This window comes from Cornus florida, unplaced genomic scaffold (assembly GCF_030987335.1).
Source record: "Cornus florida cultivar Cherokee Brave unplaced genomic scaffold, ASM3098733v1 CherokeeBrave_3.0.0_Hap2_Chr07, whole genome shotgun sequence".
In the NCBI taxonomy this organism is placed as follows: domain Eukaryota; kingdom Viridiplantae; phylum Streptophyta; class Magnoliopsida; order Cornales; family Cornaceae; genus Cornus; species Cornus florida.
Window position 1 is genome coordinate 12,463,571 of NW_026775577.1, and position 60,725 is coordinate 12,524,295.

General features: G+C 37.8%; 2 protein-coding genes across 2 annotated transcripts; one reads left to right on the forward strand and one right to left on the reverse strand.

Moving 5' to 3' along the window:
- Positions 1 to 7,765: 7,765 nt before the first annotated feature.
- Positions 7,766 to 13,050, forward strand: LOC132316265 (G-type lectin S-receptor-like serine/threonine-protein kinase At4g27290). Its single transcript, XM_059814773.1, has 7 exons — positions 7,766 to 9,395; positions 9,601 to 9,720; positions 11,028 to 11,152; positions 11,506 to 11,716; positions 12,076 to 12,313; positions 12,390 to 12,540; positions 12,616 to 13,050. The coding sequence occupies exons 1-7, from the start codon at positions 8,063 to 8,065 to the stop codon at positions 12,919 to 12,921; spliced, it is 2,484 nt and encodes an 827-aa protein (XP_059670756.1). The 5' UTR covers positions 7,766 to 8,062; the 3' UTR covers positions 12,922 to 13,050.
- Positions 13,051 to 15,801: 2,751 nt separating this feature from the next.
- Positions 15,802 to 30,788, reverse strand: LOC132266395 (nicastrin). Its single transcript, XM_059767246.1, has 16 exons — positions 30,463 to 30,788; positions 28,979 to 29,098; positions 28,748 to 28,862; positions 27,220 to 27,302; positions 27,050 to 27,126; positions 24,739 to 24,816; positions 23,971 to 24,042; positions 23,788 to 23,861; positions 22,729 to 22,852; positions 22,501 to 22,572; positions 21,642 to 21,761; positions 20,656 to 20,727; positions 19,687 to 19,824; positions 17,816 to 17,900; positions 17,267 to 17,708; positions 15,802 to 16,428 (listed from the first exon to the last, which is right to left on the reverse strand). Exons 1-16 carry the CDS (start codon positions 30,524 to 30,526, stop codon positions 16,164 to 16,166), a joined length of 2,001 nt encoding a protein of 666 aa, XP_059623229.1. The 5' UTR covers positions 30,527 to 30,788; the 3' UTR covers positions 15,802 to 16,163.
- Positions 30,789 to 60,725: the final 29,937 nt, after the last annotated feature.

The window sequence follows — 60,725 nt, forward strand, 5'->3', positions numbered from 1 at the left end:
TGAATATGCCGGGACATACCTGAAATGATTATTTATGTCATGCAAGTCAACAAATAAATCTAGGAAGAAAGGGGGAAAAAAAAATAATCATGGAAAAATAAGCTAAAAGTTATTTGTACTAGATCCATTCCCAGAACCACGTCACTCATCAGATTGGCTGAGAGGGCAGTCAAGCATATTGCATGCACATCAACAAACAAGCCGATGCGATTCAATGGACGTCAAAAAAGAGAACACTAATGAGACATATTGGCATCCAAGCAGGATGTATCTCCACATATTTGCAAACCTACCCATTATCGTCCAAAGAAGTGGACTACTGCATGGCAACAAGCAGGTTAACGAACTTCCCAATCAGACTATTTGAATAGGGTTGGCATATAGACAACAGTATTTAGCCAGAAGATGGCAAGTGTTCTAAAACTCCATTATGGAGTATTTAGCTTGGGCCATGGAAATAATAATACCTTGTTTGTTTTCTTGGCACAAACATCGATAGGGATGACCGGACAGTAAGTGGATCAGACTACCTCGTGGTATATTAGAAAATAGCAACCAGGTGCAATGCGTGGAGACTGCCAAGGGGTATAGCATAGTAGTACTTCCTCACCTTCCAAAGTAAAGGGTTCTAAAAATACTGGTTTCTCTCTCTCTCTCATCTCTCTATATATTATGTATCAATAATGTCCACAAACAGTGTGGTATAAGTCTTTTGGATGGTCTACAACACGATATATAATTTGATATATGGGATTGGCGGCGAATTTATCCGCCGGTGATGATAAATAAGAATAGGTAATTGTCATTAATGTCTGTGTTGACCCCATTTTTTCAAGTATTCGCATGCAATTTCAATAAGCAAAGCAGAAAACCATATGGAAGCAACGAAGAAAACCATTATGGAAGTTTTAGAGCTAAATCAAAAGAGTTGTCATGGTTATGAGATTTGAAATAGGGTTGAGAAGTGTAAAACAATGAGGAAGAAGAAAATTTATAATATTTCAATAATCAAAACTGAATCTTTTGATTACATAGTATCTTTCAAGCTGGTAGGTGGAAAATAAAAGAAATAATATCATTAGTTAGGTGTTTGGTTGATTGATGAAGGAAAAGAAAGAAATTATGAATCTTCTTTGCGTTCGTAGAGGAACCGCATAAGAAGTCTGTCATCTTCTTTTCAATAAGCATAATAACACTTCTTTTCAATAAGCATAATAACAGATGAAGGACTTTCAGAGACTGAGCACCAAAAATAGGTGAAAGAAGTTAGGACAGTCCTCACCAATTCCACCCTTCCAGCAAGAGATAGCTTAATGCCATTCCAAGAATTCAATTAAAGAATAGTAATCTTGTTTGAGAAAAATAATAGAAAAAGAAACTATTCTAATGAATTTACAATAATACTCTTTTTCATAGATTTTTTTTTTTTTTTTTATATAAAAAAATTGGGTAAATTTGGTATTAATAATGGTTTATTAAAAATTGCTAGTTAATCCTTCTATTTTCTCTCAAAGTTCTTCCATTCCTTATCTTTTTTCCTTTGAAAATTTTATACCAAACAAAAAAAAATCACATCACTTTACTTTATAGTGTTACATTTTGTTTCTATAAAATATTCACAGAAAAGAAATGATAATGTACTCCAATGATATTGACATTGAGAGGTGAATGGCACCAGTCTTAGTTATATTTACCTTCTAGATGCATCTTTCCATTACTGACTATTTCAAAGAATTAGTTGCAGAAGGCCAATATATCCCCACCCCAACGTATTGAAGAAGTTGATATATAGATTGTTGAAAAGAAAAGATTTGGTAGTAATACTACCAAATATTATTAGCTGTAAATATAATATTTGGAGAATATTTTCTGTAAATAGAATATTGGTCAAATACTGTAAAATAGGAAATTATTAACTAGGCAAGCTAGGTATGTACGTGTATTCTCTCCTATAAAGAGAATCTGTGTAAACTCGTGAATTGTGTGCTAATACAGAGAAAAAGTTTTTCTATTTTTCTTTCCTTTATAGTTTATATGGTATCAAAGCCACCCTAAGGAAAAAAAAAAAAAAAAAAAACCCCTAATTTTCTTTTCTGCACAATTTCTTCACTGATCAGCCATGTCTGACGGTTCCTCCATGTCATCCTCGCCTATCACAACCCAGTCAACAAATCCGACAACCCAAGCCCCCAGTACCGATTCTCACTCGGTTCAGATCACCAATATTCGCCTTAATGGTGACAATTATTTACGGTGGTCCCAGTCCGTTCGGATGTACATCAGAGGGCAGGGAATGATCGGGTACCTGACGGGAGACAATAAGGCACCAGCATCGGAGGACCCAACGTACGTGACCTGGGATGCAGAAAATTCAATAGTGATGACTTGGCTTGTGAACTCCATGGACGAGGATATTAGCTCCAACTATATGTGCTACTCCATGGCTAAAAAGCTCAGGGACAACGTGAATCAGATGTACTCTGATTTAGGAAATCAGTCTCAGATCTACGAATTGACTCTAAAACTTGGTGAGATTCGGCAGGGAGAAGACTTGATCACCAAGTATTTCAATTCATTAAAGCGTATTTTGCAGGACATGGATCTATTCAATGATTATGAATGGAAATCCACTGAAGATGCCAATCACTACAAACGGACCGTGGAGGCTCATCGTATTTACAAATTTCTTGCTGGGCTCAACGTGGAATTTGATGAAGTACGAGGATGGATCATTGGCAGGACTCCACTTCCTCCAATTGGTGAAGTGTTTGCTGAGGTTCGAAGAGAAGAAAGCCGTAAACATGTAATGTTGGTGAAGAAGACTACCAGCGGACCTGTTGAAAGTTCTGCCCTTATTGTTGTCGAGACTGCTGCTAATAAAGCAGTCAATTTTCAGCAAAAACCTGAAGAAAAGCCACGGGTTTGGTGCGACTTCTGCAACAAACCACGCCATACTCGAGAGAACTACTGGAAAATCCACGGAAAACCAACGAATTGGAAGAGTAGCAAGCCTGGTGACAGAAATAGGCGTGTGGTTCCTACTGCCAATGAAGCGGAGACAAGTCCCTTAAGCAAGGAGTAGATGGATCGCCTTCTAAAGCTGCTAAAATTTAATTCCTCATCTGGTATTCCTAATGTTTCTCTTGCACAAACAGGTAGTGCACTTAATGCCCTTTCTTGTTGTTTAAATTATACTCCATGGATCATCGATTCTGGAGCCTCTGATCATATGACCAGCCTTTCCAATCTTTTTAGCACTTACTCACCATGTTCTGGTCTTGAAAAAATTAGAATTACAGATGGTAGTTTCTCACCTATTACAGGAAAAGGTTTGATAAAATTATCTGAGAATACAAATCTTAAAAATGTTCTCCATGTCCCTAAACTAGCCTGTAACCTTTTGTCTGTGAGTAAACTAACCAAAGAATCTAATTGTCATGTAATTTTCTGTGATTCTTATTGTGAATTTCAGGACCGGAGCTCGGGGAAGAAGATTGGAAGTGCTAAGATAATAGATGGACTTTACTACTTTGATGGGGACTTCTCCAGTAATAAAAAGGCTCAGGGCCTTAGTAGTGTTAGTTCTTACTCTGTTTATGAACAAATAATGTTTTGACATTTAAGACTAGGACATCCTAGCTTCCCATATCTTAAACATTTGTTTCCTACTTTATTTAAAGGTTTGGATTGTTCATCTTTCTATTGTGAAAGTTGTTGCTTATCTAAGAGTTATCGTACTACTTATTTGCCAAAACCTTATATTTCTTCAAAACCATTTTATTTAATACATAGTGATGTTTGGGGACCTTCAAGAGTCACTACTATCTCTAGGAAAAAATGGTTTGTTACTTTTATAGATGATCATACCCGTTTATATTGGGTTTATTTGATGAATGAAAAGTCTTAGGTTGGAAAATTTTTTAAGGATTTTTACACAATGGTTGAAACTCAGTTTCAAGCAAAAATTAGCATTTTTCACACCGATAATGGAACCGAGTATTTTAATGAAATTTTGGGGAGTTTTTTGAAAGAAAAGGGTATTCATCATCGGTCTACGTGTGTGGATACCTCTCAACAAAATGAAATTGCTGAAAGAAAAAATAAACATTTACTTGAAGTGGCTCGTGCTATAATATTTTCAATGAATGTTCCAAAATATCTTTGGGGGGAAGCTGTTTTAACAGCTTCGTATTTGATTAATAGAATGCCTTCACGTGTTTTAAAATATAGCAAGTCATTAGAATGTTTCAAAAGAACTTTTCCATTATCAAGGATATACTCGGATTTACCTCTAAAGGTTTTTGGCTGCATAGCTTTTGTTCATATACCCAATAATACTCAGTCCAAACTTGATCCTTGAGCTGAAAAATGTGTTTTCATAGGGTATGCTTCTAATCAAAAGGGATATAAGTGCTATAATCCCCAAACAAGAAAATTTTATGTAAGTATGGATGTCTTTTTCTTTGAAAATAAATCCTACTTTCCCGAAAATTCTTTTCAGGGGGAGAATGAGGTGATGGAAGAAAATTTTTGGGATTTATCTCATACTCCTTTACCAAATGTGATTTTGACTCTTTACCTCATCCTACTGTTATTCCCGAAATTCAAAGTCAGGAACAATGTGATAAAACCAATGAAAATAATGAAAAGAATCCTAGTCATATAGTGCCAAACATTATTGTATCTGAAACAGGGAAAGAATCACTATAACCGGGCAGAAAAGTTCCCAATACTGAGCCTCTGGTTTATACTTGGAGAATACTTCATCAAAAGAGTCAAAGTCAACCTATTCCTCTTGGAATTGATCAATCTCGATCTCCAGGAACTAGACTTCCGGATATCATAGGTAATTCTAATCCAACTCATTTTCAGTTCCTATTGTTTCTCCTACTCAAGAACCATCAGACCTTAATATTCCTATAGCTATTAGGAAAGGTATTCAAATCAAATATCCAAATCCAAAATATCTCATTGCCAAAACCTTTCTTATGAAAAACTCTCTCATACTCATAGGGCTTTTGCCTCAAAAATCTCACACTTATTTGTCCCGAGAAACATTCAGGAAGCTATTGATGATCCGAATTGGAAGTTAGCAGTGATGGAAGAGATGAATGCTCTTAGAAGAAGTGGTACTTGGGAGATAGTTGATTTACCTAAGGAGAAAAAAACAGTAGGCTACAAGTGGGTCTTTACGGTGAAATGTAAAGCTGATGGTAGCATAGAGAGGTACAAGGCAAGACTAGTAGCAAAAGGGTTCACCCAGACCTATGGAATTGATTATCAAGAAACTTTTGCTCCTGTAGCCAAGATAAACTCAATCAGAATTTTGTTATCCTTGGCTGTGAATTTTAGCTGGACATTACACCAGTTAGATGTAAAAAAATGCCTTTTTAAATGGAGATCTTGAGGAGGAGGTCTTTATGAATCTACCACCTGGGTTTAAGGGAAAATTGGGACCTAATAAAGTCTGTAGACTGAAGAAATCTTTATATGGTCTCAAACAGTCCCCTAGAGCTTGGTTTGAGAGATTTGGGAGAGCTGTGAAGAATTGTGGCTACTGTCAGAGCCAAGCTGACCATATCATGTTCTACAAACACAGTAAAGAAAGTAAGGTTGCAGTGTTAATTTTCTATGTGGATGATATAGTCTTAACAGGTAATGACAATGAAGAATTGGAGAGACTGAAAAAGAGACTTGCAGCTGACTTTGAGATCAAGGATTTGGGTGCATTAAAATACTTTCTTAGAATAGAGTTTGCTAGATCCAAAGAAGGTATATTTGTGAATCAACGTAAATATGTTCTTGATTTACTTAGTGAGACAGGTCTACTAGGATGTAAACCAGCTGAGACACCCATTGAGCCCAACCTTAAGCTGCAACATTCTAAAGATGAAGAAGTTCTGAATAGAAAGCAGTATCAAAGACTTGTTGGAAGATTGATCTACTTGTCACATACACGTCCAGATATAGCTTTTGCAGTCAGCATGGTTAGCCAGTTCATACATTCACCTGGACGAGAACACTTTAATGCAGTCTACAGAATTCTTAGATACCTAAAGGGGACCCCTGGAAGAGGTCTATTGTTAAAAAAACCGTGGGCATTTGCAAGTTTAAGCCTATACTGATGCAGATTGGGCTGGGTGTGCTATTGATAGACGGTCAATTCTGGCTACTGCACCTTTGTTGGAGGTAACCTTGTCACCTGGCGGAGTAAAAAACAGAATGTAGTAGCGAAAAGCAGCGCAGAGGCCGAGTTTAGATCAGTTGCTCATGGAATTTGTGAGGTGTTATGGATTAAGAGACTATTGGATGAATTAAAGGTCTCTAATCCATTGCCTATGAAATTGTACTGTGACAATAAAGCTGCTATTTCGATCGCTCACAATCCAGTGCTTCATGACAGAACAAAGCACGTGGAGGTAAACAAACACTTCATCAAGGAAAAGCTCGAAAATGGATTAATATGTATGCCATACATTCCTACTACCGAGCAAGTTGCAGATGTGCTTACAAAGGGACTTCCTACAAGACAATTCGACCGACTAATTGGCAAGCTGGCTATGGAAGATATCTTCAAACCAGCTTGAGGGGGAGTGTTGAAAAGGAAAGATTTGGTAGTAATACTACCAAATATTATTAGCTGTAAATATAATATTTGGAGAATATTTTCTGTAAATAGAATATTGGTCAAATACTGTAAAATAAGAAATTATTAATAAGGCCAGCTAGGTATGTACGCGTATTCTCTCCTCTAAAGAGAACCTGTGTAAACTCGTGAATTGTGTGCTAATACAGAGAAAAAGATTTTTCTATTGTTATTTCCTTTATAGTTTATATAGATGATTTATGTGGGCATCCTTGACCTTGGATTTGTTACGCCAAAGTTTCAACTGCATGCGAAGCACTTCTTGTCCACTACTGTGGAGAGGATTAGCCATAGTGTATGTATATAGATGCTCAATTTGTGGCTGATGCCATCTGAGTAGTATCAATTGAAAGGTCAATTATGAGTCACAACTAGCTTTTAGTCAAGGAAAATGATATTCAGGTTGAAGACTTCGCATATGGCCTATGGGATGCAAAGTGATGGGATCCACTCTATGGATGCCTGCTAAAGACTCCACTGAAGTCTATTTGGCTCTAATAGCAAGGTCCTCTAATAGCTCTAAAGACCAGAAGAATGGAAAGGGAGGAGGTCTAGGTCTGGATGGTTGGCCTTGACCCTTATTATAGCTAGCGAATTGAGTAATATGACTATTGAGGTGAGCAAATTTACATGACTAAATTAATTGTTCATTTATGCTCTGCAGATTTCCATGCTGATACACCAACTGGTGTGAAAATTATATTTAATTGGGTTAAATGTACTAAACTCCCTTAACTCTAGAAACCCACCTGAATTATTCTTTTGACACTTAACCCCCATTTGTTGCCAAAAAAAAAAATCTAAAACCGTTAGTCCACAATCTGAAATTTAACTTAATTGAAGGCATGTGACAAATGTGACCTAACCCAATTTTAAAATGTCAAAAATACCCTTATGACCTTATTATATATACATATACATGTTATATCTATATACTCCGTAATTGAAAATCCCCAATTTATGTTCAGCAACAAATCCTAACAAAAAATTATTCTGCTAGTTGGTGTTCTATCTCCATCTCTATCTGTAAGTGTTTAGGGTTTAGGTATATATATATATATAAAATCATACAGACAAGTGAATGAGAAAGGCCATCATTATTCAACATGTCACACATAGCATTGCAAATCCTTCATAACAGAGGAAGCCATCACTGTCACAAATCTGTTTCAAGTGGGTCAAAGAAGGAAAAATTGTGAATGGTTTCAGAAGCCTTTGATGACCATGGAAAAAGATGCCCATCATTATTCATTTATATACAAAGCTCAATTCAAGTAGCAATATGAAAACAGAGTCCACTCCAAAATCCATTTTTATGATTAAATTTGTTGTAAAATCAAAACCAATTCATTTGGGTTTCAGAGATTTGGATGATTAACTTCGCTTCATAGAGTCTGAAAGGTAGACGGCACCATTATGGGAAGCATAAGTAAATCATCAAAGAATTTTGGCTTTACCATAATTCTTTACTTGTATTCTACTTTTTCCATGTTAACAATAACCTCCTATGCAGTAGAATTGAACACCATAAATGCAACTCATTCTCTTACAGATGGGCAAACCATGGTCTCTTCAGACGGAACATTCGAACTGGGATTTTTCAACCCCTCGGGCGGTATTTCAAGGAATCGATACTTGGGAGTATGGTACAAGAAAATATCTGTTCGGACTGTGGTATGGGTTGCCAACAGAGACACTCCACTTACTGATACCTTAGGAGGAGGAGTCTTAAAGCTCACAGACGGAGGAATTCTCGTGCTTGTCAATGGTACAAACAGCATCATCTGGTCTTCTTCAAATTCATCCTCAAATAACAACGCAGTGAATTCAGCTCCAGTTGCACAGCTTTTGGATTCGGGTAATCTTGTTGTCAAAGATGCAAATGATGAGAATTTCCTGTGGCAGAGTTTTGATTATCCTGGAGACACTTTGTTGCCGGGCATGAAGCTGGGAAAGAACCTAGTAACTGGAATTGATAGGCGTCTATGGTCATGGAAGACCAGTGATGACCCTTCTAAAGGAAACTATTCTTCTGGATTTGATCTTCGTGGATTCCCACAATTAGTCCTCCTGAAAGGTACGGTTGAGGTTTACCGCTCTGGACCATGGAATGGTCTCCGCTTTAGTGGCTCGGTGGGTTTAAAACCAAACAGCATCTTCACATACCATTTTGTTTTTGATCAGCAGGAAGTGTATTATGAATATGAGCTTATTAATATCTCAGTTCTCTCACGGCGGGTTTTGAACCAGAATGGAATTGTACAGCGCTTGACATGGAATTATAAAACACAGGATTGGACAGTTTATACTAATACACCAGCAGATAACTGTGATTTTTATGGGCTGTGTCAGGCCTATGGTATCTGCAGCATTGCTAACTCCCCGGTGTGTGGGTGTCTTGATAAATTTGTTCCAAGGTACCCAAAAGATTGGGACACAGCAGATTGGTCAGGTGGGTGTGTTCGAAGAACAGCCTTGGATTGCCACAATGAATCATCAAATGGATTTATCAAGTATTCCGGTGTTAAATTGCCTGACACGCGGAATTCCTGGTTTAATAGGACCATGACCCTCAAGGAATGCGAGACGGTATGCTCAAAAAACTGTTCTTGTATGGCTTTTGCAAATATAGACGTAACAGCAGGAGGAAGTGGCTGCTTGCTCTGGTTTGATGCCTTGATTGATATTAGGGACCTCGGAGAAATTGGACAAGATCTTTACATACGAATGGCCTTCTCTGAGTTAGTAGGTATGATATATATTCCCAAGCATGTAGATCAGTAGCTTTTACATTCTGTTTGGAAATATAAAAGAAAGTTGCCATGTTTTCACCAGAAAGGAGGCATATTAGAAGCTCTCAATGAAAAGTGTCTTCTTTTACTGCTGCTTTATTTCTTAGTTTTCCTGCCTTCAAATATAGTTGCTTTACATTGTGGTAAATTTTGACTCTGCAGAAACACATAGCAGCTCCAGATTGAAGAGTATAATCATTCCTATATTACTTGCAGCAGTGGTACTCCTAGGCCTGTTCTTTCTCTTGTATTTCTTAAGGCGGAGGAAGCTGAAGAGACTAGGTAAGATATCTAGAACACTCAAATTACTTCCCTTTCCTATTTAGCAAAGAAAACTACAAATTTTTACAGAGGCGAATCATGTCTTGTCGGCATCAAATGTCAAGATTTTCAAATTTATTTCCTTTGCCACTTTATCTTGGTCTCATTCTGTACCTCTTCAGTTTAATTGAACCACTTTTGCTTTACAATAAGGGTGGGTTGCTATAATCTGATGGCTTATGTACAGTGAGTGTACCAAAATCAAGCTTTTTGAATGCTATTAAGTATTGATAATATCATCCAACCAAAGTGTTTTTTTTTTATTTTTTTTTTTTCAATTAATCTACTAAAATGGACCTATCAGATTTTGGGTCTTAGTCATCATACTTTCTCTTAGCTTACATCACTTTTTCAGGATGAGGATAGAGAGAGCCATTGTGTGTCACGAAGGGTGTGTAGTTATCTGCCCTGAGAACATGTGTACTGATCTACCCTGAATTAAAGCTTGAGCTTTTAGAGAGAGTATAACTTGAATATTTAAATATTTCACCACAATAGTTGCCGTTTAGCCTTCTGGTTTGAACACATGACTTTGCCTGCTTTGATACCATGTAAGAGAAATTTGGAGAAGAAAAATAATCTTCACTCATTGCAAAAATCCCTTGTACAAGACGTGCATATATACAATTGCTCTCCACATAGAAAAGGAAATTAAATCTCCTAAAATCTGTTAAGAGTAATATAGAAAGATACAATATGTACAATAATTAGAAAAGGGAAATTTTTTCTAACCAATATGATTTTCGCACCGGGAGTGACAGCAATACCGCTATAGATGATATTTTTATTGAAGCAGGCAAATGATTAAAGAAACAAATAAATGCTGCTAAAAATGCATTTAGGGTATCATTACTTAAGTTTGTGATTATTTCACATTCTTTTTTGTTGATATAGCAAAGGAAAACAGCTGGACATCTCAATTCTTGTTCTACCTACTGATGTTGCTTACCAGTTTCTTTTTTTATTCTTAAAAAAATGATTATCATGATGCCACAGGAGTATAATGCCATACCATTCTAGAAAAAGAGTTGGGGTGATTCGTTAGTAAGAATATTTTTATATTGCCTTTGGGAGCACTGAATTGGTGCATTGAATTTGGAATTGAAGCAAATTTGGTGATTCGGTATTGCTGTCGCGGATTTAGTGCTCTCAAACATGGCATTAGTGATTTTAATTTGGGATCTTATTGAATAATATTGCCATACATGTTAATTCAACGAATTTGTACAACTTGTTTTATTCATATGAAGTTTATTTCTACTTTACAGAACTAGTGAAACTCAATCAAGATTTACAGTTGCCATTATTTGACTTTGAGACAATAGCTAATGCCACAAGTAACTTTTTGATCGACAATAAGCTTGGAGAGGGCGGCTTTGGACCTGTCTACAAGGTAATGGTCACATTTATAAATCTATGCAGCATCTAGGAACATCTATGAAAAATAGTTTTTGCTACCAACTCTGTTATGGTACCATCTCTATGCACCAAAACCAGTATTTGCATAAAAACTTTTCGGTCACTAGTTTTCCCTGAAAATTTCTATACTTTAAAATCTTCATTCTAAATGCTTAGCAATGTTAGTCAGTGCTATTGTTCTACACCTTTGACTCTGCTGTTATAATATGAAGTATGAAGTAATTGTCTTAATAATGCCTGTTGGAGACAATCTCCACATAGGATAGCACACTGAACGTCGAGGGAACGAAAAAGGGAAAATGAAACTCTCAGAATGATAATTTTCAGGGTGTGTTAGAAGAGGGACAAGAAATAGCTGTGAAGAGGCTTTCAAGGAATTCAAGACAAGGACTCGATGAGTTCAAGAATGAAGTTCTATGTATTTCCAAACTTCAGCACCGAAACCTCGTGAAGCTTCTAGGTTGTTGCATTCAAGATGACGAAAGGATGTTGATCTACGAATACTTGCCCAACAAAAGCTTGGATTACTTCATTTTCGGTTTGTGTCACTTGAAACCTTTATTTATTTAGCCTATTGTACTTTTTGATAGTCTTAATAAACTGAACTTAGTACTGTCTAGTTATTTTCATTATGCATGCTCCAAATTCCCCACTTCCTGTGGAGTGATGTTTAGGAGGATGCTTTTATCAAAAGCCTTGGGAGAAGGGTCGAGCCCCATATTCATCCCAGTTGAAGATGGGAGACAGGATATTCTAACTTCTTCATAATAAGTGCAGCTGCTTGACCTTGCTCCCAAGGATTATTCATGGTTGTGAATTTATAAAAGTAGTTCTCATTTAGCCACATGAATCCAACTAAACAGCAACATGAATTAATTGGATGGAAAAATTGGGCAGATAAAGAAAAAAGCATATTACTGGATTGGCCTAAGCGCTACAACAATATCAAGGGGATTGCTCGGGGAGTTCTCTACCTTCATCAAGATTCCAGACTGAGAATTATCCATAGAGATCTCAAGGCTAGTAATATTTTACTTGATAACAACATGAACCCCAAAATTTCAGACTTCGGCATGGCTAGAAGTTTTGGCGGTGATGAAATGGAAGCAAATACAAATAGAGTGGTTGGAACACAGTAAGAACTTTAAATATGTTGGATGTGCAACTTCTATTGCTCAGAAATTGATTTCTTTTTTGTTGACTTCCTGCAGCGGTTACATGTTCCCTGAGTATGTAATGAATGGATTCTTCTCGGTAAAATCTGATGTGTATAGCTTTGGTGTATTGGTGCTTGAGATAGTTAGTGGGAGCAAAAACAGAGGATTTTCTCATCCAGATCACAGCCTCAACCTCCTAGGACATGTAAGTGTCAATAGCTACCTTGTAGTATTTCATGCATTGATTCAAGAATTACTGACAAAAATAAGTCGCAATTAGGCATGGACACTTTATAAAGAAGGCAAACCTTTGGATCTGATTGATGCATCGGTAGTGCACTCGTGTAATCTTACTCAAGCATTTAGATCAATCCATATCGGTCTATTATGCGTGCAACAAAGTCCAGAGGACAGGCCAAACATGCCATCTGTGGTTATGATGTTAGATAGTGATATTGCTTTGCCTCAACCGAAAGAGCCCGGGTTTTACACTGGAAGAAAGTTTGCTGAAGTAGATTCATCATCAAACAAGCCAAAATTGTGTTCATCCAATCAATTAACTGTAACAATTTTGGCCCCTCGCTAGAAGATGTTTCATGTAAATATTTTGATCCTCCACGGCTCCACACCTGGCAAAAACTTTTGTATAAGCCACTTTAACAACAGAAAAAAAGAAGAAAGGAAAATGAAAGTTATTTCTGATGTAGAAATAATTGGCTGAGGCATATTTGAAAAAAAAAAAAAAAAAAACATCTTTAGTCCAAGAAGAAGGCCTCCGGTAATTTGCAGTATTGGTGGAAGGGTGAGTCATGTAATAATATTTGTTAATTTTGGCGGCCAGCTCCATTATGTGTTATCTTTATTTTATTTCATTTGTAATTGCCATGTTTACTAGAAACTTAACTAGCTGGTCTTTCGATCTCTTTAAATTTGTAAGCCTAGTCATATGTGTATACTGTTATCCTTAAGTCTCATAAGTTATTTCAGTAAAAATTACTCCTTAGAAGGATTGCTTTTCTAAAATCACTGTGAAGATAACAATTAGTATAAAGAAAGCTACTTGAACTAGCTGCATGCATAAATTGATATATAGTGAACTTGATGACGCTTCTACAATAAGCCCAAAGAATTTTTTTTTTCCTAGTTGGGACGCGCACACACTGTCTCTGCTGAGATTCGTATCCCTAACCTCACTTTAAGAAGTAGGAGTCTTATACCTCTAGGTCACATGCATGTTGGTATGAGTCCAAAGAATTCAATTACTGAAGTCAATTTGTCAACCAGTTCCCAATGCCTAAAGTTAGTTCTATTACTGTATTTGTACGTAGGCTGGACTTGAAACATTATGGACTTGAATTCTTTATCTTAAAACAAATAATAGTTAATTTAATGTGGAAGTTCTCAAATAAATTTAATTAGAAATGCGTGAATAGCAGTCAAAGTAAAAAACTCTTCAGAAAATTTTGAGTTCAAGAAATAAAATCATCTGTGTATAATACATTATATTTTTTGTTTTCCCCCTTTTTCTCCACTTGAATTACCAATTCTTGATATCCATCAATTCCATTTTTACAACTAAAGGACCTAGATTATTGAGAGGGACAATGTTAAAATTTCAAAATTAATATAATTGAAAATAAAGAAAATTAAAACTACTTAATGTTAAAAATAAAAAATATAAAAATAAAATAAAAATCAGGGGAGCATATATATATATATATTTTTAATTTTTTTTTTTTTTTTTCTTGGCAAAAGGGGCAAGTTGATTTTTTTTTTTTTCAACTCAGTTTTCAAAAAAAAACTCCAGGACTCCACCTCTTCTCAACCTTTGCCAAACACAAAAGAATAAAAATAAAAATATATATATTTTATGTGGAATCTAAATCACATAAGGTAAGAGTAGGAACAGGAGTAGGAGAGCAACAGAATTAATCAAAAACAGAGTCACATAAATTGGGAGTAGGAGCATGACAGTAGTAGAATTAATCAAATTTGAGGAGGATTATGTGACTTAGCGTAGAATAAGCCGAGCCTAAGTACAGTGGTTGCAGTAGTGTTGCATTTTGTGATGACTTCTCACTCTCGGAGATCAACGTTGCCCTAGCCTCACTCAGAAGTTAGAACCATCCAATCCAAATGATTCCGAAGCCAAAATCCCACCAACGACTTGCGACGACAAAGACGAAGAAGAACAAGTTCAATTAATTATATTCCACTGTGATGTTCTCGCTGCAAGACTTCCTCACCCTAAGACCCCAACCACCCCCCCCCCCCCCCCCCCCCCCCCCCCCCCGCGGTTCTTCTTCTGGTTCTTTCCTTCTCTCATTCTTCATTTCCTCATGTTTCTCTTTTTCAATTGATTGATGCCATTTTATTTTATTTTAGGCTGCTGAAGAAGGATAATTGAAAATTAAATTAAATTTTGAAATTCTATATATATTGTTTTTGTGGACACTGTACTTTCCAAGTAATAGATTCAGTTTTATTTACTAATAAATTATGTAACAAATTAAGTGATTACCTTTTCCTTTTTTTGGCCTGGTGTAATTTCAGGTTTGAATTACCCTTTTTAATTTTATCTTTTAGTTCACAATTTTCTCAACTTTCAATCACATCATTATAAATTTTTTTTTTTTTTGAATTGTGCTATGTACATTATAGATTTTACTGATTTGATATTGACATTGTGTTTTAAAATATAGAATTGCATAAATAATTTTCTTTCAACTCTAGTTCCAATTATAAGTCACCGACTATATGTTATCAAACATAATTTGAGAATTAATGACCTTTGTAAATCGTTGTGTGTCGTGGATGTACATTCATCCCCTCGATTTTGAGATGACACTGTTTTTCTACAAGTTTAGTATGTGATGATTATTTGAAGAGGAACTATGTAAACGACAATTGGAACTGATAAAGAAAGTAATTTCTTACATTTTGTTTCCATAAAATATTCACAGAAAATAAATGATAATATACTCTAATAAAATTGGCATTGAGAGGTGAATGTCACCAATCCTAGTCATATGTGCCTTCTAGATGCATCTTTACTGTGATATTGTGATATATGCCTAACTTTGTGCGGGCCCAAGTCTACCAAAATTTTGACCCATTTTTTTTTCATGGGTCATGCAACCTAATTATTCTCCTGTAATTCAGTACATAAGGGCATTTAGGGTCTGAAGTGGAGAATGAAAAAGACCTTGAAATTCGTACAGAAACAGAGTGAGAGACTGAAAATTTGTAATCTCCGATTTTACACATAATAAAAACTTTCGCCGGATCCCAATCGTGAACATAGGTTACTATCACACCACGACGGACATAGTGATTGATGTCAAGAGTATAATACTAACTCTAATGGACAATGGTGAGGACACAAGTACAGTTCAATTCCTAGAGAAACCACTTTGCTATTCTTTTCTAGGTAGATATCGACTTTGTGTTTGAAACCAAGAGAAAATTAAGTGAGATGAATTTCCATTCATGATCAAAAATTTCAGAAACCTGTATGGTACAACAATATCAACTTCAATAACATCAATTCCAATAAATTACTAAGGAATGAACAAGGATGCAACTCGAATAATGCAGCATCCCTGCAAGTGTACAAAAATTCGAGTGTTTTTCGATCAATGGAAACAGTCCAGTCGATTTTTGGCTTTCTTTTCACCCATGTATGATTGTATCCCATTGTTCTCATATGGGTACATTTCCAAATTTCACCCAGAAGTCTAGCAACATCAGGAAGGAATTGCAGGAGCCTAGCATATCGGCTGTGCTCAAAGCTCTCACCAAAAAATATTACCCCGACGGAAATTTATGTCAATCCTGCTTCAGGGCCTTTGTGATGTAGGCTCTGGTAAGTACTATAGCAAGGTAAGCCAGCACCGTGAAACTGAGACCAACCACCAAGATCATGCGGTCATAAGCTGTATCCTGGACAGTGTAGACCCGAAGCCCAATCCGGCCCCAATTGCTCTCTGTCCAAACATGGTCCACCAGCTCCATGGGATCAGAAGCGTTAGCGGGCAACAACTTCCAAGTTTCAGATTCAAACTCCAACCGGGTTGAATATGCCGGGACATACCTGAAATGATTATTTATGTCATGCAAGTCAACAAAAAAATCTAGGAAGAAAGGGGAAAAAAAAATTAATAATGGAAAAATAAGCTAAAACTTATATGTACTAGATCCATTCCTAGAACTATGTCACTCATCAGATTGGCTGGGAGGGCAGTCAAGCATATTGCATGCACATCAACAAACAAGCCGATGCGATTCAATGGACGTCAAAAAAGAGAACAATAATGAGACATATTGGCATCCAAGCAGGATGTATCTCCTCATATTTGCAAACCTACCCATTATCGTCCAAAGAAGTGGACTACTGCATGGCAACAAGCAGGTTAACGAACTTCCCAATCAGACAATTTGAATAGGGTTGGCATATAGACAACAGTATTTAGCCAGAAGATGGCAAGTGTTCTAAAACTCCATTACGGAGTATTTAGCTTGGGCCATGGAAATAATAATACATTGTTTGTTTTCTTTGCACAAACATCGATAGGGTTGACGGGACAGTAAGTGGATCAGACCACCTCGTGGTATATTAGAAAATAGTAACCGGGTGCAATGCATGGAGACTACCAAGGGGTATAGCATAGTAGTACTTCTTCACCTTCCAAAGTAAAAGGTCGAGGGTCAAAGCTACTGTAAGTGCAAAGTGGGGGGGTGGTAGTCTTATCCGTGACTAGGAAGGGAAGATGGTCAGGACCCAGTAGGACAGAGGCAAGGATGGAAATGTTATACATACATCAAAAAATGCCCCATTGCAATCCGCAATGCAATCGGAGAAATCCATGGTATTCAGGGTATGAATTGCAATACTGTTTGATTCAATTAAAATCACATTACTAGGAAGGTACCTGGTTGTGGAGACAACACAAAATCCCTTGCCATCAGTCTCTGTTCTAATGCACAATTCACCTTGGTTGCTACAATTATGTGGGCAAGCAGAAGTAGAACTCTTTGATGGAATAGATGTTTTGTCAGCCAGAAAATTCCACAAAAACCTTGAAACGTCACCAACATATCCAGAATAAGGTGTGAAAGAAGGTTCCCCGAGGAGGACACCAACATAATGACTTGGGCAGATACTGGTGGGTGAAATATAGTCTGTCACCAGCCCGCACGATAAACCTGGTTTACAGTTCAATAGACAACCCAAAAGTTCTTCAACCAAAGAGGCATTTATATTAATACCACTTAGAGATGAAGAACTTAGATTCTTATTGTCACTGGCAAGAATGTAAAGCGTTCGGGCAACAAGGGAGGCGGCTGCCACTATGGCTGAAGAGTTAATATTAGCTGCATAAACAACAATTGAATGAGAAAATAATAAAAAGCCTTGAAATACTGTACATTCTTAGATGGATTTCTAAAAATAAGAGAGTCGAGAATTTAGATCAACTCACACAGATCATCAAGGTGACTATTGTAGAATTTGTTGGTGAAGGCAGTATCAAAATCTTCTAAGACAACCCCAGAAGTCTTAGAATTCTGTTAAGGAATAAGTTTAAAACATACAAGTTAGCTACACAATGTTGCCAGGTCTGGTTTTGCAGTCCAGATTTTGGTTAAATTATTTCTTAAGATGATATTGCACACTTTTTGTTTTGCATTTTCCTGTCACCAACTTTTAAGAACACTGCATTAAAAAAAAAAAAACCCGAAGAGACATTATTCTTCCATTTGAGAAAGCTCCAAAAAAATAAATAAGCAAAAAATAAAAAGAGAGAGAGAAAGAAAGAAGAAAAAGAACTGCTAAACTCTTTCAGCAGGGGCATCATTGTAATTAATCACACTGATGACATAATTAGTCTATCTGCTTTTGTTGGTTCAGGGTTGACATTATAATTATTTATTTATCACCCCATCGTTATATAAGTCTTGTTACCTACGCGTAAGCTGCATGGATCCAATTCCAATCTTTTGCACAGACATCCACTCCAAAGAAAAACTTAACGGCACTAATGTCAACAGAACAATGACCACTGGACTTTTCAGCCGTGTTTGCCAAATGTATGGAATCAATTTCATAAAAGTAAGACCCTATTTTACATGGGCTCTTCTAGGTGTGTGTAAGAATCCATGTAGGGCACACAACACTTGGGCATTGGTATGAAATATGTGTTCGATGTCTGCTTGGACATTATGAAATATGTGTTCGATATCTGCTTGGACATGCACCTTAAAAGCATATTTGATACCAATTTCTCTTATTACATTATCCGTTCAAAATGAGTGAAGTGCCCATCTTGAACACACTATGTTACGTTGAAACACCATTCTGCATTATGAAGTAAATATATATATATATATATATATATATATATTGAAAAACATGACTACATAGCCATGTCCATTTCTTTGGTTTGAGGATTTGATAAACTCTCTTGCATATAGCACCCAACATGTAACCGAGTCCATGCAACACACAAAAGACCATATTCCATTCAATGAGAAAGGAATAGTTGAGGTGTGAAAGCAAAATTAGTCATCATAAAAAAATTACTCCGTATTCATTAGTCATGTCAATCAAGAAGGTGTCAACTATTATGCTATCAAGTTTAAGATCTTCAATCCAACAAATTGTTTGTATATCCAAAAGCAAACCACTTGTGTCTATCAATAACTGGTATGATTATTTTCTCTTCTATAAAGGTCATCACTGGTCCCAATTATGTAAGGTGTTGGGTGGGAAACAGAAGAGACAGACCTTATTTTTGCTACAATTTTTCCAAAGTCACTACTCCTGGACCCAACTTGCATCCTCAAGCTTGTCAACTTTATGCTTTTGCCATTGCACCACACACTGAACCAACCCCCCAACTTTCCCCAAAAATAAGAAGAAAACAAAAAAAGGCACCCTAATTGAAGGTGAAAAATCAGTAATAAGGAGCTTTGGAGCAGGAAGCATAGGAGACAAGAACAACTTATGAACCCTGTTTCAATATAATAAACCCAGAGTGAAACATTTAAATCAAGTAATCAAGAAAAGATCAATCACACTGAGTAGTATTTGATCTTTTCTTCAACTAAAAACAAAGCATCAAAGATAAAGAATGGTATGAAATTCTCGGAATGGAAAACTTTCAAGAGGCAATAAAAGCTAGATTGGATAATTGAACTGTCAAAAATTATCAAGGGGCTGAAATAAAGAAATAGAAAAGAACAAGGGAAGAGGGGTATATCATGTTATGGATGGTGCTAAAGGGGGAAAGAAAAATCAAACTATGGACAGAAAAATACACACACACAGGAACTCCATTAGCGTTGTTCATACCTTCATCAGAAATGTCATTAGCGACGATGGAGGTATACCAGGATTTGATACATTTGCCATTGAGATATTAATGCCTTTAGATTGAAGTGAATCTTGAGCACGATATAAAGCATTCAATGTTTCATTATTGGATGAAACCTACAAGAATAATCCAGAAAAGAATTACGCCACAAAGTCGTGCTGAAAACGAATACTAATTCAATTTGTAGCACCATGTAGAAATTAAACAAACCAAAATGAAATATAAATACATATCGAATATGACTCGTGCAGTCGTACTAAATCTAGATTTATGGTTAAAGTGATACTACTTAAAGGACAATCAAAATGCTTAGGCAGCCAAACTGTCATATAAACGCAAAAACTAGTTTTGATAAGTTCATCAATACCTGAATTGAAGACCCAAAAGAAAAAAGAAAAATAAAAAAAAATAAAAATAAAAATTACTGAATACCAGCTTTGTTTTCCTTGGATATATAACCCAAAAAAAAAAAAAAATCGCAATACTCATTGTGGAGCACCAAAAGCTTTCTCTAATTAGAACTTAAACCCAAGTGTTTAGGAACTTCTTTATTCCCCTTTCAAACATTAAGATCCCTAATAACAATTTTCAGAAATTATGACTAACCACCCTACCACCATTAATTCCCTTACAACTGCCGCCACCGCCAGCACCACACATCACAAGCATCTCTGGGCTCCTCACCAGTGAGTCACTAAAATAACAGCATATCACCACCATAACAGCAAACTGACAATCACCACCACTATCACCATTAATTTTTACCTTCACCAACATCAGCACCACTGTATCACACACATTGCACATCTCTGATTCATTAGCAATCATATTATTGACGAGAATATGAAATGAGAATAACATGATTCCAAGTGCAAGCTGTTGAAGAGGAATTGCATAAATCATGTAAAGGAATGTATAATTCAGCTCCAAGAACAAATGATTCTCACCCCAGTTGTATGAGCAAAAAAGGTTTTGACCCCCTGACTAAAGTCCTTCCCTACAGATCCAACTTCCACAACCTACAAAAAATTATCCAAGTAAAATAAGTAAGCAAATTTTAACACCTTTATATAGAATTGAAAGAGCAGGCTCCAAATGTGCTCAGACACAAAATCATCAAACACAGCAACAATCTGCACACTCCAACAACTTTATAAAAACAACAATCACCAAGCTCTAAATAAGTTATAAGATATTCAACAGTCTAATGTAACTGGAAACCAAAGTGCACATAACAAGAAAATCACATGTGATTATTAGCATATGTCCAACTATTGAAAAGTTACTAGTGATACCTATGTTATATGGACTCGGATGTGTGTGCCGGGAGCGGGTATGTATTTGCGGGTCGTATGTATCAAATCCTCAACAGAGGACAGAAGACACTGCTAATTATTCAAATAATCTAATATTTTTATTTTTGAGTAAAATAATGCCTTTCTGCAACATAGTGTATAATATAAGCAGTTCAATCATTTTGAAACAGTAATAAAATATTTTTATAATATAATAAAATTGAATTATGGGATATATTTTTTAGGTGCATGTTCAGCCAAAAGTCTCAGAAACATCTCATACTCATGTCCGAGTATTGTGTGTCCAACACAGGCACTTCACCTACTTTTGAAGAGTCCATGTAACATGGGTGATAACAGTTGAGGAGCTTGAAAATTGAGAAGCATAAACATAGCAGCAAGTCACCACGTAGCATTTTAGCCCCTGTAGTACTGCCACATAGCCCGATATAAGGCACTTCTAAACATGTGGTAATACTTACCCTCTATCCATTATAGGACTAATCCTTTTACAAAAAGTCATGCAAGAAAATATTAGCATCCAACGAATTCAAATCAAATTACGATGCTACAAGACAAATAACAAACCCCACAGCAATTATATAATGAGCTTGTCTCTGCCAAGAGGAGAAGAATACCGTCTGAATCAATGTTTCGTTAAGGCCATTAAATGCATCTGAATTCCTATCAAGTTCAAGTAGAAATCTCCTGCTACCAAGGTAACCCCAAGCCTCTCCAGTGAACACCGCAAAAGCAAGCTGCAGTAAAGAATATGGTGGGTAGAATTATCATCTGAACAACAATTTCAGAAGATATAAAAGCCACAAGCAGATCATGGATATGTTAGAAGAACAAAAAGTAAGCAAAATTATTGGATAGCCGGTGAAACAAAACGTTCTGAAGATGTATATATAAATATATACTAAAAAAATAGCAGGAGATCTATTAACCATACCAATCATATGAAATACTTACAAATAACAAATAACAAACAACACATGCTCACTTCAACAAGAAAAAACAGGAGATTAACAATGGCATTTGAGCAAGTATGAATAAAACTTCTCTAATTATGGGCATGGCAGAGAACATACAAAAAGTACAAACAGGACTATATTCATGCGAAATAAAAGAGAAAGAAAAGGACTATAACCACAGAGTAAAACAGAAACCCCTAAGCTGAAATAGATTGAACAGAAATATTTCATGTTAACCCCTTGACCTAAACATCCCAGTTCAGGATTGTTCAGGATTAATTAAGAGGAAAAAAAAAAAAAAAAAAAATCAAAGAACTGACAAAAGAGTAAGGGAGGCCAAAATGTTAAAAGATGTGGAACACATATACGGAGAGTCAATTTAAAAAAAACTTGCCCTTTAAATGAAGTAACTCTAGAGTATAAGCAACTTGTCAACAATTATGTAAAACCTAAGCAGCACTAATCTCATGCATACCTCAACAACTATGTAAAACCCGAGGAGCAATACTCTCATACACACCTGTTTACTTAAGTCACCCAAACCATCAACGTGAGAAAGAGCATCAACTGCCGCCAGCAATGATATCATTCCCTAAACAGTGGTTTAAACATAATTTTCTGCATTAATTCAACGTCGAAAAGACATTACAGAAAAAAACAATGTCTTCTACAATGAGATAATTCACATTAAAACAAAACAAAAACAAAATACAAAAACAAATAAATAAATAAAATGAAAATAACTTACAGATATAGGGGAATCTGCACCAAGGCATTTGTCACGGAAAAAGGAAGCACAATCCATAGATGCCACTGTTAATATGATAGGCTTGGACGCTGAACTATTAATTGGCGGAAGTGCCGACCAAACACTGTCCTTGTATTTAAGATAAATGAAGTTATAGTTATACATTGATGTGAAACGCCCTCTAATCCTCTATGTATCAAATTTATATAGCCAATTCATAAGCAATGTACAACACTAAGTGGAAGGCAGCGGAGGTGGCAGTGACAATGGTGGGGGTGGTGGAAGGCAGTGGAGGCGGCGGTGGTGGTTTTTTTTGGACTTGGAATGTGAGTTTTTTTGTAACGTGATTTTTCTTTTTAAAATATTACTTGGGAATGGAATGGCCATTCCATAGGTTGAGATGTGGAATGAGTTTTCATCTTTGGAATGAATTTTCAGTCCAAGGGAATGGTCATTCCCACTTTAATTTTCCTACCAAACAAAAGAATGGTTGGAATGGGGCATTCCATTCCATTCCTGCATACCAAAAACAGCACAATAAGCTTAGCTGATGACCAGTCCATAGGGCATTACATCTTTCTTAAAAGGGGAAAAAAATGTGCATTTATTTTTCCAGGAATGATTCTCTCCGTCCCTGTATAAACCACAACATTAAATCTAAGGAAGCTACTTGCAGAAACATGATGGGTGAAAAAAAAAAAAAAAAAAACTATGAAAATTTTGATTATGAACACAAGAAGTCATCCTCACATTATTGAAAAAGGCTACATCCCCAGGTTAGGGCTAATAGACAAAAGTTTGAAGATGTCACCTACTGATTGTAAAATAGCATGGGCAGTCTTCAACAAAATTATTGCACATATTCATCACTACAATTAGAAACAGCATCTGGAATGGCACAGCAGAAATCATGTAGCTTGCCCTCAATAATTGGGATGAATCACCACATTTATGGTGTTATTACTAATTTACTACCCAACATCTACTAACTCCAAATAAAAATAATTAGGAAACTAAATTAAAAACCCCACGTGAATAGAAAATTCCAAGAAATCTTACCTGTATCCACCTAGTGGAAGACAAGTTTCTTCTTTCAAACAGGATTCTGAATCATGTGTTCCAGCTTTTGTTGTCTAATAAAAATATGTGCACTATTCATCACTAAACAATAAATCATGTAAACCATGTAAAGAATTACTTAAAATTATCATCAAATGTAACTTGAACAACATAATCTTTTACCTGCATCACCAGATCGAATTCAGCAACATCTGCAGTATAAGCTTCCTTGTTCTTCTCATTTTTTATGGCAAGCTGTACGTATGAGTAATAGCATTAAAAATACAACTTGAACCAAGGAACCAATATTGCAGTCAAAAGGGCAATCTCTCCACAGAAATCCATACAATTTATCTAATAAAGATATAAATTGAAAAATAAAGCCACTCTGTGCAGAATAATAAGGTAGGAATGTTTCTAATCTTCCACTCTCACCGCCCCACGTAAGTGGGGCATACATTGGGTAATTTCCTTTTTCAGGTCGCTACAGATACAAAGTGTCCCTTCATTTGAAGGATTGCTTACAGAAACTCTTGTAATTTGGTAAAAGCATCAACAAACTTCACATGCACTATTTAAACAAAAATACAGCTAGGAATAATTAGATCAAGTAACCCTATAGAATAATAAACTCTTGCTGATCTATCTGGTCCTTCACTCTATTCCAACACTATGACACCAGTGCCAGTTTACCAGAATAAAACTAAAACCAAATAAGATGCCCCAGTCAAACTGTAGGGTCGTTCTGAGAAGTTCACTCAACATGAATTCATGCAAAAAAGTGTACAACATTTTTGTCAACTGGTATCATGATAACATTACTTCTCTAAAGTGGATAACAATTTACACTTCACAAAAAAAAAAAAAAAAAATAATCACCATGGAAGACAAAAAAAAAGTATATCATTATTGAACTAGCCGTAATGTGAGAAACATTCCAACGCTGACTACCTCTTGCAGGGTCGATGTGCCACTCGGAGAAAGTAAGAATACTGGATAATTGTACGCGTTCCACATAAGTCCAGATCCCTGCAATTGGCATGTGGGTATGCTTTAGCTTTTCCAACAGAACATGAGAATCCGAAATCAACATCCGTATGGTATTATCAAGAAGTTATTTTACCGTCTAAAGATAGAATGAGGATTTGCAGTGAACAAACTTACAAACTAAGGTCCAAGAATAATCATATTGTCATCAACCGATCTATGGAAGTAACAACTCTTTGGTGAATGAATCCAAATACCAGCCGGCTAATCTGACTACTAATATAATTAAATGCCAGTCAAAATGAAGCTTTACATCCATGCTTAACAACATCATACTGTAATGACTTTAAGACATGGTAAGGGTTGGCTCATAATGAGCAGCATAAGTCAAGGCAAAAGGAGAGGCGATTCACATCTGACAAATAACTCTGTGTGGAGCAATTTATTTGACATATCGAGCTCTGGCTTGTAGACTGACTGTGACTGACTGATTGATTTTGGGGAACATGATGCCTACTTTGTAAGTCTAATTCTTTGATCAATTCTCGATGCTAATGCATGTGTGCTTTTTGGACTAAAAAACGGAGGAATGTACCAGTTTCTTCTTCGTCGAGAGATAGCCTGGTGATTGTAATGCATGCTGTTATCTTTATTTGGTGTTGATTGGGTTATGCCAGGATTGCTAAGAGAGTTACTTGCTCGTTGGCTTGGGGATTCAGTAAAACAGAAGAATTCGGGCAGCTTGGCAGGCAATGTCTCTCTGTTTAATGTGGAGTGCGTGGGGAGAAAGAAGTTGTAGAACTTCTGAAGATGTTATGATCCATCATCCATCACATGGATTGGAACATGTCATGTAAATTTTTTTATTATCAGATTTTTTCTAGAAAGTTTCCAAAATCTATACATGCATTAGATTTTGTAGATAATTTGGCTTGTTTGGTATATCTCGAGCACTCTCCAACTCTGGTGCTTTAATCTATATAATGTTTCCTATAATTTATATTTATATATATATATAGCTATTTCATAATTAAAATAAAAAAAAAAAATTTAAAATGTATAATTTTTCTAAAAGTCTTCCTTATGTATAAGTGTAATCAAAACAAAGCACAAGCTTTCAGATTCAAAAACTTCTGACCAATAGACTTTCCTAACTAGCTGAACCTCAACCAATTCTAAACAAGAATAAAACCGACTCAGTACATGACCAGACACCTACTACTTTTTTACAATAACAACCAGACACCAACTAACACGACAAATAAGCCTAAGTTACTAAAACATATCTGATCTAAAAGATTATTAAAGGTAATATTGATAATGAAAAAATCCTTCAAAATAAAAGGAGCTGACGATGTGGTTCACCAAACCCCACTTAATCAGGAAATTTATCATGCAGCAACAAATAGCAATAGTGGGATCCATCTTTTTATCCCTACTTTCCTCTATTTCTCTGCCTTCGAGGTCAAAGGAAGAGGTTTTGTTCATAACAAATGAGAAAAGAACTAGAGCACAAAGAAATATATATAAAAAATAAATAAATAAACATCACCCAAAGAAAAGGGAGGCACAAATCTCCTGAGAAAATTATTTCCTTCTTAAGCAGTTAAGACTTAAGAGCTTTATCCTCACTCTCTACCCGCCTAAGGCCAAGTCAGTCCCAAATCTCATAGCTCAAAAGCCTTTTCACACCAAGGCCTACATCTCGTGTCTCATCTAACCAATAAATAATGAAGAATCTCCTGCAATAATGATGCATAATTGCTGGAGCCCCATAGAATAACCTTCGCATCATCTCCCTCCCTCTCTCCCAGAGAAACTAGAAAATGTACAACATATGAGTAGAACATAAATGATGGACGAGGACGAGGACTCGGTTAAATCCAAGACAAGAAAAGGGGCCGCAAAGAAAAGCATCCAAAACATACATAAAGTACTTAACCCAACAAACTAAAAGCTCAGCATCCTCCTTTCTTGAACAACATCTATATCCCCATTCAAGATTTAAAAAAAGTCCTGCTCATTTTTTCTTTTTTTTTTTGGGATCCTTCCCAGTTACGTTGTTAGGTCCTCCTTTCTTCTTTTGTTAGAAGGAATGTAGTTCAGTTTGCTTCACATCCCATGCACATACCCCATTCTTGTAAGATTTAAGACAATATTCATTGTCAAATATAAAATAAAATAAATAAATATATAAAGGAGAGCAACATAAATTCTATCTAATAAAATATGTACCCAATTACACAAAATTTAAGAGACTGAAATTATAACATACAACTGGGTTCCATTTGTAACTAATGTTTTGATAAGGAGAGAATTCAGCTTGTGGAAACTTTTCAGCTGGAGAAAATCCTACAAAGCAGAGAAATGTTATTGTTAATCATTTGACAGCAAACAGACACTAGCTAGACACAGCTTTGATAATCATGGAACTTTATTTCTCACCTTTTAACTGCTTTTGGATTTCAGTTCCAGATTCAATTAAAACACCACCTACATTCTTAGCAAAATTTGAATCATTTGTTGCTCTGGAAAAGAAAAATAATTATTGAACATCATTAACAATATATGGTATGAGAACAATAAATATTTTACTTTCTAAAAGCATCATCCATGTTACATATCAAACGACACATAGAATTAGTTCCACTGGATGGAAAAATGTAATCATGAAAGATGTGTACTTTTTTATTTAAATAATAATAATAAATAGAACTGTCCTTTTTTATGGACAACAATAAGAGGATAAAAACTGTTAAATAGAAGGAAGTCAGAAGGAAATCACATTTTCCAAAACGACCTTGAAACATTCAGCAACTTTCACTTAAGGCATTTTCAGCCATGCCCTACCTCATAAAAAATCAATTTTCTGGTCTTACAAACAGAAGTACAAACGCAATCTGCCCATTAAAGAAGTCAAATATAGAAAATCATTCAACGAAATGGCACAATCCCCCTCCCCCCCTTCTTTCCTCATTTTTTTATTTATTTTTTTTATTTTGCTATGTTAGAGAGCATGCATTGTAGTAAGCAGATCCCAGCTTGGCCAGCCCCATGCAAGAGACTACTCACTCAACAATAAAGTTCCAAAAACATCTCTACCACTCATTTCTCCTATTTGTTCCATAGGTTTTACTTGATATGATGCGCTAAATTTTGGGATAATTTGTGTCTGAGGTATGCGTTCCCCTTTTTAACTCTCTGAAAGTTTAGAGGCCCTATTAGGCCTTGGGTATTTTCTAAGGGATGTGTTCCCCTTTTGAACACTTCTTTAAAAAATCTTTACTTATCAAAATTTTTTTTTTTTTTGATAATTTGTGTCAAATTCTCTTTCTTTTTTCACACCAAAAGATGGGGGTGGAAAGGGAAAGAAAAACCTTGGGATATAAGAAACTTAAGCTTATACCTGGTTGATAATAGAACCCTCAGCTTTTGGGAAATAGTAAGGCTATTAAGAGTCTCAAGCTCTCTCTATCAATCACTCGATTGAGACAGTTTATGAAATTTCTAAAAAGTTCAATGAATCTTTTAATAAATCTTTTAGTCCAACGGTCAACAAGGAGAACGCATGACTCTTGTCAAGAGAGAAAATGCTTCTTACAGAGAGTTGTTGCATATACAGTAGTTTTAGGTTACATTTGCCAAACTCTAAACGAGAGTTTGACCAGGAATAGATTGTGACTATGTTTTCCTGGTTCAGATAGCCAGGCTGGACAAAAACCTCCCCTTGACTTGAATGCATATATAACCTCTAGAGTTCAGAGGTAAAATCACAAACCTCTACACGGCAATCAGCAACATTTACATACCCATGATAATAACCACCATATCGTGTAAAAACATTAGATGTACAACGTATGTTGGAGAGTCCAGTGCGTATACAATACAATGCAAAGTAAACTACAAAGTATGAAATATGGAAAATGATCAATTTATTTGCTAACAAATTAATAAAATAAAGCAATAAACACACCTAAGAAAGAAGTCCTCGAATTCATCCAATGATACCAATATTGCAGATAAACGAACCAACTCATCAGCATTCTTGAATCTTACTATTGGAGCAACAACCTTCTCACGGCCAGGATCTAAGGGTACCAATTAAAAAATCTAAATAAGGGCAATTATATTGAATTGAATATTCAGTAGTCATAAATTTTAATTCCATGAAATATACAAAGAGGAAAAATACTTGACTACCTACTTGAACAACCAATTTCGCCAGAAAGGTTGAGTAGTCGTACACAAGGATATCCGTCAACAACCATGTACATTGACTTCTCAAGATCAGGAACTGACTCAAACGAGTTCAACTCTTCTGAAGCTGACCAAATCAAAACACATGGTAAAATAAGGTAGAGAAATACTAGTGTTTCAAAGAAAGGGTTCAGTGAAAGTTATACATGATTGCGAACAAACATTGAAGAAATGTTATATTTGAAAAACTAAGTTGGTATAGTTACACGATACAGAACCATGTGTCCACAACCCCAAGCTTGAATGTTAAACTTTGTACCAATATATACAGATGAAGCCACTTACAGAACAGGAATGAGTGTATAGTCAGGAACACCAGGGTACACAACGGATTAGTTATAGAGCTAATATAAGTTATTAAGCATTAAAGGAATTCTAATTGGAGTTTTGAGTTGGTAAAATTGATCAAGCATTACTTCCCATGATTCCGTTCTAGAATATGCTTAATGCTCCTATACACCTAGTGACCAGTGATTGACCAGACTATAACAGGCTTGCCCAACGGAATTATGGAAGAGACTGATAGTAGGCCCAAATTTTGCATACTCAATACTAGTTGGATACTCCAACGATATAGTTGAGAATTGAGAATGGAGGAAAACCCATTGTCCATAAGATAACTTGTTTTGAGCAGTGACTTGCACGTAATTCGTGCACCGGAAGTTAGACATCCAAATCAGACACTACCAATAGCAATATGTGTTATTTATATATCTTAGGATCCCCTGAGGCTACTGAGCCTTGAATCATACAAACATCCATGTAGCCCTCTCGATAGTCCTAGAGGCTTCATTACATTGTAAATAAATCATCACTCTGAGAATGGTTTTCTGTACTCAGATTATGAAAACAATAGAATACCATTTTACTACGAACCAAGCCAAGCAACAAAGTGCTCAAGCAAATTTTACTGATTAAAAAAACCTCACACCGTGTGTGATTCACGACACTTTAAGATTGTAGTTTCATGCTTTGCTAGAAAAATGATGTGAAATTTTCGAACTCGGTTTACCATGTCACAGTAGTAGGCATCAAGGATTATGGTTGTTCTGATGAAATAGTAGCGATTACCCAATAATCACTTGCTGAATGCAAAATTTTATTTTTCACACTTATGTTGCAACTAATAAACAATTAAAATAAGAGTAACAATAATAACAACAACAGTAATTTAAAAGCAAATGACATGATACAATGACTCCTAATAAACTGCACATGTGTAATTCAGCATAGCTTTTTCACATGACAATTCAATCCAGATTCAGTTTGGTTGCCGAGAAAAAAGAGGATATAATGGAAGCCCTACAAGAAGTTGGCGTCTCAATTTAGTTTAATTTCTCTTTTTCAGAAAACGCTAAATTCAAATTAATCATGAGACTCCGTTTCCATTTTCTCGGCGACCAAACAGGGTAGGGTACACAGTTCACTCACCTGAGAAAGAGAGATGAAGCCAAGCCATGAAGCATAGGAGAAAGTAGGAAAGCTTCATGGTCATCGGAGAAGACGAATGGATTGGTGTGATGAGAGAGAAAGTATGAACCCTACGTCATCGACGACCTCGCAGCTTTGGGAAAGAAAACTCCGTCTGTTCTTGTCTCTGATTTTTCTGCGATTAGTTGAATTTTACCGGTGACCGGCTAGTGGGAAGAGTTTTAAGGAGGTTTCGAACTCTTTCACATCCAGAAAAAAAACCCTCACATCCTCATCACTGCACTCAAATAATGGCAATCCGGAATCCAGATGTATCCCGGTTACCGGTTGCTGAAATGGGTCAGTACTTTTCTTTGCATATTACTGGCTACTGCGTACTAACTCGGGGTTCTATGTAGTATTTTTTCAATCATAATTATTTTGGGTTAAAATCATAACAAAAAAATAAAAATAAAAATAAAAATAAAATAAAATCCCTTATTTTAAAATTTTCATCATAAAACTCCAACATCTTATTTTAAAATTTTCATCATAAAACTCCAACATCTTTCACTTCTACACTTTTGAAAAGTGATCACATGAACCCCAATCCATTAATCAGTTTATGAAATGATAATTTTAACCTTATATTAAATTAAAAATTAAAAATTAAAAATTATTTTTAAAAATTACAAAAATTATGGTTTAGAGAGAGGGGGGGAGAGCATTAGAGGGAGAGGGGTGAAAAAGAAGATAAAATGGTATTTTTGTAATTAAAAATAATTATTTTTAATTTTTAATTTAATATTAAATGGTAAAGTTAAATAGGCCGGACACAATACTGGGGCCTTGTAATCACTTTTTAAAAGTTTAAGAGTTTTTTTAAATAGATTGTGATTTTATGATCAAAATTTGAAAATTGTGAAGGTTTTATGATTTTAACCCAATTATTTATTTATAATCCGAGAAAAGGAATGAAAACACGTATCCTTGAAGTGTTTCTGAAGATGCAAGAAATTCAATCACCTTTCTCTCTCTAGAATTCTTACACTTCAACAGAATGAAAACTCAAAAAACCTCACATTCTCTCTACTCGTATTGTCTATTTATAGACCATTATAAATGTTCTAACCAACTTATTACATAGGACTCTTATTCTTGGGCTTTCTTCCTTTTGGGCCTGACTTCATTATGTAAGTCTCAGACGTTAGGCCTAACTCACAGTGTTGCATTATGGGCTGAGTTCAACTGTTCGGTCCGATCCCTCTTTCGTGGGTGTTGGGCTCATTATGAAACCCTTTTTGCTTGGGCTCGGACCTACCATTCAACCTGATGATCTACTCGCGGGTCGGGTCTGGTCCAATCCATCTTTGACATCCTCAATTGCCCCCATAATTACCCCCTAATAAATAAGGGGGTAATTATTATCGGCGGCCAATCATGATGTTGACGGCTCAAGAAGATCTCGTGGGAAAATGGATGGTTAGATCTAAAACTGATGCTTCGAGATTCTAAAGAAACTCCTCGTTTTCCTGATGCTTCGGTCTTCGGGCCCACCTGTCCTTATAAGTATCAGAGGCGTTCCCTCAATCCTTTTTTACTGTCTCCATCTTGCATCACTGTTAGCCAAATCTTCGCTTGCTTTTTTTTTTTAAATCAAATCAAATCTCCTCCGGCGAGCCTCTACGAAAGCTCCTTTTTCCAGCGATCTTGTAGTACTCTTTGACGTTTTCTCCCTTTGAGGTTAGTTTTGTTTGCCTTTTTCTTTTGGAAGCTCTCTTTTTCTCCCTTAAAATCCCCATTCATCTTTGCCATGCCTGTAGATCTAGATGTTCTTCGCATGAACTTTATCTCCCTGTCGATATAGAAATTAGAAACTGCCCTAAAGATGTGGATATCAGGACTAGTGCTGGCCTTCTTCTCGGCGAAGTCTTGTTTACCCATCTTCAATTGAATATCATTAGGTTCCCTTTGCATCCTTTCTTTAACTATGTTTTCAACAAACTAGGGATCTCCCCTCTGCAGGTAAATCCAAATTTTTTTAAGATCCTATTCATTCTGCTACTACTGACTCGTGACAGAGGTCTGGATCTTGATATCATAGATCTTCTTCTCTGTTACAAGGTTAGTAAGATCCAACTTTAGGAACCATTCACCACCTCTACCCGATTGAAAAGATGTCCATATGTGAAGACACAATCAAGTCTGAAAAGGGTTGGAGAAATAACATAATAGGGTTAGGGGGGCCTGGTCTTCTCCAGTTGCAGAGGATTATCCAATCCCGAGCGCCTTTGGCGTGTGTTCTGTCTCTTCATATAAGAAATTCAAAACACATCAAAACGATTGTCCCTGCGAAATTTGTGTTCCTCGCTTTTGTACTTTCTTGTGCCGTTCCTTAAGCATTCCTTATGATGACTTGAGCTACAGTGTTTGTAGGGATAAGGATAATTACTTGAAGAAGTACGTTCTGAACGACGTTCCTTCTTACTCAGACCTCCTTACTGCAATACCACTCGGATCCGAGACACGGGTTGATCAGGCCCAGGCCGAAACCCAAGGGATATCAAACAATTAATATGTAACCGAACACAAGAATACAAGATGAAATAAATAATAATAATAAGCTGGAAGAATACTAATTGAAATCCTCAAACTATAATTAATGAAATCTATTAAATCCAAACTCCAAAACTCCATAAGTTACAACTCGGGAATCCATCCTGTGGACCCTTTATTAAAAATCCCAAAAGAAACTAAAACATCCGAAAAAGAAACTAAAGGTAAACATAGTAAAGATTCCTACATAATCGGACGAATGAGTGTATGTATCTGCTCTGCACGTCCAAGCTCTAACCCTGGAACTGACGAACACCTGAAAAATAAAAGAGTGGGTCAGGCCCACATGCAAGTCCTATTCTACTACGATCCAAACAGTAATCCGATATGCAGATACATCCTAGGAAGACTCAACAATATCTAGAGTAGTCCATATGTATATATATAGTACATACTATAGGACGCTCACTAGTCCAGTAGATCTGTCTCAGCCTGACTAGAGATACCATGCAAATCGCATAATAATGTGGTCATGTGTACCTAGACCTACCAGGGAACAACACCTATGTCTAGTTATCCATCCTAGGCGATATACGCGCCCTAACCATGATCTTGAGACTCAAGCTCATACCATGGTACCATATAATAAATATATAAAGTCCGTACTCCTCCTAATACAAAATACCATCCATCTGTGTAATGGTCTAGTATATGTATAATCATCTGTCCTGAAACCATATTAAGTCATCCAACTATTTTGTTGACCTGACACAAGTAGGTAATAGACTTAACCTATATGGTTAATCCGTACCTTAATCCAAATTAGGCAGGATTTAGTGTTTGAACTAGTCCATACCTAGTATGTCACCGTCCCATACCGGTACATACCATCCTCCAATTAATACAGTTGACAACACAGTAATAGATAGTCATCAACCATACCCCAGAAAAACATACATACAGTCTAATATGTTTATGATTAAAATATACATCCAATATAAGATTCAGAAACTCTATTCCAGTCCTTCAAATTCATAAAGTAGGACTACGCATACAACTCCTCCAAGCAGTACCATAACTTGATGCAATATACAGTATAATTAAAACATCAATTAATTTCCATTTAAGCATACTTATTTTTTTCCAGAATAAATAATATATGCCTATAAAACAGCTGAGACATGATTTCCAATTTAAGATCATGCAAAGAAACCAATTTGCTAAAACAGTAAGCAACTTAAGTTAATTATTCAACCTTCCACCTACCAGTGTATTATGTAACCGTAGGTTGTCTCATGCTTCAATACTAATACTAACATACTTCCTAATCCTTTTTACATCTCTGGAACAGTTGTATAAACCATCCACAGCCTCTGGAATAATTTAGAAAACTCCCTACAGGCCAAACCCAAACCCAGAACACGAAAACTGAAGAGAGAAGAGGTTGGAGCCGCCTCCAGAACATCGGAGCCTGCTCCCCCCTTAGTGGAGCCGCCTCCACTTCATGTGGAGCCGGCTCTACCCCTTATAGAGCCGGATCTACACCCTTGTGGAGCCGGCTCCTCAAGCCCTAGAGCCGGCTCCCTCTTTTGGTGAGCCGGCTCTCTTCCTTTGAGAGCCGTCGCCCGTTTTTGTTTGTCGTCTCCAACTCTGGTGACTAACAGAGCCTCTGTAATATGTTTTAATTCTTCTTCTAGGTTCAATCTTACTCCTAGATAAATTTAAACCACTGAGATCCAATATAAACATGCATAGCAACCCAAGTTTTAAAACCACGCTTACAGAACCACCGTTAGAAACCTTTTAAACAAATCATCACAAACTTAATGCAGATTACTTTAGTACAATTAAAGACTGTTCTAAGCACTTGTTCTAGAGTTCAAACTCAGTCCCAAATTAATTACAAGGCATCCAACTGTATTACTAATCTCAATTAAAACAACGCTTAATCATAAACCTCATAAGAAACAAGTACCAGAAAACTCAACGATTATGCAAAGTAATTAATTCACGAGGTTAAATAAATATTCTGATATGCATAAAACATGTTATTATGTTTGTTTACCACCGTTTTAACCTTTATTTAAATCCTTGGAGTCTAACTAGCATGCACAGAACACGAATTAAAGGGGAGGAATAGAATAGTGACTTGCCTTGAGTTTCAGTTTTGAAACTCTAAACCACTGTCTTCGAAACTTCTGTCCACGTCTGAGACTCCTGTTCTACACCTCAGGTGCTCTTGGTTCAACCCAGAAGCACTCCGTCCAGTGTATCCTTGAACCTCTCCGATAACGTCCTAGTTTCCACTATTTGTATCTCTCTATCTCACGGTATAAGTATCAGTGAATAGGGTTTTGTTTTGTAACCCTAAACCAACGTATAATACTGTATTTATAGGCTTCAACACAACCCTAATTCTAATACAAAACCAACCCTAAATCGTCTACATCCGTGTAAATAATACCCTAATATAACTATATGTGTGCCTCCATATAGTCACGTTAAAAACAATTAAATTTAATTAACTTAATTCAATTAAAACAACTAAATTACATCAGTTAAATAATTATCTATAATTAAATCAATTCAATTAAAACAAGTAAATAATTAAAGACCATTAAATCACCACAATGAAAACAATTACAATTAACACATGATCACGTCAACAATTAATACAAATAGAAACAAAAGGCCAGTTAAATAAATAAAAAAAAACAAATAAACAATTAAATAAAAATAAATGCAATTTAAACAATTTAATAAATACCAGGACTATCCTTTTGAAATCAGGGGTATTCCATTCTTCCCCCCTAACAAAAGGAATTCCGTCCTCGGAATTCGCTCTTACCTTCTTCCAATATTTCAGGAAATTGCGAGCGAATGACATCTCCCCATTCCCAAGTGGACTCAGCTGCATTGTGATGACTCCACTGAACACGTACCAAAGGAATAACCTTATTACGAAAGATTTGATCCCGCCGATCGACAATACGACATGGTGGCTGCAAATAAGTTGCATCTGGCTGCAACTCAATCTCCCCTTCATCGATATGCTGATACCGATCCTCATCTCGCAGAAATTTCCACAACATGGAGACATGGAATACGTTGTGTACGCGATCCAAGTGATCCGGAAGTGCCAACCGATAAGCCACAGCTCCCACTCGATCCGTAATCATGAATAGACCAACAAATCGTGGAGACAACTTCCCTTTCTTCCCAAAGCACATAACACCCTTCATAGGTGAGACTTTGAGAAGAACCTGATCCCCAACCTTAAACTCCAAAGCACGAGTGTGACGATCAGCATAACTCTTTTGCCTACTCTGGGTAATGCGCATGCGATCTCGAATAAGAGCTATCTTCTCAGAAGTATCCTTGATAAACTCAGGACCCAAGAATCTGCTCTCACCAACCTCCATCCAGCAAACAGGCGATCGACGCGGTCGGCCGCATAACGCTTCAAATGGTGTCATCCCAATAGTCTTCTGTAAACTATTGTTATAAGCAAACTCTACAAGCGGTAAGTAATCCTCCCAGTGGCCCTTGAAATCAAGTACACACGACCGAAGCATATCTTCCATAATCTGATTCACCCGCTAAGTCTGTCCATCAGTCTGAGGATGATAAGCAGTGCTAAGATGCAACTCTGTACCCAAAGTCTGCTGAAAACTCTTCCAGAATCCAGATACAAAGCTCGAATCCCTGTCCGATATAATAAACAATGGAATACCATGTAGCTTCACAATCTCTGAAATGTAAAGCCTCGCCAACTGCTCTAAAGTGAAGTCAGTGCGAATAGGCAATAAATGACCTGATTTCGTCAGTCTGTCTACAATAACCCAAATGGAGTTGTGATCTTTGAAGGAATTTGGCAACCCTTCCACAAAGTCTATAAAAATGCTCTCCCATTTCCACTCCAGTATCGGCAATGACTGTAGAGCTCCTGGCAGCCTCTGATGATCAATCTTAACCATCTGACAAGTACTACTTCGTGAGACAAAAATAGCAATGTCCCTCTTCATACCTGTCCACCAAAACTGCTGCTTCATATCCTTATACATCTTATCGCCTCTTGGATGAACAGAGAACTCAGAGTGGTGAGTCTCAGTCATCACATCCTTCCTCAAATCATCAGCAGAAGGTACCACTAACTTCCCTTGTACCGCAAACATCTATCTGCCCCAACATAGTAGAATGGAACCTCTCCGGAAGCTATCTCTGCGACCTTGTCGACACACTGCTGATCGGTGAGTTGTGCTTGTAAAACCTTACAAATGATGGAAGGTATAACCACCATGCAAGCCATAAAAGCGTCTGACAACTCATCTACATTCTTCAAAGTATTCCACTCAGTAGTGAATAGAGCAGAAAGACTACCGACATGTCGGCGACTGAGTGCATCCCCCACCACATTCGCTTTCCCTGGATGATATTGTATGGAAAAGTGATAGTCTTTCACAAACTCCAACCATCCACGCTGTCTCATATTCAGCTCCCACTGAGTGAACAAGTACTGCAGACTCTTGTGATCACGAAATAACCTGAAGGACTCACCCAACAGATAATGCCTCCAAATGCGTAAGGCAAAGACCACAGCTACCAATTCCAAATCACGTGTTGGATAATTAAGCTCATGAGGCTTAAGCTTCCGAGATCCATAAGAAATCGGTCGCTCCTCCTGTATCAAAACACATCCATGACCCTGCAACGAAGCATCTGTGTAGATAAGATACTCTATCCCGCTCTGTGGAGTAGACAAAACCGGTGCAGAAGTCAACTTAATCTTCAGCTTATCAAAAGCTTTCTGATAGTGCTCATCCCATACGAACTGTACACCCTTCCTAGTCAGATGAGTAAGTGGTCCTATTATCTTGGAGAACCCCTGGATGAATCTCCTATAATATCTTGCCAGACCGAGGAAACTCCGAATCTCAGTAGGTGATGTAGGCTGTCCCCACTCAACCACCGCTGAAACCTTGGCCGGATCCACTGCTATCCCCTTTTCTGACATCACGTGACCCAGAAATTTCACCTTCCGCTGCCAAAATTCACATTTCTCGAACTTGGCATATAACTGGTGCTCACGAAGCGTCTGCAAGACTATGCGAAGATATCTAGCATGGTCGTCCTCAGACCTAGAATAGATCAAGATATCATTAATAAAGACAATGATAAACTGATCCAAATAAGCCCAAAAGGCACTGTTCATTAAATCCAATACATCCGGGAAATTTTGTACAATCGGTATGTTATCCAATGATACAGTAGTCCCCTCCTCCGTTTCCTCCTCCACATGAAACAAATAGGTGCTAGTGACTCCACTAGTACGCGGCATAGCGACAACATACATGTCCTAACCAGGTATGGTAAACACAATAGACCTATCAAAATAATTAACTTGGGCATGGTAGTGAGACAACCAATCCATCCCATGTATCACATCATAAGTGTGCATGTCCAGGACCAATAGATTGGCTAGAAATCTGAGTCTGCCAATATCTAATGTCACAGGCCCATCACTCTCATGTATAATAGCTGTATCGCCCAATGGTGTAGAAATACCCTGAGGTCTAGTGCATACCCTCGTCCTCATCCCAGATAAAACAACAAAAGTTCTAGCTACAAATGAGTGTGTAGCACCCGTATCAAATAAAACACGTCCATGAAAACCATGTATAGGAAACTTACCCTCAACAGCCTGAGGTGTCTGCATATCATGTGGCTTAGGGTTGTACACCCTGCCATAATGTAACTGCTGCGGTGCCTGTCCCTGAGGCTGTGGCGGTGCCGGTAATGCCGGATAAGTCTGTCCCTGAATCCGAGGAACCTATGGAGCTGGTAAAGGCACTGACGCCCTCTGCCCCTGCTGCACATGCTGTCCATGTCCCTGTCTCTATCCTTGTCTTGTTATAGGACACTGCTTGGAAGTGTGACCATACTCTCCACAAGTATAACAACTACCCTGGAAAGTACCAAATGGCCTCCTCTGTCGGTTAGCCTGTGGCTGACCCTATCCTGCCTGCGGTCCCCCATTCTGTTGACTCTGAATAGGTGCCACATCCTTGGGAGCATCTGATCCACCCTTGTGCTTCTTCCAAGGCTGTTGTCCCTGGAACTTGCCCTTGTCGTTCTGTTGGCGTCCGTTCCCATTCTCTTTCTCAGCTGACTGGTTAGTAGAGTCTCTGTCACCCCGCTTCTCACCCTTGGCCTGTCTGATGTCCACGGTCAACTGATACTGCTGTAGAGCGGCATCTACCACCTGAGCATAGGTAGTACAGGCTGGACTACCTGTAATAGCTCTCTTGATAGACCACATCAGTCCCTTGACGAAACTGTTGCGCTTCTTCTCTTCTGTATCCACCTCTTCTGGTGCAAAAAGAGACAAGCGTGTGAACTGCTGCTCATACTCTGCCACTGTCATGTTTTCCTGTTACAGATTGAGAAATTCAGTCTTCATGGCCTCCCTGACTGCATAAGGAAAATACTTTTCATCAAAGCATGCACTGAACTGATCGTAAGTCAATGCCATCCTCTCCTCTGCAGTGGTAACTGACTCCCACCACTGCAGTGCATCCCCCACTAGCTTGAATGTAGCAAGCATATGCTTTTGAACCTCCGTGCACTGAACCAAGCGAAGATGTCACTCGATGTCCTGTTTCCACTAGTGAGCTGTTCTTGCATCGGTGGAGCATGTGAACTCAGGTGGGCTCCCCTTTGTAAAAGAACTCCTGGCCTTCTCCCAAATATCAACCTGAACAACCGGTGCTGGTTGCGGTGCCGGCTGTACCTGAGGCCGATTCCGAAGTGCAGCTGTTACCCCTGCTTCTATGGCCTGAGCAATAAGGTCATTGAGGTGAAGAGGAATCTCTGGATCCCTGACCTGATCCTGAGCATGTTGAACCTCCTCCTACTCCTCATAGTACTGCCCCTTATAGTATTGACCCTCATCCTCCTGACGCTGCCTACGAGCCGCTTCCCTTCGTCGCTGATTATTCCGCCTAGTTATTGCGTTAGCCATTCTGTCAATACAGAAAGACAGACATCAGCACGATTAAACCGAACCGTAAAAAATACAATAAATCCTAAACTTAAGCTCTAAACAATAGAGAACGCTACGCGGAAGTCTTATACGATAGAATCTTAGAGACACTTGAACCTATAGTGCTCTGATACCAACTGTAATACCACTTGGATCCGAGACACGGGTTGATCAGGCCCAGGCCCAAACCCGAGGGATATCAAACATTTAATATGTAAATGAACACAAGAATACAAGATGAAATAAATAATAACAATAAGCTGGAAGAATACTAATTGAAATCCTCAAACTATAATTAATGAAATCTGTTAAATCCAAACTCCAAAACTCCATAAGTTACAACTCGGGAATCCATCCTGTGGACCCCTTATTAAAAATCCCAAAAGAAACTAAAACATCCAAAAAAGAAACTAAAGGTAAACATAGTAAAGATTCCTACACAATCGGAGGAATGAGTGTCTGTATCTGCTCTGCACGTCCAAGCTCTAACCCTGGAACTGACGAACAGCTGAAAAATAAAAGAGTGGGTCAGGCCCACATGCAAGTCCTATTCTACTACGATCCAAACAGTAATCCGATACGCAGATACATCCTAGGAAGACTCAACAATATCTAGAGTAGTCCATATGTATATATATAGTACACACTATAGGACGCTCACTAGTCCAGTAGGTCTGTCTCAGCCTGAGTAGAGATATCATGTAAATCGCATAATAATGTGGTCATGTATACATAGACCTACCAGGGAACAACACATATGTCCAGTTATCCATCCTAGGCAATATACGCGCCCTAACCATGGTCTTGAGACTCAAGCTCATACCATGGTACCATATAATAAATATATAAAGTCCGTACTCCTCCTAATACAAAATACCATCCATCTGTGTAGTGGTCTAGTATATATTTAATCATCCGTCCTGAAACCATATTAAGTCATCCAACTATTTTGTTGACCTGACACAAGTAGGTATTGGACTTAACCTATATGGTTAATCTGTACCTTAATCCAAATTAGGTAGGACTTAGTGTTTGAACTAGTCCATACCTAGTATGTCACCGTCCCATACCGGTACATACCATCCTCCAATTAATACAGTTGACAACACAGTAATAGATAGTCATCAACTATACCCCAGAAAAACATACATACAGTCTAATATGTTTATGATTAAAATATACATCCAATATAAGATTCAGAAACTCTATTCCAGTCCTTCAAACTCACAAAGTAGGACTACGCATACAACTCCTCCAAGCAGTACCATAACTTGATGCAATATACAGTATAATTAAAACATCAATTAATTTCCATTTAAGCATACTTATTTTTTTCCAGAATAAATAATATATGCCTATAAAACAGCTGAGACATGATTTCCAATTTAAGATCATGCAAAGAAACCAATTTGCTAAAACAGTAAGCAGATTAAGTTAATTATTCAACCTTTCACCTACCAGTGTATTATGTAACCGTATGTTGTCTCATGCTTCAATACTAATACTAACATACTTCCTAATCCTTTTTACATCTCTAGAACAGTTGTATAAACCATCCACAGCCTCTGGAATAATTTAGAAAACTCCCTACAGGCCAAACCCAAACCCAGAATACGAAAACTGAAGAGAGAAGAGGTTGGAGCCGCCTCCAGAACATTGGAGCCTGCTCCCCCCTTAGTGGAGCCGCCTCCACTTCATGTGGAGCCGGCTCTACCCCTTATAGAGTCGGATCTACACCCTTGTGGAGCCGGCTCCTCAAGCCCTAGAGCCGGCTCCCTCTTTTGGTGAGCCGGCTCTCTTCCTTTGAGAGTCGGCGTCCGTTTTTGTTTGTCGTCTCCAACTCCGGTGACTAACAGAGCCTCTGTAATATGTTTTAATTCTCCTTCTAGGTTCAATCTTACTCCTAGATAAATTTAAACCACTGAGATCCAATATAAACATGCATAGCAACCCAAGTTTTAAAACCACGCTTACAGAACCACCGTTAGAAACCTTTTAAGCAAATCATCACAAACTTAATGCAGATTACTTTAGTACAATTAAAGACTGTTCTAAGCACTTGTTCTAGAGTTCAAACTCAGTCCCAGATTAATTACAAGGCATCCAACTGTATTGCTAATCTCAATTAAAACAACGCTTAATCATAAACCTCATAAGAAACAAGTACCAGAAAACTCAACGATTATGCAAAGTAGTTAATTCACGAGGTTAAATAAATATTCTGATATGCATAAAACATGTTATTATGTTTGTTTACCACCGTTTTAACCTTTATTTAAATCCTTGGAGTCTAACTAGCATGCGCAGAACACGAATTAAAGGGAAGGAATAGAATAGTGACTTGCCTTGAGTTTCAGTTTTGAAACTCTAAACCACTGTCTTCGAAACTTCTGTCCACGTCTGAGACTCCTGTTCTACACCTCAGGTGCTCTTGGTTCAACCCAGAAGCACTCCGTCCAGTGTATCCTTGAACCTCTCCGATAACGTCCTAGTTTCCACTCTCTGTATCTCTCTATCTCACGGTATAAGTATCAGTGAATAGGGTTTTGTTTTGTAACCCTAAACCAATGTATAATACTGTATTTATAGGCTTCAACACAACCCTAATTCTAATACAAAACCAACCCTAAGTCGGCTACATCCGTGTAAATAATACCCTAATATAACTTTATGTGTGCCTCCATACAGTCACGTTAAAAACAATTAAATTTAATTAACTTAATTCAATTAAAACAACTAAATTACATCAGTTAAATAATTATCTATAATTAAATCAATTCAATTAAAACAAGTAAATAATTAAAGACCATTAAATCACCACAATGAAAACAATTACAATTAACACATGATCACGTCAACAATTAATACAAATAGAAACAAAAGGCCAGTTAAATAAATAAAAAAAAAAACAAATAAACAATTAAATAAAAATAAATACAATTTAAACAATTTAATAAATACCAGGACTATCCTTTTGAAATCAGGGGTATTACATTTACCTCAGACAACCTTCTCGCAATTTTAGCCCTCGGCAACACAATAAGCCTGCTCTAGATTCCTTCCTTCGGCAGGAGGAAAAACACTCCCCGAGTCGCTATTGCTGCTGCTGCGGCAACCTCTTCTCCTGCCTCGGCCTCTTCTTCGGCCACTATTTCTGACACCATTCCGAACGTAGTGGCTGCTGATCCTGCCTTTAGCGTTCCTTCTACCAATCTAAACGCATCTCCTCAGGTCAATACTACTTCTGCTGTTATTGTGGGTGTTTAGGATAAAGAGCTAGGCAAAAGGCCTCATCCCGACAGTGCAGCCAACCCTGATGATGTAACTCTTACAAGGAGGATCCGAATCTCTGGGCCGGGTACACTCTTGCATCGCCCAGTCAGTTCTCCTGCCCCCTCTGGGCCTGTTACAGCTGTTGCTTCTACTTCAGCTTCTGTTTCTGCCTCTGCTTCTGCAACAGCACCATGGACTCCTTGATTCGTCCGAACGGATGGGACATTTGTGAAGCCGAACGAGACCATGTTCAAGGATGGTCAGACCGCTATGGCACATTACAGGAACATGTGGACTCCCAAGGACATTGAGGCAGCCAAAGGTTTGTCTCAGAAGGAGGTGTTCAGCCGCTTTCCCTTATCTGCCATGGAGGTAATTTTTATCTCTTAGTCTGCAAATCTTCACATAATCTTTATGCTTGACCTCTCTTAACCATGCGATCGGTTTAACCAATGTTCATGCATATCTCTGCAGACCTTATTCAGTATGATAGCCATGCAGAAGCAGGTGGAGATGGGGAACACCAAGGCTCGTAAGTTCTTTGACAGCCTCGAGGTGGCCCATAAGGAAAATAATATCTTTACCACCAAAAACACCGAGCTGTTGGTCAAGCTTGGCAAAGTTGAAAAAGAGACAGACGCCCTAACAAAGGAAATTGACTCCCTTCAGGATGAAAAGGATGCCCTTTAACTTGAGAAGAGCGTTTGGCAGACCGAGCACGATTCACTCAAGGATGAGAAAGCAGAACTCCAGCGCCTTCTGGCTGATGAGCAGTTCGCTCGGATGGCCTTCGAGAAGAAAGCCTTGGATGAGCGTGATGCTCTGCTCAATATGTGATACCCCCGGATTTCCGGATGCAGGTTGGCCAGACCCACGCCCAATTACCGGAGGATATCAAACCAATTAGCAATAATCGAACACAGAATATAATTAAGATAAACATGAGTAAATAAAATTCACTGGAAAGAAACTAAATGAAAATCCTTTATTGAAAACTTCAGAATAAATCTTATAAATAAGAACTAGTCTGTTACAACCAACTTTTCCAATTATAATACAACTCGAGAATCCATCTGGTGGACCCCTAATCAAAAGCCAATACTAGAAAGCGAATAACTAAAAAGAAGTCCACTGCTAAACCATGAAGAACCTCTTACATCGTCGGTAGAATGAGTAGACGTCTCTGCTCAGCACGAACAAGTTCTAAGACCTGGAACCGTCCGTTACCTGAAAAATAATAGTGGGTCAGGCCCATGAACAAGTTCTATCCTAACTACAATCCAAACAGAGACCCGATACGCAGATACATCCTAGACATCTCAATCATATCTATATAGTCCGTAATAGATAAATATATATCCACACTACAGGACTCTCACTAACTATGCTGAGGGTCTCAACCTGAATAGAAGGTAACATGCAATACGCACCTGAGTGGGCATGACTACCTAAGCCTAATAGGGTATACCTCAACCAACATAGCTAGCTACGCATCCTACTGCATATACGCACCCTAACCGTCGACTATGAAACTCAAGCTCAAATCGCGTTACCATAATTTATATATATAAATTCCCATCCAAACCAATGTAGTGCCGCTCAACTGATTCATTACCATGACACGACATAAAATTAGGATTTAAATGTTTTAGTTAAAACCCTATTCATCCTAACGCAGAAATATAAACAACCATCTAGTATGTCGTTCAACTGTTTTAGTTGACAGGACATGAAATCATGTAGGATTTAACTGTTTTTAGTTAATCCATTCCGTATGTATGAATGGGTAGGAATTAGCGTTGTGACCTAATCCATCCCTCCGTATGCCACCGTCCCATACCGGTGCATATATGCAAATGATCCGTAAATGATGCAACATTATAAGCAGTACATCAAATAAAGTCCACATTATCCATATAGTTAATAAATACAGAATTTAAACAAGTTATCAACTACAAATCCAGAATCCATCCATGTAATCAAACGAGACAAAGTTTACTAATTCGTCAAGTTAAATTCCAGCATTCATCCATGAAATTGATAGAAAATATATATTTAATTCTTCAATTAATTCCAGGCCAACATCCAATTAGATTGACAGAACCTAAGTACTAATTCAGCAATTTAAGTCCAAACCCTAATCCAAGTAATTGTAGTAAAATGCTTAATGTTACCGTAATTAAGATTACAAGCTTAAGTCCATGCATTCTAGAAAAGTATTTAGTATTTCAACAATTAACATCCAAAATATGCGTAGATCAAACTTGTTAATTAAATGATCCTAGCATGCCACCCCAACAAGATTTATAAATATATACATATTCCGTTAAATTGCTGAAACTAATTTAGGCAATTAAACCCCCTTCATCCGTTAGCAGACTACACCGTTGTATACTTCTCTACGGTTAAATCCATGAGCACAAGGACACTAATTATGCATATTAGGCTCTAAAACAACCCATTATAATGTTTGGAGTCTACACTACAATCCGTTAAATTTTTAAAACAAGATTTAGCAAATTAGTCCTTCATATTTGTTTGCAGCGTGCAAAGTTGCTTATTTTTACACTGTTTATTCTAATTGCTCTATAAACCAAATTTCCCAATTAGAGAGTTTAAAACCCCTTGAAATTACTCTTAAAAATTTTATTTCAATCCTTGCGACAATTTAAAGTTCCAAACAGTGCCCAAACCATCAGATTTCACGCATAAAAGGAGAGCCTGTTCTTAAACTAGTTGAGCAGGCCCCAAAAAATGATGGAGCAGGCTCCAATATTTATTGGAGCCGGCTCTAGAAGGGTGGAGCCTGCTCTACTTTCCCTAGAGGCGGCTCCACTCTTGGGGGGAGCCGGCTCCCTCTTCCATGGAGCCGGCTCTCTCCCTCTCTGAGAACCGTCTGCGTTTCTGCCACTTCTACGGCCTTCTGCACCGTCTCCGGCCCCTTCCACCTCCTCTGTTCTTTATTAAAACTGAACCTAAGGGTCTAAATTTCATCTTACATCATTCCAGTTATTTATTTAAAACAGTTTGCATTCAAAAGAAACATATAAACTATTACCGATTCAAACATGCTTACAAATCAACCACTGACCCAAACTTTCCAGAACAATTTCAGGTTAATTTCAACACATATAACTACTTAATTTAACCTATATAAAGCATGTAAGATCCATTTAATATCCAATTAAAATCCTAGAGATATCTAGGATGCACAGAACACAGGCCAACGGGAGAGAGAAAGGAGAGAACTTGCCTTTACAGTTTTGGATTCAAAACTCCGTTGCCGTCGTTCTAAGTTTTTCCGGCAATGCCATTCACTGTTAAATCTCCTATTGCTCCATCTTCCCTTCTCCTACGTCCGTCCTGTAAGTCACGACCAAACCCTCACCAAAGTAGCTCTGTTTGTTTCTCACGACCCCTCTCTGTTCCTCTCTGTTGTTCTCTCAATACTCTGAACGTAAATAAGGTCTGTGATTGCTAAAACCCCAAGGTGACATACTGCTCTATATATATATAGACTTAATTGAAACGCTATTCCCTGTAGGATTAAAAACAGAGCCCTAATCTAAATACTAGTCGGCCCATAAACAGAGCCTACGTTTAAAATCTATGTCGGCTACACTTAGGTGACGTCTAAAAACTCACTTAACTTAATTACAATAATTTAAACCCAATAATGAAATTAACGCAACCAATACCAATAATCACCAATAAATCCATTAAGTCAAATAATAATATCATTAACGCAAATAATTTAAATAATTACAAATAGGTCCAACAATTCAAATAATAAAATAAAAATCCAATTAATTTAAATATCACAATTACCAATTAAACCAAGGAAAAATAAAACAACTAACAAATCAATTTAATGTATAACCATTTAAATTCACCCAACACTTAATTTAATTCAGAAAAGCCTAACCACATAAATACCAAAAACAAATAAAATAAATAATGAAAACAATAAAAGGAATATTAAAATTCCAATTATAACCCTTTTAAAACTAGGGGTCTTACACAATACCATCAATAAGGTAAATGGTGGCATGCTGGCTCTTCACGCTCGGTTTTCAAGGGTTGGGGCTCTCAGGTATGCTCAGGGGTACCGAGAGGGTTTCTCCGACCGTGTTCCTGCCGAAGGACAGACCGGTTCCACTCCGAACGAAGTTGATAAGGATCTAGAAATTGATCCTCCAGCAGTCTGTGTTGATCCAGACTCCACTCCTGCTGAACACATTTTTGATGAGTGTCAGGAGATTGCTTCCTCCAGGGTCACTCCAGCTCCCTTTGTCGTTCAGCCTCTGGATGTTCTTCCTCTGTCCACTATGGTCCCTTCTTTCACCGCTACTGAGGTTGGGCCTCAACAGAACGATTCAGTTATTCATCTCGACTCCCCTCCTCGTGAAGATGGGACGACAAATGAAAGTGAAGAGACGAGTCAACGCAATCAGGAGGCTGACATAACAGAGGCAGCTAGCTAGGACTCTTCTGATACTTTACTTTCCTGCTTCTTTGTAGTTATGTCATCTGTATATTTTATCTTTTGTAACCTCAAAACATATCATGAATGAGATGACAAAAACATTGACTTTATCTGTGCATGGGTGGTAACAACCAGCTTTACATTTATCTATAGCAAATGTTTGGTGTTCGGCTCATAGTGCCAGCTGCCACTTACTTTGCTTAAGTGTCTGGGGCTCAGCTAGAATGCCACTTGCCACTTGGCTTTTTATTTCTTTGCAAGCGTTTGGCGTTCGGCTCATAGTGCCAGCTGCCACTTACTTTGCTTAGGTGCCTGACGCTCGGCTAGAATGCCACTTGCTATTTGGCTTTTTATTTCTTAGCAAGTGTTTGGCGTTCGGCTCATTGTGCCAACTGTTACTTACTTTGCTTAAGTGCCTGGCGCTCGGCTAGAATGCCACTTGTCACTTGGCTTTTATTTCTTAGCAAGTGTTTGGCGTTCGGCTCATAGTGTCAGCTGCCACTTACTTTGCTTAAGTGCCTAGCGCTTGGTTAGAATGCCACTTGCTACTTGGCTTTTTATTTTGTAGCAAATGTTTGGCGTTCGGCTCATAGTGCCAGCTGCCACTTACTTCACTATTTTTACTTAATCAATCTCTTGAAGAAAAATATTGTAATACCCCTAATTTTAAAAGGATAGTCTCGGCATTTATTTATTATTATTTTTTTTTTTTTGTATTTTTGCATGATTATTTGGTTTAATTATTTTATTTAATTGTTTACCTATGTGACATGTATTTAATTGGTATTTATTTAAATTGTTTAATTGCATTTTATTTTATTTGATTGATTATTTGCTTGCTGGAATGTTTGAATTAATTGTGATTTTATTTAGTTGTTATTTTAATTGGTGTTGGTTTTGGTTTTGTTTGAATTAATTAATTGAGTATTTTTCATTTTTATGTTAATGGGTTATTTTTAAATTGACTTAATTTAATTTAATTGGTTTAATTTAAATGTTTAAGTTTTTTCACGATGTAATTATTTTATTTATCTAAATTTAGGGTTTTAGGATTTATCGTTGGCCGACTTATAGTCAGAGTTGGAAGCCTATATATACATGTACATACTGGGGTTTAGGGTTTTAGAAAACATAAAGCTACGTCTGTATCACCAAGGGCTGCTAAGAAACAGAGCGTGAACTTAGGGAATTGGCAGAGCAGTTCAAGGAGGACTACATAAACTGTGGAATTAGAGTTTCAAAGTCTGAAACTCAAGGCAAGTCTTGTTCTTCTCTATCTCTCTAATCTGTGTTCTGTGCATGGTTAGGAAGACTCCAGGGATTAAACTAAGGCTTAATTACAACTTTTATGCATATTTAATCAATGTTTAACTTCATGGAATTGAACCTGTTCTTCGTTGTTTCAGAAAGATAGTAAATAAACTGCAGTTCTGTAATTTGGCTTCGTTGTGTAGTATTTTGTTTTCAATTCTAGTTTGATGATATATCATTGTTTTACAATCAATCTGGAACTGAATTAGGCCTTAAAACATGCACTAAAAATTTCTACAAGAACTGGTACTCACAGAAAATAGAGAAGACGACGAAGCGGACGAAGCTGCTAAGGGGAAAAGGGAGCAGGCTCTTATAACCCCTTAGAGCCGGCTCCTAGAAGGTAGAGCCGGCTCTAGGATGTTGTGGAGCCAGCTCTAATGAGCCTAGAGTCGGCTCTGAAGAAAAGAAGAGCATGCTCTCTCTTAAAAGGTCCAGAAATTGTTTTTTTGTGGTTCGTTTGGCTAAAATTGAATTTTCTGGAACTGTTTGAAGCTACTGAATGTTGTAAATATGTGTTTGAGACTTATAATAATGTTAAGAAGCAGGTTCACATTCAGTTGTTGAGGATAGGAATTAATTTAAGATTAAATAGAGGGCTCGTAGGTGAATGGTTAAATATTTACATTACGCTGCTTACTGTTTTGGCAATTGGTTTTATTGCATGATCTTAAATTATGAATCATATTGTTAGTTGTGTTAAGAGCATATGACTGTTAAAATATATGTGTTCTTAGCTGGAATTAACTGATGTTTACAAACTAACATACAACGCATTAGTTATGGTATTATATGGAGAAATAAATTGTATAATCTTGATTTGTCAATTTAAAGGATTGGAACTAGGATTCTAAAATTATTATTGGAGGCACAATTTGGTTATACACATGTTAAACTATATTTATACAAATTTTGGAGTATGGTTGGTTAGTATTTGATACTGTTTTCGTCAAACTACGCTAACTGGAGGAGCTAAGTGTACAGTCTTTTATTTTTATAAAGAACTGCAATGGGATATCTAAATGTTATTTTGGAGGCATAAATTGGTTGTATACTTGCTAAACTATATTTATGCTTATTCTGGGATGTGGTTAATAAATAGATATACTGTGTTATTAACTATGTAAACTGGAGGATGGTATGCACCGGTATGGGACGGTGTCATACTAGGTACGAATTAGTTCAGACACTAAGCCTACCTAAATTTGGATTAAGGTATGGATTAATCATAAATGTTAAGTCCATTACCTACATGTGTCATATCAATTGTGAATTGAATGACCTACTATGGTTTCAGGATGGATTGGTTATACATATATCAGACCACTACACAGATGAATGGTATATTGTATTAGGAGGAGTTCGGACTTTATATATATATTATACGGTGCCGTGGAATGAGCTTGAGTCTCATGACCATGGTTAGGGCGTGTATATCGCCTAGGATGGATAACTGGACATAGGTGTTGTTCCCTGGTAGGTCTAGGTACTCATGCCCACCCTAGGGTGCGTATTCGCATGTTGCCTTCTATTTAGGCTGAGACAAACCTACTGGACTAGCGAGTGTCCTATAGTGTGTACTATATACATATATAGACTACTCTAGATATTGTTGAGTCTTCCTAGGATGTATCTACGTATCGGATTACTGTTTGGATTGTAGTAGATCAGGACTTGCATGTAGGCCTGACCCACTTCTTTATTTTTTCAGGTGCTCGTCAGTTCCAGGGTTAGAGTTTGGACGTGCAGAGCAGATACAGCTTTTCACTCCTCCGATTATGTAGGAATTTTCTCTATGTTAGCTTTAGATTTTATTTTTATTATTTCAGTATCGTTTGGAGAATTTAAATAAGGGGTCCAATGGATGGATTCCTAAGTTGTAAACTTATGGAGTTTTGGATTATCAGGTTTTAAGTATTTAATTATAAAGGATTGTATTTCTAGATTCTTTCAGCTTATTATTATTTTTATTTCGTATTTTATCTTGTATTCTGTGTTCGGTTACATATTAATTGTTTGACATCCCTCGGGTTTGGGCCTGGGCCTGATCAACCCATGTCTCGGATCCGAGGGGTATCATAAATATTACTTTTATAAATCTCAGAAACTTGTACACTTGCCTGTATTCAATTGAAAATGAACAAAATTCAAAATTGAAACTTAACTTTTTATTGATAATACCTCTTCAGAGATGTAGCATTCCAAGGCTTGTTAACCAGCCTTCCGGCCATGGTCTCTAGGGTATATGCCCCCTTTCCTATGACTTCTGCAATTCTATACGGGCCTTCCCAAGGTGCCACCATTTTCTTAACCATTCCTACCTTTTTCTTTAAAACCAGATCACCAGGTGTAAAGTCTCTATGTTTTACCTTTTTGTTATAACTATTCATAAGTGTCTGCTGGTAGGATACGAGCCTTACTGCCGCTACATCTCTCTTTTCCTCCAGCATATCGAGGTTAAACCTCAACATATTGTCGTTATGCTCTCGGCTCCATGCCAAGCTTCGAACAGTCGGAACCAAGTGTTCGACCGGTATGACTGCCTCGGTACCATACGCCATGGCGAATGGGCTTTCTCCGGTCGGTCGCCTTGGGGTCATTTTATAAGCCCACAAGACGTTCGGCAGTTCATCTAACTATTTTCCCTTCTTCTCTTCAAGCTTCTTCTTGATGCAAGCAAATATTGTTCTATTCGTGATCTCTGTTTGTCCATTGACCTAGGGGTGACTTACTGCCGCCAGTTTTTGATTAATTCCATATTCCTCCAACAACTCTCTTACTTGCTTGCTGGCAAGGTTGGTCCCATTATCCATGACAATTGACCTCGGAACATCAAAACGGCAAATAATATTACTCCAAATGAACCGTCTCACATGAGTCTGAGTCACGCTTGGATACGGCTCTGCTTCCACCCACTTAATAAAGTAATCTGTAGCCAGTAGCATATACTTGTTCTGAGCTCTTGCAGTTGGCAGAGGCCCAACCACATCCATCCCCCATTGTGCGAAAGGCCATGGTATGGCCATTACATGCAAGTCCTCAGGTGGTTGGTGGATCAGTGATCCGAACCTTTGGCACCTATCGCACCTTCTGGACAATTCTTCCGCATCTCGTTACATGTTTGGCCAGAAGTACCCTTGCGTCATTGTTTTATGCGCTAAAGACCTTCCCCCTGAATGGTTTCCACATACACCCTCATGAATAGCTCGCAGTATCTGCCGAGCCTCTGTGGGGGTGACGCACTTTAAGTACGGCCTAGAAAAAGACCTCCTGTATAACTGGTTATGCACTATGGCATACTTTGCAGCATTCGATTTGATTTTCCTAGCCTCATCTCTTTGCTTAAGCAGAGTACTATCCCGTTTGTAAGTTATGATCGGATCAACCCAACTTGGCTCATATAGAATAACATTCACTTGCCAAGGATTTGTGCCCGAAGGTTCTTAAAAAATGGACGGCTGGTTTAATATTCATACTGGAATCACCCTTACCAATGTTTCTCCAGAACCCGAGACACTACATGCTAGCCGATCGGTATCTTCGTTATGCTCTCTCGGTAACTGGATGAACTCAATTTTCTCAAAGCTTTCAGCCTCATGCAGAATGGCAGAACGATATGCTTCCATCGTTTCATCTTTGGTTTCGTACTCACCATTTACCTGCCGATCAATCAACTGTGAGTCACTAAAAGCAGTTAGGTTTCTGACCTTCATCTCTTTGGCTAACTTTAATCCATTCAGTAACGCCTCGTATTCTGCTTCATTATTAGTGGCTCGGAACTCAAGTCTGAGCGCTTGACTCAAAGATGTGCCCTTTGGCGTTTGCAATTTGATCCTGATGCCTACCCCCATCTGATTGGAGGAGCCATCTATATAAAGTTTTCATGAGCAACATCTAAGGTCTTCTTCCGTATCTTCTTAATCACACTCCAGCAAAAAATCAGCTACTGCTTGTCCTTTGACAGCTGTTCGGGGCTCGTATGTTATGTTAAATGAGCTTAACTCTATGGCCCATTTCGTCATTCTCCTAGAGAGATCTGGCATGTGTATGAGTACTTTGATTAGAAAAGTTGTCCGAACGACTATAGGATGGGACTTGAAATAATGCCTCAACTTTCACTTTGCATTGACGAGTGAAAGTATCACTCATTCGGCTTTTGAGTATCTTCGTTCAGCCTCGGTCATTGTTTTACTAACATAAAACACCGGGTATTGCACTCCTTCCTTACAACGAATCAGAACGGCACTCATCGCAACACTGGATACTCCAAGATATAAAAATAACTTTTCTCCCGGATTCGGAACTGACAAGACTGGTGGATTTTGCATATATTCCTTCAAATGAGTCAGTGCTTGTCGTTGTTCAATCCCCAGAGGAGTCTTCCATGACTCCGCATTGTGTCAAAAAATGGCTTGCAACGATCTGACAGCTTAGAGATGAACCGACTTAGTGCAGCTATTCGACCCGTGAGGGCTTGTACTTCTTTGATTATCTTCGGTTCCGCATTTTTGGTCAGAGCTTCTGCTTGAGCTGGGCTAGCTTCTATTCCTCTATGATGAACCACATGTCCCAGGAATTGTCCAGAGCTCATGCCAAATGAACACTTGGTTGGATTAAGCCTCATTCCATACCTTCTCAGCACATCAAACACGTCTTGAAGATGCTTCAGATGGTCAACTTTGCTCTTACTTTTCACCAACATGTCATCAATGTAGGCTTCCATGGTCTTCCCTATTTGATCCTTGAAAATTTTGCTGATAAGCCTTTGATAAGTTGCTCCGGCGTTTTTTAGTCCGAAAGGCATAATTTTGTAGCAATAAGTCCCTCGCTCGGTAACGAAAGAAGTTTTTTCTTCGTCTGCAGGGTCTATGGGGATTTGATTATAACCTGAGTAAGCATTTAGGAAGGTTAAACGCTCATATCCTGTGGTGGCATCTACCATTTGATCAATCTTTGGCAGCGGGAAGCTATCCTTCGGACAGACTTTGTTTAAATTGGTGAAGTCAATGCACACTCGCCACTTCCCATTCTTCTTCTGCATAACAACAACGTTTGACAACCAATCGGGATAGTTTATTTCTCTTATGAATCCCGCATCAAGTAGCCTATCAACCTCCTCAACTATGATCTGGTTACGCTCTGGTGCAAACCTTCATTGCTTCTACTTTACAGGTTTGACATTGGGATTGACGTTCAATGAATGACAGGATACCGAATGACTAATTCCAGGCATGTCTAGGTGACTCCATGCAAATACATCAACATTAATAGACAAGAAATCAATTAATTCCTGCTTCTCCCCCTCGGTAAGTCTCATTCCCACTCTGGTGGTTCGCTCTGGCTCAGATCGGTCGATCTGCACATCAACCAGGGGTTCTTCAGTCAAGTCCACTGGCTCCTCCTCCCCATTCTGCTTGGGGGGAGGTTCCTGTAATTGCTATCTAGGGCTTGCCGAACAGATGGGTTCTTTCCCTTTTCCAGCATACTTCAGCGTTACTGAATAACATTCCTTAGCTGCAACCTGGTCCCCATGAATGTCGATTACCTTGGCTCCGTCTAGCCCCAAGCATCTCATTACTTGATGCAAAGTGGAAGGAACACCTTGAACTCTGTGGATCCACCCTTTGCCCATCAGAAGGTTGTAAGAGGGATAAATCTCGACAACCATAAAGGTCTCCATCAGAACCCTCTCTGCAGCATGTACCGCTACCTCCACCGTTCTGATGGGCTCCACTCGTTTTCCATCAAACCCTAGTAAAGGATTCCCAGTGGATTTGAGCCGATCCGGCTTGATCTCAAGCCGATCAAATGTGTCCCTCGGCATGACGTTCGCACTACTTCCAGGATCAATCAGAACTCTACTTACCAAACATTCGGCCACTGTCAAACTGACGACCAACTGGTCCTCATAAGGGATCTGAACACGCAATAGATCTGTTCTGTCAAACTTTATCTGTGTTGATGTGTTCTGTTGGTGCAGAGTGTTTACACTGCCTATCATCCTCTTCATCCGTGCCTGGCGAAGGCGTGTTCGAAACAGTTCATCGGACTCCTCAATAGGCTCAGGCCTACTGTGAATTGCATTAATTATTCGAACTGGTTGCGTATTGTGATAGTTCGACTTCTGATTCCTCTTCACGTACTCCATTGGTCGGTTCTGTTCCATCTTCGGGCCTTGAATATAACTCGCGAACTTCCCTCTGGCTATTAGCATCTCTACCTGTCTCCTTAAATTCCTGTATTCATTAGTCTGATGGCCAAAGTCAGAATGAAAGGCACAATGCTTAGACTGATCCCTCTGTTCGAGGGGTTGTCTGATTGGTAAAGGAGATCGGAACTTATCTTTATTTTCCTGGTACAGCCTTGCTAAGGTAACTTTTAATTGAGTAACCAGCTCTTCCTCCCTAGGCCTCTTCTTAGATTCCCACGAGGTCTGACGCTGTGGCTGAACCTGCTTTTGTCTGATCTTTGCTTTGGTTTTTTCCTCTGTTGATATGACGGATGTCTTCCAAGCGTTGGCTGTCTCTTCTTCTTCCAAGCGCACAAATCCATCAGCTCTTTCATTAAGTTCATCCATAGTCTTCGGCGTGTTCACTACCAAGCTTGTTTGGAATGGAGTGCCACGAGTCATGGCCAGTATAAACGCTTAAACCGCCATAGAAGGGTGACATTCAATCACCATACTCTTAGTAAGGTTAAACCTGGTTGGGAAAGCTTGGAGACGCTCATCCTCATGCTGCTTCATTGTGAATAAGCTCGAGATGTCCTTTGCTGGATGCCTATTTCCATAATATTGGCTTATGAACCGATCACACAAGCTTCGGAAGCTATCCACTGAGCTCCTCGGCAGGTTCTTGAACCAATTAAGCGCTGGTCCAGCTAGACTCATAGGGAAGCACTTGCACATCAAGGAATCATTCTCAGTGTTCAGAACCATTTTTAATTAGATGTGATACACATGATCAATTGGATTGGTCGTTCCGTTGAACAGAATGAAAATGGGCATGGAAAATTTCCTCGGACTCGGAGCATTCAGAATTTCATCGGTGAACGGTGAATCAACCGTTCGAGCTGCTGAACGGAGGGCTTCATTTTCCCTCTGGAACCCCGCGATTGCTCTCTGATCTACAGATCTCCTCCCGGAGCTGCGATAGTCGAACGTCGCCATGGAAGGCCGATAAGTTGGATCAAATGATTTGTCCTCAACAAACTCTTTGTGCCACGGCGGTATAGCTTTGTGACGATCAGACTCTATTGCTTCTCCTCGGTTGAACGTTTCTTGATGTGGATCGAAAGTCATGGCTTCGTTTCGCCTGATCTGTTCACGCCGTGGATCTACATGAGTTGATCCTTCACGATCATCAACACGATGAAGATTCGGCGGCAAATCGTTTGGCCAGACTTCCTTGCGGTGAAGATCTGTCTGATTGTTCCCTACCTCCTCGCCGTGATATGCCGCATCGGTACGTGTAACTTCTTCTCCGGCCGGAAACGGTCGCGGCATCACTGGAGCTTCGTGAAGCTGCATTTCAGTCCTTAGATCGGCATTCTCTCTTCTGAGAGCTTCGATCATGCTCATCAACTTATCAAGTTTCATTTGCTGGACATTTTCTACCGCATTGGAGTTCTCACCCCCAGTCATCATTCCAGAACGGAGCAAAGGCATGAATCGCAAACTCTAAGTTAGATCTGAGTCTCGCTGACGCAAATCACGTCAGATCTGAACTCAAATTTTACGAGTTCCGTTCGCCTTTCGATAAATCAAAGCTTTTCCGGCGTCTGAGCTTGCCGGAACGAGCCGCAATAGAATGAATCACAGCTACGTAAACCTAACGCCAATTCCTCATAATCAATCAAGAATCCAGAATCTCTGAAAAGCAAACCGCAATCTCTTAGATTTGGACTAAACTTCTAGAAATCAAGCTTCGTCGTCATCAATCAATCTGAAACAACATGATGTTGATCAAATAAGAATCAACCTTCAACATTTCCCATAGACGACGCCAATTGAAGATGCAAGAAATTCAATCACCTTTCTCTCTCTAGAATTCTTACACTTCAACAGAATGAAAACTCAAAAAACCTCCCCTTCTCTCTACTCGTATTGTCTATTTATAGACCATTACAAATGCTCTAACCAACTTATTACATAGGGCTCTTATTCTTGGGCTTTCTTCCTTTTGGGCCTGACTTCATTATGTAAGTCTCAGACGTTGGGCCTAACTCACAGTGTTGCATTATGGGCTGAGTTCAACTATTCGGTCCGATCCCTCTTTCGTGGGTGTTGGACTCATTATGCTACCCTTTTTGCTTGGGCTCGGACCTACCATTCAACCTGATGATTTACTCACGGGTCGGGTCTGGTCCAATCCATCTTTGACATCCTCAGTTCCCACAAAAAGAAAAAAAACTATTATATATCAATCTGAATTATTTATTAATAATTTGAGAAAGGGTCGACAAAGGTATGAAAACATGTGTCCTTTGAAGTCTTCCCACAAAAAGCAAAAAATTATTATATATTAATCAAAATTATTTATTAATAATTCGAGAAAAGGTACCAATAGTGAATTTTTTTTTTTTTTTTTTGGGTAAGTGAAAAGATATAAATCGTTACATGCTTAAATGAGATTATAGCTATGTGCTTTAATTAGTCTTTTTATTCTTTAAAAAAAAAAAAAAAATGAAAAATATTTAAAAAATAGGAGTGGTGCAAGGTACCAATAGTGATTTTTTGTTTTTGTTTTTGGGTAGGTAAGAAGGTTCAAATCGTTACATGCTTTAAAGAGATTATAGATGTGTTTTAATTAGTGTGTTTATTTAAAAAATAAATAAATAATGTTAAGAAATTAGAAGTACACTTTTAGAATTTTTTTTTTTTAAATAAAAAATGTTAAAAAATTAGGAGTGAGACTTACACTTTTATATATATATATTAGTGGGATCTTCATGCAACCAATAAAAGAAGAAAGGCATGCATAAACTAAATTAAGGACCCGAAAATTAATTGTAAGCTAACCAAGCAAATTGCCCTTAAAGTCTCCCAGTTAATGTCATATACGTATAGCCACGTGTTTCATTTGGTTTTTTGGTTCAATTTTCTCCTGGCCATGATGCGCCAATCAACATCAAACCTCCGGTCCACAATCAACTCCATGAAGTCCCGTCCCACCGCCCACGTCAGCACCGCTTCTCGGCCATTGCCGATGAGTTCGGGATTTTCAAATACTTTGCCCACACCAGCCAGCAGCTCAATATAATTTAAGGATTTTGGAGAAAAAAATAAAGTGATTTTTAATTAAATCTACCCATATATTTATGTAAGTAATATGTTAATTATTTGTTTAGTAATTTTTAAATTTATCACTAAAATTTTTCAAACTCTAATTTCATAATTAATTAATTGGGTATGTGCATTATAATTATAATAGTCACATTTAACAATATAAATAAAAATCATAAAAAAAATATATAATTTTATGATAATAAAAATTAATAAAATTATAAATTAATTTAATTTATAGAACAATAGAAACTGATTTCGAATAATTTGTCTGCTCTAATAAATTCTTTAGTAGAATATAAGTGTATTGTTTTATCCCAAACTTTGTACCTTCCGAAAAAAAATATAAGTATATTCAAAATTTTCTTACGAGATTATAAATTGAAATTCCATTATTTATAGAACTTAGTAATTTCATGCCCAAGAACCATAAAAAATATGAACTTGGGGCTGGAAAGCAAGTGCTAAATCTGCATAGCTTAAAATAATTTAATGTTAAAAGTGTCGAAATTAAGTTAATGGATCACAGTCACATGCATTGTGCACATCAGCATTGTGTTGTGCACATCATCAAAGTATAAAACACGTATATATTACAGCAATCTCTTGATAAAAAGGAGAGTAACAAATATCATCATCAAAGGAAAAAGTATACGGCAATCTCTTAGATACAAAAGGAGGGTATCATAACAGAAGCAAAAGCCACGACAAAAGTTAATTTCTTCCACTTCTTAACAAGCTTACTCTTCTTAGCTTTCAATGTCTTAGCTTTCATTAACATTTGCTTTGTATAAACACATTGAAACAAGAAGAAGAACTTTTGTATTAAAGGCTGACCTATGGTCTTGTTATTCTTCAATTCCTGCACCGTCCTCCAATAGATTTCCCTCTTCCCATCCAACCCTAATTCTCTCTGTCCTTTCTCAAATTTCTTTAAAGCGGCTTGAATCATGGGTTTTTCTACTTTGACATGAACAAGGCACTAATGGAGAGCAGTGCAAAGTTCCATAAACCGCATGGTGTTATCGACGAAGTATATCACAAGATCCAACAGTTCGTCTTCATTCCTCCATATGTCCTTTAATTCTTTGCATTCATGAATGAACTCGACCACCGTTGTTTCATTTCGAGGATGCGGTTTGTGAGCTCTCCCAGTGACTCCACAGAGAGTGACCCACCCTTGACGCCCACGCCAAGGGTGTTGATGACTCGGTTGCTGCTGCTGCTGCTGCTTTTTTGTTGGAGGAGGGTCGAATCGAATGACCCAACCCACTTTGAATATGGATGTTCTTCCCTTATTTTGCTACCCAGGAGACCCATTGTGAGGGATGATAGAGCTCAACTTTTCAGCTGCAGTGACAGATACAACAATAATTACTATTGGCATACAAAGAAGAAATCATGAATCACACAAAAAAATGTAACTTGAACAACATAATCTTTTACTTGCATAACCAGATCGAATTCAGTAACATCTGCAGTATAAGCTTCCTTGTTCTTCTCAATTTTTATGGCAAGTTGTACGTATGAGTAATCGCATTAAAAATACAGCTTCAACCAAGGAACCAATATTGCAGTCAAAAGGCAATCTCTCCACAGAAATCCATACAATTTATCTAATAAAGATATAAATTGAAAAATAAAGCCACTCTGTGAAGAATAATAAGGTAGGAATGTTTCTAATCTTCCACTCTCACCGCCCCACGTAAGTGGGGCATACATTGGGTAATTTCCTTTTTCAGGTCGCTACAGATACAGAATACAAAGTGTCCCTTCATTTGAAGGATTGCTTACAGAAACTCTTGAAATTTGGTAAAAGCATCAACAAACTTCACATGCACTATTTTAAAAAAAAAAATACAGCTTGAAATAATTAGATCAAGTAGCCCTCCTCTTGCTGATATATCTGGTCCTTCACTCTATTCCAACACTATGACATCAGTGTCAGTTTAGCAGAATAAAACCACATAAGATGCCCCAGTCAAACTGTAGGGCTGTTCTGAGATGTTCACTCAACATGAATTCATGCAAAAAAAGTGTACAACATATATAGCCTAGTGATTGTAATGCATGCTGTTATCTTTATTTGGTGTTGATTGGGTTATGCCAGGATTGCTAAGAAAGTTATTTGCTCGTTGGCTTCGGGATTCAGTAAGACAGAAGAATTTGGGCAGCTTGGCAGGCAATGTCTCTCTGTTTAATGTGGAGTGCGTGGGGAGAAAGAAGTTGTAGAACTTCTGAAGATGTTGTGATCCATTACATGTATTGGAACACGTCATGTTAATTTTTTATTATCAGATTTTTTCTAGAAATTTTCCAAAATCTATACATGC

Excerpts from the sequence above, each read along its gene's own strand:
- LOC132316265 (XM_059814773.1), top strand. The coding sequence starts at position 8,063 with ATGGGAAGCATAAGTAAATCATCAAAGAATTTTGGCTTTACCATAATT. Across the intron at positions 11,153-11,505 it reads GCTTTGGACCTGTCTACAAG|GGTGTGTTAGAAGAGGGACA; the intron begins GTAATGGTCACA and ends GATAATTTTCAG. Across the intron at positions 12,541-12,615 it reads GCCTCAACCTCCTAGGACAT|GCATGGACACTTTATAAAGA; the intron begins GTAAGTGTCAAT and ends AGTCGCAATTAG.
- LOC132266395 (XM_059767246.1), bottom strand. The coding sequence starts at position 30,526 with ATGACCATGAAGCTTTCCTACTTTCTCCTATGCTTCATGGCTTGGCTT. Across the intron at positions 21,762-22,500 it reads TGGGTGACTTAAGTAAACAG|CTTGCTTTTGCGGTGTTCAC; the intron begins GTGTGTATGAGA and ends TCTTTACTGCAG. Across the intron at positions 17,709-17,815 it reads TAGTCACCTTGATGATCTGT|CTAATATTAACTCTTCAGCC; the intron begins GTGAGTTGATCT and ends TTGTTTATGCAG.